The sequence below is a fragment of the Engystomops pustulosus genome, chromosome 1, assembly GCF_040894005.1.
Source record: "Engystomops pustulosus chromosome 1, aEngPut4.maternal, whole genome shotgun sequence".
Taxonomy (NCBI): Eukaryota; Metazoa; Chordata; class Amphibia; order Anura; family Leptodactylidae; genus Engystomops; species Engystomops pustulosus.
Window position 1 is genome coordinate 5,110,332 of NC_092411.1, and position 72,089 is coordinate 5,182,420.

Here is a 72,089-nt window from a genome sequence, read left to right on the forward strand (position 1 = left end):
TGTGTACTGCGGCTGTAGCTCCATGTATGGCTGTGTACTGCGGCTGTAGCTCCATGTATGGCTGTGTACTGCGGCTGTAGCTCCATGTATGGCTGTGTACTGCGGCTGTAGCTCCATGTATGGCTGTGTACTGCGGCTGTAGCTCCATGTATGGCTGTGTACTGCGGCTGTAGCTCCATGTATGGCTGTGTACTGCGGCTGTAGCTCCATGTATGGCTGTGTACTGCGGCTGTAGCTCCATGTATGGCTGTAGCTCCATGTATGGCTGTAGCTCCATGTATGGCTGTAGCTCCATGTATGGCTGTAGCTCCATGTATGGCTGTATACTGCTCCTGTAGCTCCATGTATGGCTGTGTACTGCGGCTGTAGCTCCATGTATGGCTGTAGCTCCATGTATGGCTGTAGCTCCATGTACGGCTGTGAACTGTGGCTCTAGCTCCATGTATGGCTGTGTACAGAGGCTGTAGCTCCATGTATGGCTGTGTACTGCGGCTGTAGCTCCATGTATGGCTGTGTACTGCGGCTGTAGCTCCATGTATGGCTGTGTACTGCGGCTGTAGCTCCATGTATGGCTGTGTACTGCGGCTGTAGCTCCATGTATGGCTGTGTACTGCGGCTGTAGCTCCATGTATGGCTGTGTACTGTGGCTGTAGCTCCATGTATGGCTGTGTACTGTGGCTGTAGCTCCATGTATGGCTGTGTACTGCGGCTGTAGCTCCATGTATGGCTGTAGCTCCATGTATGGCTGTAGCTCCATGTATGGCTGTAGCTCCATGTATGGCTGTATACTGCTCCTGTAGCTCCATGTATGGCTGTGTACTGCGGCTGTAGCTCCATGTATGGCTGTAGCTCCATGTATGGCTGTAGCTCCATGTATGGCTGTATACTGCTCCTGTAGCTCCATGTATGGCTTTACTCTTTACTTTCTTATCACAATATACTGTTGTCTAGAAATCTCTTTATTCCCCCCCCCCCCCCCCCCCCAGTGTACAATAGAGCAACAGCGCCCCCATACATTGATTTCAGCAAAATGGCAAAAAATTTGAACCTCCCATGAGCCATTGCCCTGCCAGGACCTTAATATTATGTTCATAAATACTATCAATGAGGTCCTGGCAGGGCGATTGCTCATAGATCACATGACCCTCCATCTGATGGCATTTTATGGACTGGAATGTTTGGCTGATGAGGTAATAGACAGGAGGCCTCACTGTACATATCAGGAAAGCGGAGCAGAACTAGTAAGAAGTATATTGGTAAATTACCTAATATCCTGCCCCCCCACACACACACACTATACATAAAGTGGCCAACCCCTTTTAGGATCTGTTCTTACATAATTCTGGAAATTTTGGTCCAAACTAAGTAACTACACAAAGGAGTGAACTCCAAAATCCTAACGAGACGCGATTATTGGAAGCTCCGCCCAGGACTCGCTGTCCCACCGCGATCAGGACAAATATTTACCTGCGTCTTGTGAAACTCCAGGAATCATCCCCCACGGGGTCAATAATTAATAGTGGAGAGAGGAAAGATGCAGCGCGTGTCATACGCGTTACACCTTCCCAACACAACATGTCATACAGATAAGTCTAGTACTAACACAGAGATTTAGAAATACACAATGACCTAATATATACACAACCATCACCTGTATACAGGGATAATACACACAGCGATGTCACAGTACAAGGATAATACACACAGTGATGTCACAGTACAGGGATAATACACACAGTGATGTCACAGTACAGGGATAATACACACAGTGATGTCACAGTACAGGGATAATACACACAGTGATGTCACAGTACAGAGATAATACACACAGTGATGTCACAGTACAGGGATAATACACACAGTGATGTCACAGTACAGGGATAATACACACAGCGATGTCACAGTACAGGATAATACACACAGTGATGTCACAGTACAGAGATAATACACACAGTGATGTCACAGTACAGAGATAATACACACAGTGATGTCACAGTACAGGGATAATACACATAGTGATGTCACAGTACAGGGATAATACACATAGTGATGTCACAGTACAGGGATAATACACACAGTGATGTCACAGTACAGAGGTAATACACACAGTGATGTCACAGTACAGAGATAATACACACAGTGATGTCGCAGTACAGGGATAATACACAGTGATGTCACAGTACAGGGATTATACACACAGTGATGTCACAGTACAGGGATTATACACACAGTGATGTCACAGTACAGGGATAATACACACAGCGATGTCACAGTACAGGGATAATGCACACAGCGATGTCACAGTACAGGGAAAATACACACAGCGATTTCACAGTACAGGGATAATACAGACAGTGATGTCACAGTACAGAGATAATACACACAGTGATATCACAGTACAGGGATAATACACACAGTGATGTCACAGTACAGGGATAATACACACAGTGATGTCACAGTACAGGGATAATACACACAGTGATGTCACAGAACAGGGATAATACACACAGTGATGTCACAGTACAGGGATAATACACACAGTGATGTCACAGTACAGGGATAATACACACAGTGATGTCACAGTACAGAGATAATACACACAGTGATGTCACAGTACAGGGATAATACACACAGTGATGTCACAGTACAGGGATAATACACACAGTGATGTCACAGTACAGGGATAATACACACAGTGATGTCACAGTACAGAGATAATACACACAGTGATGTCACAGTACAGGGATAATACACGCAGTGATGTCACAGTACAGGATAATACACACAGTGATGTCACAGTACAGGGAAAATACACACAGCGATTTCACAGTACAGGGATAATACAGACAGTGATGTCACAGTACAGAGATAATACACACAGTGATATCACAGTACAGGGATAATACACACAGTGATGTCACAGTACAGGGATAATACACACAGTGATGTCACAGTACAGGGATAATACACACAGTGATGTCACAGAACAGGGATAATACACACAGTGATGTCACAGTACAGGGATAATACACACAGTGATGTCACAGTACAGGGATAATACACACAGTGATGTCACAGTACAGAGATAATACACACAGTGATGTCACAGTACAGGGATAATACACACAGTGATGTCACAGTACAGGGATAATACACACAGTGATGTCACAGTACAGGGATAATACACACAGTGATGTCACAGTACAGAGATAATACACACAGTGATGTCACAGTACAGGGATAATACACGCAGTGATGTCACAGTACAGGATAATACACACAGTGATGTCACAGTACATGGATAATACACACAGTGATGTCACAGTACATGGATAATACACACAGTGATGTCACAGTACATGGATAATACACACAGTGATGTCACAGTACAGGGATAATACACACAGTGATGTCACAGTACAGGGATAATACACACAGTGATGTCACAGTACAGAGATAATACACACAGTGATGTCACAGTACATGGATAATACACACAGTGATGTCACAGTACAGGGATAATACACACAGTGATGTCACAGTGCAGGGATTATACACATAGTGATGTCACAGTACAGGGATAATACACAGTGATGTCACAGTACAGGGATAATACACACAGTGATGTCACAGTACAGGGATAATACACACAGCGATGTCACAGTACAGGGATAATACACACAGCGATGTCACAGTACAGGGATAATACACACAGTGATGTCACAGTACAGAGATAATACACACAGTGATGTCACAGTATAGGGATAATACACACAGCGATGTCTCAGTACAGGGATAATACACACAGTGATGTCACAGTACAGGGATAATACACACAGTGATGTCACAGTACAGGGATAATGCACACAGTGATGTCACAGTACAGAGATAATACACACAGTGATGTCACAGTACAGAGATAATACACACAGTGATGTCACAGTACAGGGATAATACACACAGTGATGTCACAGTACAGAGATAATACACACAGTGATGTCACAGTACAGGAATAATACACACAGTGATGTCACAGTACAGGGATAATACACACAGCGATGTCACAGTACAGGGATAATACACACAGTGATGTCACAGTACAGAGATAATACACACAGTGATGTCACAGTATAGGAATAATACACACAGCGATGTCTCAGTACAGGGATAATACACACAGTGATGTCACAGTACAGAGATAATACACACAGTGATGTCACAGTACAGGAATAATACACACAGTGATGTCACAGTACAGGGATAATACACACAGCGATGTCACAGTACAGGGATAATACACACAGTGATGTCACAGTACAGAGATAATACACACAGTGATGTCACAGTATAGGGATAATACACACAGCGATGTCTCAGTACAGGGATAATACACACAGTGATGTCACAGTACAGGGATAATACACACAGTGATGTCACAGTACAGGGATAATGCACACAGTGATGTCACAGTACAGAGATAATACACACAGTGATGTCACAGTATAGGGATAATACACACAGTGATGTCACAGTACAGGAATAATACACACAGTGATGTCACAGTATAGAGATAATACACACAGTGATGTCACAGTACAGGGATATTATACACAGTGATGTCACAGTACATGGATAATACACACAGTGATGTCACAGTATAGAGATAATACACACAGTGATGTCACAGTACAGGGATAATACACACAGTGATGTCACAGTACAGAGATAATACACACAGTGATGTCACAGTACAGGGATAATACACACAGTGATGTCACAGTACAGAGATAATACACACAGTGATGTCACAGTACAGGGATAATACACACAGTGATGTCACAGTACAGAGATAATACACACAGTGATGTCACAGTACAGGGATAATACACACAGAGATGTCACAGTACAGGGATAATACACACAGTGATGCCACAGCACAGGGATAATACACACAGGGGTGTCACAGTACAGGGATAATACACAGTGATGTCACAGTACAGGGATAATACACACCGTGATGTCACAGTACAGAGATAATACACACAGAGATGTCACAGTACAGGGATAATAAACACAGTGATGTCACAGTACAGGGATAATACACGCAGTGATGTCACAGTACAGGAATAATACACGCAGTGATGTCACAGTACAATATAATACACGCAGTGATGTCACAGTACAGGAATAATACACACAGTGATGTCACAGTACAGAGATAATACACACAGTGATGTCACAGTACAGGGATAATGTACACAGTGATGTCACAGTACAGGGATAATACACACAGTGATGTCACAGTACAGGGATAATACACACAGTGATGTCACAGTACAGAGATAATACACACTGTGATGTCACAGTACAGGGATAATACACACAGTGATGTCACAGTACAGAGATAATACACACTGTGATGTCACAGTACAGGGATAATACACACAGTGATGTCACAGTACAGAGATAATACACACAGTGATGTCACAGTACAGGGATAAAACACACGGTGATGTCACAGTACAGGGATAATACACACAGTGATGTCACAGTACAGGGATAAAACACACAGTAATGTCACAATACAGGGATAATACACACAGTGATGTCACAGTACAGGGATAATACACACAGTGATGTCACAGTACAAGGATAATACACACAGTACAGGGATAATACACACAGCGATGTCACAGTACAGGGATAATACACACAGTGATGTCACAGTACAGGGATAATACACACAGTGATGTCACAGTACAAGGATAATACACACAGTGATGTCACAGTACAGGGATAATACACACAATGATGTCACAGTACAGAGATAATACACACAGTGATGTCACAGTACAGGGATAATACACACAGTGATGTCACAGTACAGGGATAATACACACAGTGATGTCACAGTACAAGGATAATACACACAGTGATGTCACAGTACAAGGATAATACACACAGTGATGGCACAGTACAAGGATAATACACACAGTGATGTCACAGTACAGGGATAATACACACAGTGATGTCACAGTACAGAGATAATACACACAGTGATGTCAAAGTACAAGGATAATACACACAGTGATGTCACAGTACAGGGATAATACACACAATGATGTCACAGTACAGAGATAATACACACAGTGATGTCACAGTACAGAGATAATACACGCAGTGATGTCACAGTACAATATAATACACGCAGTGATGTCACAGTACAGGAATAATACACACAGTGATGTCACAGTACAGAGATAATACACACAGTGATGTCACAGTACAGAGATAATACACACAGTGATGTCACAGTACAGGGATAATGTACACAGTGATGTCACAGTACAGGGATAATACACACATTGATGTCACAGTACAGGGATAATACACACAGTGGTGTCACAGTACAAGGATAATGCACACAGTGATGTCACAGTACAGGGATAATACACACAGTGATGTCACAGTACAGAGATAATACACACAGTAATGTCACAGTACAAGGATAATACACACAGTGATGTCACAGTACAGGGATAATACACACAGTGATGTCACAGTACAGGGATAATACACACAGTGATATCACAGTACAGGGATAATACACACAGTGATGTCACAGTACAGGGATAATACACACAGTGATGTCACAGTACAGAGATAATACACACAGTGATATCACAGTACAGGGATAATACACACAGTGATGTCACAGTACAGAGATAATACACACAGTGATATCACAGTACAGGGATAATACACACAGTGTTGTCACAGTACAGGGGTAATACACACAGTGATGTCACAGTACAGGGATAATACACACAGTGATGTTACAGTACATGGATAATACACACAGTGATGTCACAGTACAGGGATAATATACACAGTGATGTCACAGTACAGGGATAATACACACAGTGATGTCACAGTACAGGGGTAATACACACAGTGATGTCACAGTACAGGGATTATACACACAGTGATGTCACAGTACAGGGATAATACACACAGTGATGTCACAGTACAGGCATAATACACACAGTGATGTCACAGTACAGGGATAATACACACAGTGATGTCACAGTACAGGGATTATACACACAGTGATGTCACAGTACAGAGATAATACACACAGTGATGTCACAGTACAGGCATAATACACACAGTGATGTCACAGTACAGGGATAATACACACAGTGATGTCACAGTACAGGGATAATACACACAGTGATGTCACAGTACAGGGATATTACACACAGTGATGTCACAGTACAGAGATAATACACACAGTGATGTCACAGTACAGGGATAATACACACAGTGATGTCACAGTACAGGGGTAATACACACAGCGATGTCACAGTACATGGATTATACACATAGTGATGTCACAGTACAGAGATAATACACACAGTGATGTCACAGTACACGGATAATACACACAGTGATGTCACAGTACAGAGATAATACACACAGCGATGTCACAGTACAGGGATAATACACACAGCGATGTCACAGTACAGGGATAATACACACAGCGATGTCACAGTACAGGGATAATACACACAGTGATGTCACAGTACAGGGATAATACACACAGTGATGTCACAGTACAAGGATAATACACACAGTGATGTCACAGTACAGGGATAATACACACAATGATGTCACAGTACAGAGATAATACACACAGTGATGTCACAGTACAGGGATAATACACACAGTGATGTCACAGTACAGAGATAATACACACAGTGATGTCACAGTACAGGGATAATACACACAGTGATGTCACAGTACAAGGACAATACACACAGTGATGTCACAGTACAAGGATAATACACACAGTGATGTCACAGTACAAGGATAATACACACAGTGATGTCACAGTACAGGGATAATACACACAGTGATGTCACAGTACAGGGATAATACACACAGTGATGTCAAAGTACAAGGATAATACACACAGTGATGTCACAGTACAGGGATAATACACACAATGATGTCACAGTACAGAGATAATACACACAGCGATGTCACAGTACAGGGGTAATACACACAGTGATGTCACAGTACAAGGATAATACACACAGTGATGTCACAGTACAGGTATAATACACACAGTGATGTCACAGTACAGAGATAATACACGCAGTGATGTCACAGTACAATATAATACACGCAGTGATGTCACAGTACAGGAATAATACACACAGTGATGTCACAGTACAGAGATAACACACACAGTGATGTCACAGTACAGAGATAATACACACAGTGATGTAACAGTACAGGGATAATACACACAGTGATGTCACAGTACAGGGATAATGTACACAGTGATGTCACAGTACAGGGATAATACACACAGTGATGTCACAGTACAGGGATAATACACACAGTGATGTCACAGTACAGAGATAATACACACTGTGATGTCACAGTACAGGGATAATACACACAGTGATGTCACAGTACAGAGATAATACACACTGTGATGTCACACTACAGGGATAATACACACAGTTATGTCACAGTACAGAGATAATACACACAGTGATGTCACAGTACAGGGATAATACACACGGTGATGTCACAGTACAGGGATAATACACACAGTGATGTCACAGTACAGGGATAATACACACAGTAATGTCACAGTACAGGGATAATACACACAGTGATGTCACAGTACAGGGATAATACACACAGTGGTGTCACAGTACAAGGATAATGCACACAGTGATGTCACAGTACAGGGATAATACACACAGTGATGTCACAGTACAGGGATAATACACACAGTGATGTCACAGTACAGGGATAATACACACAGTAATGTCACAGTACAAGGATAATACACACAGTGATGTCACGGTACAGAGATAATACACGCAGTGATGTCACAGTACAATATAATACACGCAGTGATGTCACAGTACAGGAATAATACACACAGTGATGTCACAGTACAGAGATAATACACACAGTGATGTCACAGTACAGAGATAATACACACAGTGATGTCACAGTACAGGGATAATACACACAGTGATGTCACAGTACAGGGATAATGTACACAGTGATGTCACAGTACAGGGATAATACACACAGTGATGTCACAGTACAGGGATAATACACACAGTGATGTCACAGTACAGAGATAATACACACTGTGATGTCACAGTACAGGGATAATACACACAGTGATGTCACAGTACAGAGATAATACACACTGTGATGTCACAGTACAGGGATAATACACACAGTTATGTCACAGTACAGAGATAATACACACAGTGATGTCACAGTACATGGATAATACACACGGTGATGTCACAGTACAGGGATAATACACACAGTGATGTCACAGTACAGGGATAATACACACAGTAATGTCACAGTACAGGGATAATACACACAGTGATGTCACAGTACAGGGATAATACACACAGTGGTGTCACAGTACAAGGATAATGCACACAGTGATGTCACAGTACAGGGATAATACACACAGTGATGTCACAGTACAGGGATAATACACACAGTGATGTCACAGTACAGGGATAATACACACAGTAATGTCACAGTACAAGGATAATACACACAGTGATGTCACAGTACAGGGATAATACACAGTGATATCACAGTACAGGGATAATACACACAGTGATGTCACAGTACAGAGATAATACACACAGTGTTGTCACAGTACAGGGATAATACACACAGTGTTGTCACAGTACAGGGATAATACACACAGTGATGTCACAGTACAGGGATTATACACACAGTGATGTCACAGTACAGGATATTACACACAGTGATGTCACAGTACAGGGATAATACACACAGTGATGTTACAGTACAGGGATAATACACACAGTGATGTCACAGTACAGGGATAATATACACAGTGATGTCACAGTACAGGGATAATACACACAGTGATGTCACAGTACAGGGGTAATACACACAGTGATGTCACAGTACAGGGATAATACACACAGTGATGTCACAGTACAGGGATTATACACACAGTGAGGTCACAGTACAGGGATAATGCACACAGTGATGTCAAAGTACAGGGATAATACACACAGTGATGTCACAGTACAGGGATAATACACACAGTGATGTCACAGTACAGGGATATTACACACAGTGATGTCACAGTACAGAGATAATACACACAGTGATGTCACAGTACAGGGATAATACACACAGTGATGTCACAGTACAGGGGTAATACACACAGCGATGTCACAGTACATGGATTATACACATAGTGATGTCACAGTACAGAGATAATACACACAGTGATGTCACAGTACAGGGGATAATACACACAGTGATGTCACAGTACAGAGATAATACACACAGCGATGTCACAGTACAGGGATAATACACACAGTGATGTCACAGTACAGGGATAATACACACAGTGATGTCACAGTACAGGGGTAATACACACAGCGATGTCACAGTACATGGATTATACACATAGTGATGTCACAGTACAGAGATAATACACACAGTGATGTCAAAGTACAGGGATAATACACACAGTGATGTCACAGTACAGGGATAATACACACAGTGATGTCACAGTACAGGGATATTACACACAGTGATGTCACAGTACAGGGATAATACACACAGTAATGTCACAGTACAGGATAATACACACAGTGATGTCACAGTACAGGGATAATACACACAGTGATGTCACAGTACAGAGATAATACACACAGTGATGTCACAGTACAGGGATAATACACACAGTGATGTCACAGTACAGAGATAATACACACAGCGATGTCACAGTACAGGCATAATACACACAGTGATGTCACAGTACAGGGATAATACACACAGTGATGTCACAGTACAGGGATAATACACACAGTGATGTCACAGTACAGGGATAATACACACAGTGATGTCACAGTACAGGGATATTACACACAGTGATGTCACAGTACAGAGATAATACACACAGTGATGTCACAGTACAGGGATAATACACACAGTGATGTCACAGTACAGGGGTAATACACACAGCGATGTCACAGTACAGGGATAATACACACAGTGATGTCACAGTACAGAGATAATACACACAGTGATGTCACAGTACAATATAATACACACAGCGATGTCACAGCACAGAGATAATACACACAGTGATGTCACAGTACAGAGATAATACACACAGTGATGTCACAGCACAGGTGTAATACACACAGTGATGTCAGAGTACAGAGATAATACACACAGTGATGTCACAGCACAGAGTATTATACACACAGCGATGTCACAGCACAGAGATAATACACACAGTGATGTCACAGTACAGGGATAATATATACAGTGATGTCACAGTACAGGGATAATACACACAGTAATGTCACAGTACAGGATAATACACACAGTGATGTCACAGTACAGGGATAATACACACAGTGATGTCACAGTACAGGGATAATACACACAGTGATGTCACAGTACAGAGATAATACACACAGTGATGTCACAGTACAGGGATAATACACACAGTGATGTCACAGTACAGAGATAATACACACAGCGATGTCACAGTACAGGGATAATACACACAGTGATGTCACAGTACAGAGATAATACACACAGTGATGTCACAGTACAGGGATAATAATAGTTATGTATTTAATCATATCACGTGTGATACTGGTTTCTGCGCTGTGTATCTAATGTTATCTTGTGTGATATTGAATGAGCTGGGTATCTGGTCGTTTCATATGTGATACTGTCTGCTGAGCCGTGTATCTAATCCCATTAGAATATGACTCTCATTGCCACCTACTGTCCATTTTGGATTATTGCAGTTGAACATGTTTTTGTAGGAAGTACTAGGAAAACTTTGTGTATGAGCTACTGTCTGCTGAGCCATGTATCTAAGCTTATAATACTGTCTGCTGAGCCATGTATCTAAGCTTATAATACTGTCTGCTGAGCCATGCATCTAAGCTTATAATACTGTCTGCTGAGCCATGTATCTAAGCTTATAATACTGTCTGCTGAGCCATGTATCTAAGCTTATAATACTGTCTGCTGAGCCATGTATCTAAGCTTATAATACTGTCTGCTGAGCCATGTATCTAAGCTTATAATACTGTCTGCTGAGCCATGTATCTAAGCTTATAATACTGTCTGCTGAGCCATGTATCTAAGCTTATAATACTGTCTGCTGAGCCATGTATCTAAGCTTATAATACAGTATGATGAGCCATGTATCTAAGCTTATAATACTGTCTGCTGAGCCATGTATCTAAGCTTATAATACTGTATGATGAGCCATGTATCTAAGCTTATAATACTGTATGATGAGCCATGTATCTAAGCTTATAATACTGTCTGCTGAGCCATGTATCTAAGCTTATAATACTGTATGATGAGCCATGTATCTAAGCTTATAATACAGTATGATGATCTGTGTATCTAAGCTTGTAATACTGTATGGTGAGCCGTGTATCTAAGCCTATAATACAGTATGATGATCCGTGTATCTAAGCTTATAATACTGTCTGATGAGCAATGTATCTAAGCTTATAATACTGTATGATGAGCCATGTATCTAAGCTTATAATACAGTATGATGAGCCGTGTATCTAAGCCTATAATACAGTATGATGATCCGTGTATCTAAGCTTATAATACTGTCTGATGAGCAATGTATCTAAGCTTATAATACTGTATGATGAGCCATGTATCTAAGCTTATAATACTGTATGATGAGCCATGTATCTAAGCCTATAATACAGTATGATGATCCGTGTATCTAAGCTTATAATACTGTATGATGAGCAATGTATCTAAGCTTAAAATACTTTATGATGAGCCATGTATCTAAGCTTATAATACTGTCTGCTGAGCCATGTATCTAAGCTTATAATACTGTATGATGAGCCATGTATCTAAGCTTATAATACTGTATGATGAGCCATGTATCTAAGCTTATAATACTGTCTGCTGAGCCATGTATCTAAGCTTATAATACAGTATGATGAGCCATGTATCTAAGCTTATAATACTGTCTGCTGAGCCATGTATCTAAGCTTATAATACTGTATGATGAGCCATGTATCTAAGCTTATAATACTGTATGGTGAGCCGTGTATCTAAGCCTATAATACAGTATGATGATCCGTGTATCTAAGCTTATAATACAGTATGATAAGCCATGTATCTAAGCCTATAATACTGTATGATGAGCCGTGTATCTAAGCCTATAATACTGTATGATGAGTCGTGTATCTAAGCCTATAATACAGTATGATGATCCGTGTATCTAAGCTTATAATACTGTATGATGAGCCGTGTATCTAAGCCTATAATACTGTATGGTGAGCCGTGTATCTAAGCCTATAATACTGTATGATGAGTCGTGTATCTAAGCCTATAATACAGTATGATGATCCGTGTATCTAAGCTTATAATACTGTATGATGAGTCGTGTATCTAAGCCTATAATACAGTATGATGATCCGTGTATCTAAGCTTATAATACTGTATGATGAGCCGTGTATCTAAGCCTATAATACTTTATGATACTGCCCTAGTGGTATCTAAATATTAACATATTAGTCATTCTGTTGAGGTGGTGTATCCAAGCCTCTTGTGTGTGATACTGTCTGCATCTAACCTCAGATGAGTTGGTGTATCTAATCCCTGTGAGACTGGAAATAGCAGCTGCCCCAGGAAATACTGGCATCTGCATTAGATATAAGGCAGACATTGCTCTGAATATAAATCATTTTGACTGATTTGGGATTTTGTTTTCAGATGAATTGAGGTTTCCGAAAAGTATTTCAACAAATCTGACGGGGCAGGAAGTGTTGTCATAGGGGCCCGCGGGCACAGCTTCCCCTGAATCTCCTAGGGGTGTCTTGTGGTTTCTCTGTGCGGATCAATTCCACTTTCTTTTTTCAGAAAATATCGTCCTTGCCCTCCACAGGGACATTACTGTACAGGAGAGTATGGGCAGGATTGCCAGTGACTGTCATGGCGGACGCCCCATCGTTACTCTACGTCACTTCCTGAGCGCCGACGATTCTTGCGTGACGAATTCCTTGCCCAATGAGACGCTCCGATGGGCGTGGCTTGAGGGTCTAGGAATCGGTAACCCACGTGTTCTGGCGGAGAGAAAATGAAGGAGAAACGGAGCGCAAAGAAGGTAACAAGACAGATTACTGGGCGTGTCCTGTGACCGGGGACTCATGAATATTCATTATGTGCCCTCTAATCATCAGATTTCATAGAAACCTATCCGTGTGCTCCAATGTGTGGAGTTCTGGGCACTTCATGTGCTGCGTTATATGGCGCTGCTGCATTATATGGCGCTTCTGCATTATATGGCGATGCTGCGCCTATCCGCGTGCTCCTATGTGTGAAGTTTTGGGCATGTTCATGTCCTGTGCTGTATGATACGGCGCTGCCGTATTGTGGTATGGCGCCGCCGTATTGTGTAGCGCAGGGCGCCGCCGTATTGTGTAGCGCAGGGCGCCGCCGTATTGTGTAGCGCAGGGCGCCGCCGTATTGTGTAGCGCAGGGCGCCGCCGTATTGTGTAGCGCAGGGCGCCGCCGTATTGTGTAGCGCAGGGCGCCGCCGTATTGTGTAGCGCAGGGCGCCGCCGTATTGTGTAGCGCAGGGCGCCGCCGTATTGTGTAGCGCAGGGCGCCGCCGTATTGTGTAGCACGGCGCCCCCTGCGGCGAGGCCACGCTACGTAGGATGGCGCCCCCTGCGGTGAGGCCACAGTACGTAGGATGGCGCCCCCTGCGGTGAGGCCACAGTACGTAGGATTGCGCCCCCTGTGCTGAGGCCAGGTTTGATCTCTTGCTTTTCGTCTTACAGAAAGTGGCCGGTGACAGGTTGAAGGTTTCTCGACCTGCAGGAGCAAAGTCTAAAAAAGCTACAAAGAGGCCGCATACACGTCATGTGCACAGACCTGCGAAGAGGTATAAACCCCATGAGCTGGAACCGATGCCCATGGAGAAGGTGGTCCTGCCTAAGGAGCTGCAACCGGTGACCATGGAGGAGATAATCGAGCTGAAGGAGACGGAGCAGCAGTACCACTCCAACCTACTGTGCATGCAGGTACCTACCCGGCAGAGCTCAGTGCTGCAAAACCATAGGGAAAGATATGACAATATACTGGTAATATATCCGGTTCTGTAGCTCCCAGAACCACAAGCCTGAGGAGAGGCTCATCTTTAATATGACACCAGAAGTGAGTTTCTAGTGCTATAGAACTAAAGATGGGGCACTGGAAGTGACCCTCCTCCTGCAGCCTCTAAAGAAATCTACCAGTAAAATCCATCCTGATAAACCAGGGACATTACTCGTAGATCCAGGCTAACAACAGCTGGTAAAGTCAAAGCGTAGAGGGGCAGGGTGGCCCTTCAGACTCATAAGCATAATAAGTTGATTTTAGAATTTAAGGAAGCCATGGATAAGAAATATAAGAAGATCCCACAGTCCCGGTGCCTGGATCTATGAGTAATGTCCCTGGTTTATCAGGATGGATTGTGATGGTGGATTTCCTTTAACTCATCTCAGGCAAATCTGACTCTTCTCTGCTGGTTAGCACATGACTTGGGAGAAGGTTCATTATAGGTAAATGAGTGAGATTTCACATAAAAGGGGGAACTCTACAAGGAATATTCCAGGGCGAGCACCGGGGCTGATTGCCACCGCCGGCATTTAGAAGATGGCGACGCGTGAGCGCCGCCATCTTTGTTTTCATCGTTGCTTCCCTTTTCTTCATCAGGCGATGGGTTGCCATTGTCTTTGGCACCTGCAGATTTGTTACAATGTGCCAGTGGCTCTTTGTAATGAATACTGTGTAAAAGCGCCACATACAGCAGTACAGTAGTATTCCAGTCTATGGCAGGAGCAATCAGACCCCCGAGGGTTATAGTACCCTAGAGGGTCTAAAAAAAATAAGTTGAGTTGTAAAAAATATCTGATTTGCAATAAGTGTCTGATGTTTCTAGTTGTTGTGGAGGATCATAGGGCAATGATCAGACGGTGTAGTTGAGTCCTGGGGTCCCCGTGCCCCCTCTGTATGTCTGGGAGAGGATTTATCTTTAGCTTCTTCTTCCCTCCGTAGATTAATGAGCTGCTGCAGGAGATAAAACTGAAGGACAAGAAGAGGAAAACCATCGATGACTTCCTGCAGAGGATCAGCTCCTGCATTGAGAAGATCCCCCCATCGTCTACAGTAGATGTAAGAGCCGGGGGTCCCAGGGTCTCCATTATCCAATATCCCCCGTATTATCAGGTTCTGGCACATTTATTCTCCCCCCTCCCTCTCCTGTAGGTAACGGACAAGTCCATGTTTCATGGATCAGTGAAGGTTCCGATCCTGTTATTTCCTGACAAAGGAGGGAAAAAATTTTGCTACCTCCCCCCGTCCTCCATCAAAGTGGTGGGAAGTTACCTGCTGGGGACGTGCATCAAGCCGGAGATCAACGTGGACGTGGCGGTCACCATGCCGGAGGTACAGAGCGTGGATTATTACAGGGGTGTCCCGGGGAATTAGTGCGGTGGAGACTGGTCAAAGCTACTTTATGCAGGGGAGTGTTGGGAATTGCTGAGCACATTGCTGGGTTATCGCCTAGACAGTAAATATGAATGCTGGAGATACCCCAGCGCTGTGCTCTGCAATTTCCCACACTCCGATAGGATTAAATGGAGCACCTGGACTCCGCTCACTCCAGCCAGTAGTGAAAACTGGACCCCTATTCTCTGGATTGCTGGGGGTCCTGGTTCTTGTGGTCAGTGCTGGACTCTCCCCAATCAGCTTGTTATCCCCTGTCCTGCGTATAGGACTTTAACACTCTACATCCCCTTTAAGGCTGTTCTAGGGGACATTGTATTTGGCCATGGTACGTACATTGTATTTGTCAAATTGTTAGATTTGACTAACGTTTACCTGTTACACAGGAAATGATGAATGCCAAGGATTACCTGAACCAGCGCTACCTGAGGAAGAGGGCGCTGTACCTGGCATACATCACTGCCAGGCTGGCAAAGAAGAAATTCATCGGCAGCCTGAGGTTTACATATATGAACGGCGACCACCTGAAGCCGGTGCTGCTGCTGAGGCCACGAGGTGAGTGGTGGAGCTGGACGGACCCCCTAACGCTGCCCACCGCACAATCAGCGGCTGTAAGGGGCTCCGGCACTGGATGTAGGGAGCTCCGGGCATCGGATCCCTTCCTGTCGTCAGTTATTATCAGGATAGGACCTGGATCTTCCCGTCCCAGTAATCCTCTCCCCTTCCTATAGGTAACGATGAGAAGATGGTGACCGTCCGCATCCACGTGTGTCCTCCCTCCGGAGCGTTCAGGTACAGCCGCTTCTCCCCGAGCCAGAACAACGTGCAGAGAGCCTGGTACCAGGAAGAAGGGGCGCCTAAGGGTGAGCATCAGTGCGGGGATGGGGATGTCTTCACTGGCTGGTGGAAAGGGGATACAAGCGCATTTGGGGGGGCCACTCCTCAGCGCTAAGCATGGCCGCCTCTATAGCCCTGGTTATGGCCTTCCCTTACACCTGACCGCTCTACATTAGGCCCAACCGCTGTATGTACTATGTGCTGTATATAGGGTACTGCTCCTCCCTGTGCTGTATATAGGGTACTGCTCCTCACTGTGCTGTATATAGGGTACAGCTCCTCACTGTGCTGTATATAGGGTACAGCTCCTCGCTGTGCTGTATATAGGGTACAGCTCCTCACTGTGCTGTATATAGGGTACTGCTCCTCACTGTGCTGTATATAGGGTACAGCTCCTCACTGTGCTGTATATAGGGTACTGCTCCTCACTGTGCTGTATATAGGGTACTGCTCCTCACTGTGCTGTATATAGGGTACAGCTCCTCGCTGTGCTGTATATAGGGTACAGCTCCTCGCTGTGCTGTATATAGGGTACAGCTCCTCACTGTGCTGTATATAGGGTACGGCTCCTCACTGTGCTCTATATAGGGTACAGCTCCTCACTGTGCTGTATATAGGGTACAGCTCCTCACTGCGCTGTATATAGGTTACAGCTCCTCACTGTGCTGTATATAGGGTACGGCTCCTCCTTGTGCTGTATATAGAGTACGGCTCTTCGCTGTGCTGTATATATAGGGTACAGCCCCTAACTGTGCTGTATATAGGGTACAGCCCCTAACTGTGCTGTATATAGGGTACAGCTCCTCCCTGTGCTGTATATAGGGTACAGCTCCTCCCTGTGCTGTATATAGGGTACAGCTCCTCCCTGTGCTGTATATAGGGTACAGCTCCTCCCTGTGCTGTATATAGGGTACAGCTCCTCCCTGTGCTGTATATAGGGTACAGCTCCTCCCTGTGCTGTATATAGGGTACAGCTCCTCCCTGTGCTGTATATAGGGTACAGCTCCTCCCTGTGCTGTATATAGGGTACAGCTCCTCCCTGTGCTGTATATAGGGTACAGCTCCTCCCTGTGCTGTATATAGGGTACAGCTCCTCCCTGTGCTGTATATAGGGTACAGCTCCTCCCTGTGCTGTATATAGGGTACGGCTCCTCCCTGTGCTGTATATAGGGTACGGCTCCTCCCTGTGCTGTATATAGGGTACGGCTCCTCCCTGTGCTGTATATAGGGTACGGCTCCTCCCTGTGCTGTATATAGGGTACGGCTCCTCCCTGTGCTGTATATAGGGTACGGCTCCTCCCTGTGCTGTATATAGGGTACGGCTCCTCCCTGTGCTGTATATAGGGTACGGCTCCTCCCTGTGCTGTATATAGGGTACGGCTCCTCGCTGTGCTGTATATAGGGTACGGCTCCTCGCTGTGCTGTATATAGGGTACGGCTCCTCGCTGTGCTGTATATAGGGTACGGCTCCTCGCTGTGCTGTATATAGGGTACGGCTCCTCGCTGTGCTGTATATAGAGTACGGCTCTTCGCTGTGCTGTATATATAGGGTACAGCCCCTCGCTGTGCTGTATATAGGGTACAGCCCCTCGCTGTGCTGTATATAGGGTACAGCTCCTCCCTGTGCTGTATATAGGGTACAGCTCCTCCCTGTGCTGTATATAGGGTACAGCTCCTCCCTGTGCTGTATATAGGGTACAGCTCCTCCCTGTGCTGTATATAGGGTACAGCTCCTCCCTGTGCTGTATATAGGGTACAGCTCCTCCCTGTGCTGTATATAGGGTACAGCTCCTCCCTGTGCTGTATATAGGGTACAGCTCCTCCCTGTGCTGTATATAGGGTACAGCTCCTCCCTGTGCTGTATATAGGGTACAGCTCCTCCCTGTGCTGTATATAGGGTACAGCTCCTCCCTGTGCTGTATATAGGGTACAGCTCCTCCCTGTGCTGTATATAGGGTACAGCTCCTCCCTGTGCTGTATATAGGGTACAGCTCCTCCCTGTGCTGTATATAGGGTACAGCTCCTCCCTGTGCTGTATATAGGGTACAGCTCCTCCCTGTGCTGTATATAGGGTACAGCTCCTCCCTGTGCTGTATATAGGGTACAGCTCCTCCCTGTGCTGTATATAGGGTACAGCTCCTCCCTGTGCTGTATATAGGGTACAGCTCCTCCCTGTGCTGTATATAGGGTACAGCTCCTCCCTGTGCTGTATATAGGGTACAGCTCCTCCCTGTGCTGTATATAGGGTACAGCTCCTCCCTGTGCTGTATATAGGGTACAGCTCCTCCCTGTGCTGTATATAGGGTACAGCTCCTCCCTGTGCTGTATATAGGGTACAGCTCCTCCCTGTGCTGTATATAGGGTACAGCTCCTCCCTGTGCTGTATATAGGGTACAGCTCCTCCCTGTGCTGTATATAGGGTACAGCTCCTCCCTGTGCTGTATATAGGGTACACATACTCACTGTGCTGTGTATAGGGTACACATACTCACTGTGCTGTGTATAGGGTACACATACTCACTGTGCTGTGTATAGGGTACACATACTCACTGTGCTGTGTATAGGGTACAGAGAACAGCAGGAACAAGCAGAGCACTAAGGAGCAGAGCACGGCAGGGGCGGCAGAGTATTTTGTGCTATGTGTAGTCCACCTCTACTTGGTAACAGCTTCTCCTCCTCTTGTGTGTCTCCTTTCTGCAGCGGCTGAGGGTAATGAGCCCCCCACCCCCCACTACAACAACTCCGTCCTGTGTGACCTGGTGCTGGAGCCTCATTTCCACCACCTGTCGAGCTCCATGTGCGACTTCCCCGGCATGAGAGACGCCATCTCCATCCTAAAAGTCTGGTTACGCCAGCGGCAGCTGGACAAGGTACGGGGAGAAGGAAGCGGCTGCTGTAGATTGTCAGCCTCGGGGGTCATTTCATACAATTCTCCCTCTTGTTTCCTCAGGGCTCCGGCAGCTTCAGCGGATTTGTGGGGTCCATGCTCATATCCCATCTGCTCTCCAAGAACAAAATCAACAAAGTCATGACTGCGGAGAATGTCTTCAGGAACACCCTGCTCTTCTTAGGTATCACCCTCTCTGCAGATTATTGCATTAGAACACCTATAGGGCTCTTAAAGGGGGTTCTCAAATTTCGATAAATGAGCTGATCATAGTGTCCCCCTCTTGGGACCCCCATCTATAATCTGCTTATGTTTTCAGCAGTTCCGCAGGGGAAATAGAATGTTACACTGTAACCATTAGTATCAGTGCTTGTTACTGGCACATGACTGCCACCTGTCTGCAGCTGTGGGCACTGCAGGGGATGTGCCTGATGCCATTTACACTGCAAAAAGTCATTTATCAGTCAAATATTCTTGGTCCCTAAATGTTCTGAATTATTTTGTGTATTTCTGCAGCCAACACAGATTGGACGGTCAAAGGAATCACAATGTCAAGATCTCCAGACCCTTCCCTGGTGAGTGTCACTGCTATAAGGTGCAAATTATCCATAGATATCCAGTCACTGTGTACATACATGACATTACTTACCCTGTACTGATCCTGAGTTACATCCTGTATTATACCCCAGAGCTGCACTCACTATTCTGCTGCTGGTGCAGTCACTGTGTACATACATGACATTACTTATCCTGTACTGATCCTGAGTTACATCCTGTATTATACCGCAGAGCTGCACTCACTATTCTGCTGCTGGTGCAGTCACTGTGTACATACATGACATTACTTATCCTGTACTGATCCTGAGTTACATCATGTATTATACCCCAGAGCTGCACTCACTATCTGCTGCTGGTGCAGTCACTGTGTACATACATGACATTACTTATCCTGTACTGATCCTGAGTTACATCCTGTATTATACCCCAGAGCTGCACTCACTATTCTGCTGCTGGTGCAGTCACTGTGTACATACATGACATTACTTATCCTGTACTGATCCTGAGTTACATCCTGTATTATACTCCAGAGCTGCGCTCACTATTCTGCTGCTGGTGCAGTCACTGTGTACATACATGACATTACTTATCCTGTACTGATCCTGAGTTACATCCTGTATTATACCCCAGAGCTGCACTCACTATTCTGCTGCTGGTGCAGTCACTGTGTACATACATGACATTACTTATCCTGTACTGATCCTGAGTTACATCCTGTATTATACCCCAGAGCTGCACTCACTATTCTGCTGCTGGTGCAGTCACTGTGTATATACATGACATTACTTATCCTGTACTGATCCTGAGTTACATCCTGTATTATACCCCAGAGCTGCACTCACTATTCTGCTGCTGGTGCAGTCACTGTGTATATACATGACATTACTTATCCTGTACTGATCCTGAGTTACATCCTGTATTATACCCCAGAGCTGCACTCACTATTCTGCTGCCGGTGCAGTCACTGTGTACATACATGACATTACTTATCCTGTACTGATCCTGAGTTACATCCTGTATTATACTCCAGAGCTGCACTCACTATTCTGCTGCTGGTGCAGTCACTGTGTACATACATGACATTACTTATCCTGTACTGATCCTGAGTTACATCCTGTATTATACCCCAGAGCTGCACTCACTATTCTGCTGCTGGTGCAGTCACTGTGTACATACATGACATTACTTATCCTGTACTGATCCTGAGTTACATCCTGTATTATACCCCAGAGCTGCACTCACTATTCTGCTGCTGGTGCAGTCACTGTGTACATACATGACATTACTTATCCTGTACTGATCCTGAGTTACATCCTGTATTATACCCCAGAGCTGCACTCACTATTCTGCTGCTGGTGCAGTCACTGTGTACATACATGACATTACTTATCCTGTACTGATCCTGAGTTACATCCTGTATTATACCCCAGAGCTGCACTCACTATTCTGCTGCTGGTGCAGTCACTGTGTACATACATGACATTACTTATCCTGTACTGATCCTGAGTTACATCCTGTATTATACTCCAGAGCTGCACTCACTATACTGCTGCTGGTGCAGTCACTGTGTACATACATGACATTACTTATCCTGTACTGATCCTGAGTTACATCCTGTATTATACCCCAGAGCTGCACTCACTATTCTGCTGCTGTTGCAGTCACTGTGTACATACATGACATTACTTATCCTGTACTGATCCTGAGTTACATCCTGTATTATACTCCAGAGCTGCACTCACTATACTGCTGCTGGTGCAGTCACTGTGTACATACATGACATTACTTATCCTGTACTGATCCTGAGTTACATCCTGTATTATACCCCCAGAGCTGCACTCACTATTCTGCTGCTGGTGCAGTCACTGTACATACATGACATTACTTATCCTGTACTGATCCTGAGTTACATCTTGTATTATACCCCCAGAGCTGCACTCACTATTCTGCTGCCGGTGCAGTCACTGTGTACATACATGACATTACTTATCCTGTACTGATCCTGAGTTACATCCTGTATTATACCCCCAGAGCTGCACTCACTATTCTGCTGCTGGTGCAGTCACTGTGTACATACATGACATTACTTATCCTGTACTGATCCTGAGTTACATCTTGTATTATACTCCAGAGCTGCACTCACTATTCTGCTGCTGGTGCAGTCACTGTGTACATACATGACATTACTTATCCTGTACTGATCCTGAGTTACCTCCTGTATTATACCCCAGAGCTGCACTCACTATTCTGCTGCTGGTGCAGTCAATGTGTACATACATGACATTACTTATCCTGTACTGATCCTGAGTTACATCCTGTATTATACTCCAGAGCTGCACTCACTATTCTGCTGCTGGTGCAGTCACTGTGTACATACATGACATTACTTACCCTGTACTGATCCTGAGTTACATCTTGTATTATACTCCAGAGCTGCACTCACTATTCTGCTGCTGGTGCAGTCACTGTGTACATACATGACATTACTTATCCTGTACTGATCCTGAGTTACATCCCGTATTATACTCCAGAGCTGCACTCACTATTCTGCTGCTGGTGCAGTCACTGTGTACATACATGACATTACTTATCCTGTACTGATCCTGAGTTACATCCTGTATTATACCCCAGAGCTGCACTCACTATTCTGCTGCTGGTGCAGTCACTGTGTACATACATGACATTACTTATCCTTTACTGATTCTGAGTTACATCCTGTATTATACCCCAGAGCTGCACTCACTATTCTGCTGCTGGTGCAGTCACTGTGTACATACATGACATTACTTATCCTGTACTGATCCTGAGTTACATCCTGTGTTATACCCCAGAGCTGCACTCACTATTCTGCTGCTGGTGCTGTCACTGTGTACATACATGACATTACTTATCCTGTACTGATCCTGAGTTACATCCTGTATTATACCCCAGAGCTGCACTCACTATTCTGCTGCTGGTGCAGTCACTGTGTACATACATGACATTACTTATCCTGTACTGATCCTGAGTTACATCCTGTATTATACTCCAGAGCTGCACTCACTATTCTGCTGCTGGTGCAGTCACTGTGTACATACATGACATTACTTATCCTGTACTGATCCTGAGTTACATCCTGTATTATACCCCAGAGCTGCACTCACTATTCTGCTGGTGGTGCAGTCACTGTGTACATACATGACATTACTTATCCTGTACTGATCCTGAGTTACATCCTGTATTATACCCCAGAGCTGCACTCACTATTCTGCTGCTGGTGCAGTCACTGTGTACATACATGACATTACTTATCCTGTACTGATCCTGAGTTACATCCTGTATTATACCCCAGAGCTGCACTCACTATTCTGCTGCTGGTGCAGTCACTGTGTACATACATGACATTACTTATCCTGTACTGATCCTGAGTTACATCCTCTTAGATTCTTCCTTGTCTTTATACCTGAGCATTTCTGAAATGACCACAATAATCTCTGTGCAGACACTGAACCAGCAGGGGATGATGACGATTTCTTCTAGTCTCTCATTGTGCAGCTTTCATGTAATGTCTGTGTCTTGTCGTGTTTGCAGCCCTCCCTGGCGGATTTCCATCAGGCGTTTGAAGTTGTGTTTGTTGACCCCCTGGGAGTCTTGAACCTTTGTGCTGATATGACTGCGGCCACTTACAGACGGGTGAGGGAGTCCACAAAGTCTTGATGTCCCCCCTGCAGCCTGGTCTGCCCTCTAGGGGGCGGCACTAGACTCCCCTCATTACAGCCAATAACTTCTGACTTTTCTATTAATGTAGATTCAGTTTGAGGCCAAAGAATCGCTCAAAATCCTGAGTAACACCAACACCAGCAGCTTCCTCCAGCTGCTCATGGTGCCCAAACCTTTCCAAAAAACCTTCGATCATGTGTGCCAGTAAGTACAGGCCTTGCCTATTTAACTCTTATTCTCAGGACGCAATCTATGGAAGGGCCTGTAGCGCCCTCTGTGGACGGGGGAGAACCTGCATATCCTGAATGTAGAATGTTTCTATTCACTGACAGCAAGCATATATTACAGAGAACCTGTCACCAGATATTATCCCACTAAACTACTCTCCCCCTCGGATCAGGGATGAAATGTCCTTACCAAAATTGAGATGAGTCAAGTTTAGTGGTTGCAAATAGAGCGTCATTTGAGATGCTTCTACTGTAGCACCTAGATACATGCTGCTCGTGTCGTTTTAAAGATAAGTATTTAATCTTTCACATGAGATCTGTGGTTTTGTGAGCTACAGTACCTGAGATACAGACGGCTAAAAACATGGTCTGAAATGGAAGCTATAAATAAAAGTTTCAATTCCTGCCTATTATTTAGCTGCCAGTTCTATAGCTCCCCGCACCATATCTTTATTATGACACCAGGTGTTTCTAGGTGCTATAGAACAAAAGATGGGACCTTCTGAATTATACTACCCCTGCAACCTCTTAACTTGTCACTTCAGACGCCTCTATCTTCTGTTCTTTAGCACCTAGAAACCTTCCACTGGTGTCATATTAAAGATGAAGATCTTATCTTTCAGAGCCCGGGTTTATGGGAGCTACAGGACTGGACAGGCAGTAAAAAAAAAAAATAGGCAGGAACTGGATGCTTAGCTTACAAAACCTCAGACCTCATCTGAAAGATGACATATCTTTAAAACGATACAAGCAGCATGTATCTAGGTGCTACAAAACAGAAGATGGAGGCATTTGAAATGACTCTTCCCCCTGCAACCACTAAACTTGACTCATCTGTCTGGTTTTGGAGCTGGCAGATCTACAGGCCTCATCTGAAAGATGAGATTCTTATCTTTAATATGACACACAAATCATGTTTCTAGGTGCTATAGAACAGGCACTACCCCTGCAACCATTTAATTTGACTCTCGTGTGAAAATGAGGTGAGACGAGTCATATTTACATGACTTTAGAGGTGATTTCTTTTATAGGTAGATGGGTGAGATTTCACACTAAAGAGGGGATTCTAGAAAGGAGATTTCATACCCGACCTGAGGGGCTGGGGGTTTAGTGGGGTGACATCTGGTGACAGGTTCTCTTTAAGCAATGGGTGCAGAATATTTCTTATAAATGCTGTGTAACCTCTTTGTCCTCAGTATCACAGAACTGCCGGCACTGCTGAAGACCTGCAAGAAGCTGAAGTTGTGCGATGAACTGATGGACCGAGGAGGAGATTATGTGTTGACTTCTCTGCGCTACATCATGTCCGTGCTACAGAAGGGCCTGGAGCCGCGTGTGGTCCTGCTGTCACATGCGCTGCCACAGAAGCCTGAGGTGAGTACCAAAGGACATCTACCACCAGGATGAAGGGTTGTAAACCAAGCACACTGACATACTGCTGTGTGCCCCCTCTGGCAGGATGAAGGGTTGTAAACCAAGCACACTGACATACTGCTGTGTGCCCCCTCTGGCAGGATCTGCTCTTCTTTCAGCTTCTGATGCCCTTGTTTTTACTAAACAATGGTTTTAAAAATTATGTAAATGAGCCTGAGGGGCTCTGGGTCCCATTAACATCTATGGAGCCCCTCAGGCTCATTTGCATAATTTTTGTAATTTTTTTTTTTTTTTTACAAAACTGGCAATAAGATTTGTTCTTCTTTTATCTTATGTCGTTGTTGTGTTTTTTTGTTTTTTTTTTTACTAAAAATGGTTTTAAAAATTATGCAAATGATTCTTAGGGGTTTCAGGATCATGGACCCGCACAGGCTCATTTGCATAAATGTTGCATCTTTTTTTTTTTTTTTTGGACAAAAAGGGGAATAAGAAGCTAAAAGAAGAACAAATCCTAAAAGAGGGTCCTAACATACCTGCATGTAAATGTACTCTGTTTACAATCCTTCATCCTGGTAGTAATGTCCTTTAGGGAAGAGAATGTTTGCTTATTTTATATGCGTTTATTTGAGCCATTCCCCCCAAATTTTCCCTACTCCTCTACTGGCTTTGGCTTCCAAATATTGCTGCAAAATGAACACTAAGAAAAATCAGCATCCAGTCATTATAGGGAATAATAATACAAAAAATAATGTAAATTTGGGGCTTATCAGGACCTCTGATGACATCATGGACCTCTGGCTGATGTGGTGACCCATACACAGGTCTTTCTGCAGCATCCAGATGAGTACAAGGTGCACGTACCCTATAAAAAATTATTGTTCTGTAATATTTTTTTTAATTCTGCAAAACATGAAAAAATTTAAATCCTGAAGTGGATGAATAACTTAAAATTAACTTAATCTTAAACAATGTATTTTTGCTAACAATTTACATTAGGTGTAATGAAATGTAACAAGAATCCACCATCAGACTCCATCCTGATAAACCAGGGACATTACTCGTAGGTCCAGGCACTGTGGTATCTGCTTATATCTGTTATCCATGGCTTCCTTCCTAATAAAATCAACTTGTAAAATTATGCGACACCCTGGGCTGTATGAATTTTATTGCCCCTACAAATTTTGAATTTCTTCCTACATCTGATACTAGAATCAGCATCTTTGGAAATGGAGGATGTGTCCCTTCTGCTGCTTGCAATCTGCGGGTTCGGGACCTTTAAAGGTCCTGAAATGGCTCTTGTGTACATCCTCTATTGAGAGCACGAACAGATGTACGGTGGTCATGGGCCCCTTATAAGGCTTGGACCCGGATCTTGAACATCCTATATTATAATCCACTACTGCTCCTGCACAGTGTAACAGCCTGTAAAACCACTGCACAGAGGGGCTCTGGTAACACCCAAGAGCCCTTCAGGCTCATTAGCATAAATATAACATTTGATTTTAAAAGAAGGAAGGCATTGGATAAGAAATGTAAGTTTTTCTTTATTGGGTTTAATTTGAAGCTGAGGAGAACTGTCCCGGATTCTGTTATTGATCACCTATCTCTTAGGATACATTATCAAAATCTGATCAGCAGGGGAGGGGGGGGGATCCAGATCTGATTATTTGGCAGCAGGGTAAAAACCGCATCTTAGGACGATTTATCCAGATGCAAAACTCAGTTTTTGGCCGTACAAGACGTGCAAAGAATCCCAACTTTTGGAAGTTGCCTTTAATACTGTTACTTTGTAACACTTTGTCCTCCGCTGACCTCCCTGTTTTCTTTCTTCTCCTTTCAGTGGGACATCAATCAGGATCCAGCGAACCACTCGGACGCAGACTCTTTGTTGTTGGGCCTGATGCTCACTGTAGATTTCTTTACCAGCCCCTTGGAGAAGGGCCCGGCGGCCGATAGCCCAGAGGTGAGGGGTCGCGGGGGCTTCTATCATGTGGTTACTTGTAGACATTCGCTGTTATGGACCTGATATAGATGTGAACTCTGTAAACTCCGTCTTTTTGCTGGAGGGTACGGATCCAATGTCGCCTGTTTCTGAGGCCAGAACAGAGTCGTTTTGAAGATCCTTTCGAGACATCCCCTTTAACTAGTGTTCACAATGTGGATCACCTGCTATAAAATCTTTAAAAAACAGTTTTTGCTGCAACCCTATAGCAACAAACCCAGTCCCCTCTGGATGGTGGTTTGGATGTCTCGTTCTCGGACTGACTGAGCTGCCCTCCGCCTCCTCTCCCCTTGTAGGTGACATCTGTGTCCTCGATGAATAAATTCCCAACTGCTGTGCAGCCACTGAGAGAGTGGAGCCGATGTTATCAATCCCATGATGCCTCAGAACAGATTTCCATGGGCACTTGTGCCCGGCCCTTCCTGACTCCCAAATCTCTGCATCAATGTCCCATCCCTATTATCAGAATCCTAAAAGATCCTATTTTCCAGTACAGCACAACATGAAGGTGACGCCATGTTTCGTGCAGAGGTTGAGGATGATCTCTTGTCGCGGTTTCCCCCTTCTCTCTACTCTCTACATGCATAGATTTTTAGGCCATTTCTTTATCATAATATTTTATAATATAATAATTATAATTATAATATTATTTGATCCACTACCCGGTTCCTTGCATCACTCTGCTTCCATTGTTTCCAGGCTGTAGGTTTCCGAAGTTTCTGGGGGGAGAAGTCGGAGCTGCGTCGTTTCAAGGACGCGTCTATATGCGAGGCTGTGGTCTGGCCTGTCAACAACATAGAAGAGAAACGCCGCATCCCCGAGCTCATCATTAGACACCTCCTACAGCTGTGAGTGCTGCAGGTTCATATAGAGCAAGTGCAACCATGTATCGGGGTATCCAGGGGTCATGCTACATCTTAGAGACTTCATGATATTTGGGGTTCTAGTAGAGCGAAACATCGGGCCCCAGTCATTTGCATTGTAAAAAAATAATATAAATTCCCCCCTTTGTCTTAGACACGCTGATATCCCGGATTCTGCGATCACCTGCACCGGGAACCTCCTAGACTGTGTACTGAACAGAGGAAAGAAGGTGAGCGCACACGTCTATACCACATCATACTGTATATAGTTATCAGCCATTGTAGGTTAATAACCCTTCCTATAGGGTTTGTGCAGTACGAGTCTGAGCTGCAATACCTCACACAACCTCCTCCAGACAGTGGTGGCGCTGTTTGTGTAAAAAAGCAGCAATTAGAAAAAAAAAAAAAATTCTGTACATTCCCTTTAAGTCTCTGGCTTCTGATTCTTTATTCTCTATTACAGAGTGGTATAGGAGAGGAGAGCATTGCCAGCGTCATCCAGTCTTATGATGATCTAAGTAGGAAGCTGTGGACACTGGCTGATATGCCGCTAGCCATCACCTCGGTGCAGGGAACGCACCCGGCTCTGCGCTGCACAGACGTAAGTCGTAACGAAGCGTCGCCATAGTCATGTGACCAACACTGTGCGGATTCTATACATTCTAGTTCTATACATTCTAGTTCTATACATTCTAGTTCTATACATTCTAGTTCTATACATTCTAGTTCTATACATTCTCTAGTTCTATACAATCTAGTTCTATACATTCTCTAGTTCTATACAATCTAGTTCTATACAATCTAGTTCTCAAAATCCAGATTTCTGACCACAAATTCTTCCACTGCTTTCTATGGCCGTGTGTGTTACAAAGTCTCTGATCTACATTACAGAGAGCTCCCAATATCTGACTGGTGGGTGTCCAGCACCCCCACAGATCAGAGGTTCTTACTAGCTGGGAATAAAGCGCCATTCTATTTATAGTGGCAGAACCAAGTTACTGCAGCTCAGGTTCCCTTCAGCTGAACAGGAGCTGAGCTGCAGTAACCAGGTCTGACCACTGCACAGTGAGCGGTGCTGTCTGCTTCCCGCTGACACTATCTGGTATGTGGGGCTGCTGGGTTCTGGAGCCTATTACTCTAATATTAACGATCGATTATTTCGATTTATCGATATTTATAGCTCGGAATGTTCTCTAAACTTTGTCATCATATGTCAGATAAAGATACAGGTCCATCAGAACCTAAGATTCTGGGGAAGACCCCCATGGGTCCAATCAACATTGTCCCGAAGTGGAGGAACAAATTCCTTCCTGAGCAGCCAGAACCGTTCCCTGGATCCGTGATACCAGTTGATACAATGTTGCAGATCTGTATCTTTGTGCGGATCCTTTCATTGATGATCCTTTATCTTCTAGGTGTTTCCTCCCGTCCCAGTGACGCCTTCGTTTTATTTCTTTAAAAATTGTAAAACGTCTGACGAGTTCCTGGTGCCCTTAGCACATAAGCCGACTCCTGCGTATGTGTCTCCAGTAAAAGGTAGGTAGAAAGCGCAACGTTTACCCAAGATGCAGTGCACCGGGTACGTCTCCTCCGAATCCACTGCAACAACTTTCATCCAGACCCTCCACCTCCCGGATCTCCTCTCCAGATCCCAGATACAACCTCAGGAGAACCTTGCATCATTATCTGCAGCCGCTTGTGCTGCTCTGGATGTGACTAGAGTATAGATCCTGATTAAAGTGTTAATAGATTCTGAAAAGTTGCTGTAACCTTTTATACTCGTGTTGATCCGTATTTTCTCCCGCAGTGATTTGTCACCTGGAAGGAAGCGGGAAATGGCCCTCGGATAAACGCGCTATTAGGAAGTTGAAGGCCGCCTTTCACATCCGGCTGGCGGAGCTCTTAAAGGAGCAGCATGGGTTAATGTGCAGAGTGACCCCCGGCCATGTGGATGTCTACAAGGTCAGTGCCTTCCATACGTCCTGGCTGGACCCTCGGGGCTCATCCTATAGGCGACTCCTGCTTTATTCCCGGCTCTTTTTCTCTTCTCTAGGACGGCTACGTCTTCCGCGTACAAGTGGCGTATCACAGAGAGGCGGCTTTCATCAGAGAGGTTATCGCTGAAGACGGGATGCGGATGTCCACGGATTCAGAGAAAGCCTTTCAGCTGGAGCTGGAAACCATCCACCTGCCGTATCTGACCAGCACCTTACACGGGTGAGGAGAGGTCCATGCCCGGCACCCACATAACCTGGGAGATGATAAACATGACTGCTTGTAATACCACCCACCGCCCAGGGACAGGGGGGGCGCTGTACATATAGTCCTGGACAATCCCTTATCTCTGATCTGAATGCAGAGACCGTTATATTGATATGCAGTTACAGGGGTTGTCTTCACGTGATGGGATTGCAGACTGATTAGTGAGGATCTGGCTGCTGGGATCCCCACGAGAACGGGAGCCCCTTGCTTTCTAGAAACCTAATGTGTGGATTGGCAGGACAAGCCTGCATCCTGATGCCCCATTCATAGAATGGAAGTATTGGAAATTGCTGAACACAGCGTTCGGTTATCTCCTGTACTTTGATATAGGCAGGCTTGAGAGAGATTCTAGCAATTTCTGACTCGGCCTTACTAATGGATGGAGCTCAGGACACGTGCTCATCCTGCCCATCCACACATCGGTGAGAATGAATCCTCCCAATTTTGATCGGTGGAGGGTCCGCGCAGTTGGATCCAGTTTCTTTTCCAAAGGGGTTAACTTTGATGGACTTGGTGAACCCCTTTAAGCATTTAGTGTACGGTGAGTTGTGGTGCAGTCTCCAAACTCCTCTTACTCTGCTTTTATTCATTGTGTTCTGTGTCATGGTGTTCCGGACCTGAGGGCCACACCCACCGTGCACTAGAACGAAGATTTGCATATTCAGAAATATGCAGATTTTCTCAATAACGCATGCTTTGCCCATCAGGCTGACAGTCCCCTTTCACAGTCCTGACATGATCCATGGTTGGAGAACGGCTTCTAGTCCCATTTTTTTTGTCTCCTCAGCCTCCACCAGCGGTTTCCAGCTTTAGGGGTGACGTCGCGAATTGCCAAGCGCTGGATCAGTGCTCACCTCCTGGCCGACAGCATTTCGGATGAGTGCGTGGACCTGCTCGTGGCCCATCTCTTCCTGCAGCCTGAACCATTCACTGCTCCCAGGTACCGGCAGCCGTAACGGATCACGTATATACGCGCGTCCAATACCAGGTCGCTACAATGTAGCAGTCTGGGGAATTCTCAGATAATTCTGCCATAATACAGATCAGATTATATTCCAAACCTTTATCTGTAGCCTCCTGCAGATTAGCTGGGGGTCCGCAGCTGAGGGTGGGGACGGGGGTTAATGATAATGTCTCCTGAACTGGGTTTTTGCGCACGGTAATCACATCATCTGTATCGATCAATCCCTTTAAGGGACATTCTTAAAATTGTCCTATCTAGAATTCCCTTTGTTAAGTGAAATCTCCACGGTTTACCTATTAAAAAAAAAAAAAAAAAACTCCTGCAAAGTCATGTAACAGAGAAGAGTCAGATTTTGAGTAAAGTTCGTCTTTCAATGGAAAGGGGAGGGATGAGGAGCGCTCCCCCTTCCTCTCTCCTGCACCCGGCTGTACACTTGTGTTTGTGTGAATGACACCTTTGTCGGATACATACTTGGAAGTGTGATCTACAGATAAGATCCAGTTCCAGCCTTTTTTTTTTAAACTTCCAGTATCTCTGCTTCTGTAGCTCAAAGAAACCAGAACAATCTGAAAGAGAGGAAATTCTTATCTTTAAAATGACACAAGCAACATGTTTTTTTTAGGCGCTAATGAACCAAACTTAGAGGTGTCTGAAATTATTCTACCCATGCAGCCTCTAAAGTTGACTCATCTCGGGTAAAATCTGACTCTTCTCTACTCATTATTACATGAATATGGAAAAGATTATTATTTTTTTTTTTTATAGGTAAATGGATGAGATTTCACATTAAAGTGGGAATTCTAGAAATTACATTTTATCCCCGACCCGAGGGGGCTGCGCGTTTAATCCGCTCTCTATAGTATGACCTCACTCCTGAGCTGGCTTGGTGATGTCATACATCTGTCATGTGTATTTCCCCCCTTAGTTCTCCCCAGTTGGGCTTCCTTCGATTTCTTAGCCTCCTCGTTTCTCATGACTGGAAGAACAGCCCCATCATTGTAAACTTCAATGAGGATCTGAAAGGTAAGTGATTATTACACCCGAAACATAAATCTAAAAATATGTATATTTCTTTTTTTTTTTTTTTTTTTCTTAAAGGGAACCTGTCACCGGGGATCTAATTTTCACTACAGACGGGTTACAGGAGCACATTACAATTTTTATTATAATATAATTGTGTATTATAACTTACATGGTATCCTGACAGAATCATCTGTGCAGTCCCAGGGGTTGGGCTTTGGTTTGGATGCATTTTAAAAAACAACATCTGACTTGTCTGTGCTGCAGACTCCTCAGCGCTCAGCCCCCCCCCCACCTTTGTGCTCCTGTACAGCTCTTCCCTCCGCCACTGATGTCATCTCACCAAGTTGTGAGCTCTGTAAAGGAGCAGGAGGGAGGAGCTGTACAGGAGCATAAAGGTGAGGGCTGAGAGCTGAGGAGTCTGCAGCACAGACACGTCACTATTTTTTTTAAATTCATCCAAACCAAAGCCCAACCCCTGGGTCTACACAGAGGATTCTGTCAGGGTGCAAGTTAAATTAGAACACACAATTCTATTTTAATGTAAATGCTTACAGAAAGCAGAGAGGCAGGTGTTCTGCACTTCTGTAACCTGTCCTGAGTGAAAATGAGGTCCCTAGTGACAGGTTCCCTTTAAATAATCGATAACCCAATTGGATTTCACACCACGATTTTTATTTAGTTTTTCTCTATGCTTTCGTTGTCTTTTTGATCCTTTTATTCTACTTCAGAGCTGCATTTACTATTCTGCTCCCCCCTCCCTATGACCTGTTGTGGTAAGTTGTCCTGGATGGTATATTCCCGGGATAGCTGGGGATCAGCGCGGAGCTGGAGTTTTATATATTCGGTGAATGTCTCTTCCAGCTTTTATACCTGCAGAATGGTGATTTCAGCTCTGAAGTGTCGAAGATGAATCTAACACAGAGTTTTTTGTTATTTTCTGTTTTCCACAGATGCCGACATCGCAGAGATCCAGAATCGCTTTACCTCTACGCGAAATCAGCTTCCGGTTATATTTATTGCCACTCCAAAGGACAGAGACTTGTCCGTGTGGACCATGGGGAAGCCGAGTGCTCAGGTAAGGGACTCTCTGTCCTCTCCAGCAGAAGTGTGAGAGCAGCTCCGCACAGTGATGTCTGGAGCCGAAGGCTGAGGTCACATGACCTGTCTATCCTCTCTGTCTATTTCTCCTATCCCTTCCTTCTGTCTATCCCTCCTAGATTCTTCAGTATTTTTAAAATCTCTGCTTGCAGTCAGTAACTGGAAACCACCTAGAGCAGCAGTTGCCTACCTGTGGGTCACAACCCCTGTTGGGGTCAAATGACAGGGTCGCCTAAGACCAATGGAAATGACCACTGGTTGGTCTGTGGGGCATCTTTGTGACTGCAAGAAATCCTCAGTTGACAGCAAGCAGAGATGACAAAAAAATTGTCATTAACAGCAAGCAGAGATCTTGAAAATGTTGGCTGTGACTCTTAATGTGAGATACATTGATGGTGGTGCATGACGGACCTCGTGGATGCCGGTTACACTTCACATTCGTGCACAGGTAGCAGTGTTACTATCCGGTACGGTGCATAACCTTGTCCAACTCTCTCCAGATTCTGCATCGCCTCATCGTCCTCGCCTCCGAGTCTCTGGTGACCCTGGAGAAGCAGCTGATGTCCCCGTCTGAGATCAGTGACATAAAGGTGAGGGAGACCGCTCTGGACACATCGTTCTTACATAAGTTGTGTCTCCGTTTCTTTACATTTCTTGTCTTGAGCCGAAACTGCTGAAAGTTGCATCCATTCTAGAGAGTCGCCTGTGACGCCTGCGCTGATACATTGTAGCGAACAGATGTTTGGATGATTAATGAATATTTGTATCCTCCCTGCATTTCTTGTTGTCTCCATCAGGTGGCGCTGCAGCTTCAGTATCCGGAGTACTGATCACATCCCGGGAATCTTTACTCCTGGGCTCCAGTTACTCTTGTGCAGGGTTTGGCGCTGATATTTTCGGATTAGTTATAAGCGCAGTGCACACAGCAGATGGAGCCAGGAGATTATTGCTACACAGAAACAAGTCTAACACCTTGATGACCTCTCCGAGTCCCTACAAAACTTGTCTGTGGGGCTGGGGGGGGGGGGGACTATGGATTGGGATAGAGGGTGTTTGGTGGGCAGCTATGATACAACACAGATAAGATCTACTATGCACAATATATAATCCCCACTAGGAGATGTGAGGTAAGAGAGAGAACAATCAAGACAGCAGGTGCAGCACTGGAGAAGATTTGCAGGACATTGTGAAACTTTTTAGAGAGTTGGGGAAGAACGAAAGAGAGAACACTCTAGAGAGTAGGTGCAGCACTGGAGAAGAATTGCAGGACATTGTTGTGAGATGTTTATGCCTTGGGCAGGGGAATTAATGGGGTAAATAGGGAGAATTCGGGCGCATCGCCAGGTCTGGCAGAGAGATACATCGGCTGCTGCTCTTCTACCATTAGTGATGGGAATGTGAGACTAAGGGATTCACCGAGAGCCGGATCCATCGAGAATACAGGAGACTTAAAGTGATTGATGCAAGGACCCAGTGATTTGGCTCTGAGTGTGATGGTGGCCTAATCCTCGTACAGGTAGCAGGACCACACCTTAGAGGGCTTCTCCATACAGAAAGTGGTCTGTACATACTGGGAACATGGAGACTAAGCACTGCAGATGTCATGGTCATAGCACCCTGTTCTGTTTGGGCAGCGGGTGCCATGACACCCAGTATTCTGTACATCCTGTCACTTCATCCAGGGTGTTGGTCTGGAACAGAACGTCCTGTCCGTACTCCCTCCTCCTCCCTTCCGTGCTCCTCTCCGCACCCCTTCTTATCCCAGCACCCCCTCCTCCTCCCCGGCCACCCTTATCTCTGCACCCCCTCGTCCTCCCCGCACCCACACCTTACTGCACCCCCTCGTCCTCCCCGCACCCCCTCGTCCTCCCCGCACCCCCTCGTCCTCCCCGCACCCACACCTTACTGCACCCCCTCGTCCTCCCCGCACCCACACCTTACTGCACCCCCTCGTCCTCCCCGCACCCCCTCGTCCTCCCCGCACCCACACCTTACTGCACCCCCTCGTCCTCCCCGCACCCACACCTTACTGCACCCCTTCGTCCTCCCCGCACCCCCTCGTCCTCCCCGCACCCACACCTTACTGCACCCCCCGTCCTCCCCGCACCCACACCTTACTGCACCCCCTCGTCCTCCCCGCACCCCCTCGTCCTCCCCGCACCCACACCTTACTGCACCCCCTCGTCCTCCCCGCACCCACACCTTACTGCACCCCCTCGTCCTCCCCGCACCCCCTCGTCCTCCCCGCACCCCCTCGTCCTCCCCGCACCCACACCTTACTGCACCCCCTCGTCCTCCCAGCCCCTGTTACGTTCCACTAGATTACATTACAAGCTCGGGATTGATTTATTCCCTCCAGACTTGGACCAGTCTGTGACGCCATCAGGCTCCTGATACGTGAAACTAAAGGGCTTGTCTGCAGTCAGTATACAAGGGTCTTTTATCCAATGCAGAAACAGCGCCCCCTTTGTCTTCTGGCTGGGTCTGGTATTGCAGCTTAGTCAGGCACAGCTTATGATGCTACAATTGGATCGGCCAATGTTCATGTGATCTCTGTGGGGAGCATTGATGACTTTGCGTCTTCTCGCTCCTGCTCCATTTCATCCCGGTTCCCATAATTGCTTATTCTAGGACAGATTTTGGATCCCTAATTGGGGAGAGGGGTAAAAGCATTTAAGGAGACACCTTTTGTTTTTGCATTGGATACAATGTATCAGCGCTTGTGCCGGGGACATTCCATTCCTGATCTGCAGACTGATACTTAGTTTCATGAGGAGGTGTCTCTGTTTGCTTTCGGATCTCTGGATTGTGTCACCTATTTTAACCCTTTCCTTCTATCATCTGCAATCACTTACCAGTCCCAAGCTGTCATGGCGGATCCTATATACATATATAAACAGATCACGATTATTAGCACCGATTCAGGCGCTTCTGTTCAAACCATATAAGAAAAATCCAGGAGGCCACTAGGCAGGAGCAGAGGAGGACCAGTGAGGTTCTTACATTTCTTAGGAAGTATCCGGGACAAAAAGGAAACTTGTCTGAGAATACAATAAGTTTTTCAACTGCATCTGTCAAATCACTGAAGAAGCTTAAGAGGGTTGTACCAACCTGAGTCATCCCCCTATCCTACATCAATCACTAGAGCGGGACCCCCAGCAATCTGGAGAAGTCTTGGATATAGCGACAGGATGGCTCAGATATCTCCCATAGACAGTGAATAAGAGTGCAGGAGATACCTGAGCGCTGCGTTTGGCAATTTGTGACACTCCCACGTTACTCCACCCATTAGTGAGAACGGGATCCGTGTGATTGCAGGGGGTCCCAGCAGTCAGGACCTCACTGATCAGCTTGTGATAGTCCGTACAACCCCTTTAAGGCTGGGTGAATATACAATGTGTAAACCCGAGCGCCGAACACAGGACCACGCTCACATCTCGGCTTGTACAATATTTGTGGGAATGTGAGTGGGTGTCCCGATCCAAGGAGGAGGGGGGGGGGGGAGACTGACAATGTCTATAGCTATAGGACTCCTTGTGTATCTGCTGATAAAGTTGTCCCATATCTACAGAATATTTGATAACCAGGTGGGCAGAGCGGTGACTTACCCGATGTCCTGCTGCCTAGTGGTCAGACTACATGTATAATGTGATAAGTTCCCTTTAAATTGCTATGACACTTATACTATTCCATCTATGCAGAACATTACGTGGTAGTCACAGCTCCGCCCCCTTTGTCTAGCTTCATGTTATATTATAAAGTAGCCCTAGATCGATTAGTGGATATAGAATCTGAACTCTATTTTATTCAGTGATTTCTTAAAATGATCCCTATAGAATAATGGACATGCCCTTTAAATGCAAAAGCTTCATAGAATGTTTCATGTTCTCATCACTTTCTTTGTATCGTTTGCACAGATAATCTTCCGCCCTCCCATGGACGTCTATGATATTCTCATCCACCTGAATCCCAGGCACATCCCCCGGCACAGGGAAGCCGTGGATCAGCCGACCATCTCCTTTATCCGTGGGATTGTGGATGACAACTCTCCCAAAAAAGACCCCCGCTTCCCGGTGGTGGACTATGATCCTGTGCAGCTGTACCTGTGTGAGCTCCGGGTGAGGAGACGCTGACCGTCTGTAGATCTTTCATTGTCTATTCTATCCCAGTTTCCAAAAATGTATCTAGTTTTGGCTGGAATGTCCCTTTGTTTCTTTCCGTTTGCTCCATCGTTACGTCTCGTGTGTCATGACACTTGTTGCTTCTCCTGCTTGTTTCCATATCACCTCGGGATGACTCTTTAGACTCCCGAGTCTATGGAGATGTATTTGTTGTCAGATCTTCATGTCTACACGGAGGATACAATCTCCTATCACAGTTACTAAGAATAATTAGATGAGGAGCTTACAGCTCGGCCTCCCTGACTGTATACTTGTGTATTGAGAGGAGAATCCGTGCACTCCCAGCAAGCACAGATCTTTCTCTACATTATCATGGGACACTATGCGGAGGCATCATGGGATTGATAGCAATCAGATTTTCCTTTTCTTTCTGTTCCTCTCTGCTCTTAGTCTTTTCAAAGCAGGAAATAAGTGCATGAGGTCCACTCTCTGTATATATGAAACCTTCTGTAATGTGTCATCCCCTTTGTGCTGTTTTAGGCATGTTTCGGGGAGTTTGCGTTGTTTTTCTACGACACTCACGGAGGAGAAGTGATCGGAGTTCTCTGGAATCCCTCCAGCTTTACACCGCAGCCTTTCAAAGTGAGTATTACTGTAATAAGCACATTCCCATTGGGGTAGGTGCAGGGGCTCACAGTGTGTTAGTAATTCTAGTGTGGGTCCAATATATCCATCCGTTAAAGGGGCATTCTCTTCTGGGCACTGACATTTTGTTGAATTCATCAGTCATATACATACGTTTTCTTCAATTGGTTGTTGTTATTACAAAAAAGGTAGCAGAGTGAAGATAATTTCTCATAAATGTAATCTTATCAAATGAGATTGCTGTCCTTGGATGTGACCATAGCAGCCAGATTAATGGTGCAAAGAAGGAGAAAGTTTTTGCATATGAAATGGCCAGGAGGTACTGCATGTCCCATCGCTGTCCTCTGGTAATGAATGCTAAATTCAGGGGGTCAGACATATCAATAGCACGTGTCTGGCCACTGCTGGAAGAGTGCATGAGTGGTCGTATCCAAGGACAGCCATCTTGTTTCTGAAGGACAACATGGCTACATTTCTGGGAAATTATCTTCCAACTGTGACACTTATAATATATATTAGATGAATGAAATTAAATGAGAATACCCAGATGAGGGCCCCTTTAACTCAATATAGAGGGATTCCACATATAAGCCTATACCAGAAGAGTCATTTCTACCAGTGTATGTCTATACAGTTATATACATTGGAGGTGTCTGCCCTGACATCCTCCGCTATTAGGCGAGTGCTCCCCCCGCAGTTAGCGTTACATAACTGCAGGCAGGGTGGAGCAGGCTCCATGTACGGCTCATTACCTGCTCTATGCCTGCGCCCGGGGCTGTGCACGGTTATTAATTATACCCTTCCTGATGCGATCCTACGTGTCATATGGAATTAGTGACAGAATAATACACGTATGTAGAGACGGACATGGGGGCATCTGACGGTGCAGTATTGTATTATAGGCTCCTAGATGTATAATCCTGTAATATCTTGGTCCATTGTGCAGATAACTGGCCTCAGCAGTCTCCTGCCTATTGAGCATAAGTGACCATTGAGGCCGGTGATTGGTTCAGCCTCCGCATGCACAATGAATACAAAGTTACCGATTCTGGCTGAAAGCAGGAGCCCCCCCCCCTGTATCTCTCCGCCCTAAATTGGCCGATAATGGGAGTTTTTTTTTTTTTGTTTTTTTTTTTTGCAGAAGGATGCAGTGAATGGACGGGTGGTGGACACGAAGAGCGAGACAATGCTCCTGGTCCCCAGCGTGGAGGCCATGTTGGCCGACTTTGAGATCTTGGGGAAAGGGCTGGTCAGCAGAGTCCAGTGTCAGTCAGAGAAGTGGAAAATCTAAATGAAGGTCCGGAAGATATCGGTCATCGATACTGAGAAAACGGCCAGCCGGGAGGTGCAGGACTCCGGGGACTGACTCAGTGTAATATCCGGACCCCAGGGGGTCATGGACCTGGTTACTCCTGATACATCTCAGGATTGTGCATCAATGGGAGACACCATTTTGCACCTTTTTTCTCGCTGGTGTCATTGGAGGACACGGAGGACCCTGAGCAATCGGCTCCAGTCACCGAGCAGGAAAATGTAAGAACCTCCGGCAAAAACCAAGCACAGAGTTTTCTTTTTCTGTATTAACTATTTTTAAGATTTTTTTTATTTTTCATTCCAAAGGCTAATTGTGCTCCGTCTGTCGTTTCATCCAATCTCCCCACGAAAGTGATTTGTCGCGAGGAAAACCAAAAAATATCTTCATTTTTGTATAATAAATGTAAAAAAAAACAAGTTCCACTGAAACTTGGCGTATTTTTATTTTTTTTGTTTTAGTGCTTTATTACTGTTTTCTATACCAATACCTTTTATATTGATATAAAAATCAATATATATCGGTCTTGTATCTTCTTTTCCGGTCATTCATCTGATGCCATTGTGGGCAGATTATATACTGTATATAGAATACAATATAGCTCTATATCTATAGAGAGATGAAAACATTGGGGGTCATTTATTAAGGGCCCGAATCGCGGTTTTCCGGCGTGTTTCTTGAATATTACCGGGCTTTCCTGAATTTGCCCGGGTTTTTGGCGCACGCGATCGGATTGTGGCGCATCGGCATGCACACGATGGAAATCGGGAGAGCGTGGCTGACGGATTTGGAAAAACTGTCGTATTTAAATAAAAATAAAAAATGTGTCGCTTGACTCGCACTTACCTGCACCCAGGACAGGATGGTGAACTCCATCGAACCTCAGCGCAGCAGCGACACCTGGTGGACATCGGACGCACTACCTTAGTGAATCGCCGGAAGACCAGAATCAGCGTCGGAGAACCCGCGGCTGGATCGCGAATGGACCGGGTAAGTAAATCTGCCCCATTATCTATCACATAAAACCTAACCCAAGAAGTGTAGAGCTCCTGCTAAATCCTAGTTTCATTGACTTTAAAAAGTAGATTACAAGTATAACCCAGGAGAGTCCTTCAGGTCATGTGGGCGTCCGTGTGAATCATTGTGCCATCAAGTCCCTCCGAGCGCACCTCCCTCCCATCTTTCTCTCCTGCCCCCTCCCTTCTGCCTACGTCAACGACAAGCAAATCTTGTTACAAATTTATAGTGAGAAAATGCCTTTAAGTTGTAATTTTCTGTTCTTTCTCTGGATGAAGACGTGTTGGGTCCCTAAATTGTAGACACCGGGGTTGATGACTCTTCGGTCCTGGCGCAGCCTGTGCCTCATTTATGACGAGGCAGAGGACTGCAGGAGGTGTTAGTGATTGTCTGCCATGAATGGCTGATGGAGGCTAAAGGGAACCTGTCACCACATTTTCATCAATGCAGCTGGTGACAGGTTCCCATAGAGCCCAACTAACTAACTGACCCCTTCTTATTGCTAAAAATAGTTTCACATCCCTATAAAACAACTATAACTTATGTTACCTGGCATCAGAGGGGGCGTGTCCTGCTCAACCAGCCCCTCCCATCTAAACCTCCCCATGTCCCATGCTTCCTTTCAGTATGTCATGTGACCAGGGTGACAATATCACAGGTCCTTTAGACTCCTAACTGTACACCATGTATATATCTGATCACATGACAGTATTATGACATGATTACAAAAGCCTCTGTGGACTTCTACCCCTCCCCATCCTCTATGGACGCTTCTGTAATCTCATGTGATCAGATATGTACATGGGGTAGACTGTGTAAATGTATCAGGACCTTAAGATGATGTCACCTTGGTTACATGACATGCAGTGGCCAATGATGTTACAGAGTTCTAACTCAAAGTCCCACATAGCAGCAGTTCTGTACCAGTGAGACTTGTCAATCAGGAACTAGGAGTAGTGATGGGAAATCCGTCTCTTCTAGTCAGCTGGATCATTAGGCTCAGCTCACTAAGAAGAGCCGGATCTTCTGGCTCCTGAATGGCTCCCTATTACATGTATAACAAGGATCCCCACTCCACACTAACCCAATAAAATCATGTTTAAAGTAAAGGGGGCGTGGTGATCCAATTGGGGGCATGGTTAAGCGAATCATCAGCTCAATGCAGAGAGCCGGCTCCCATCATTCACACTGAAGAGCCGGCTCTTAGATCCGGTTCATTCCTGAACGACACATCACTAACTAGGAGGCAGAGCAATGCAAGTAACTCATGAATGTGCTTGGACTCCTGACCAAGGGAGCAACTCGGCTCCATTCATCTCTATAGAGCTGAGCTGCAATAGTCTATAGAGTGTATAAGCGGCTAAGTCCGTGTCCATAGGTATCATGTATATCATATTCTTTGTATCCAGTAACATTAAATGACATCTATCACCAGGATGAAGGATTGTAAACCCAGCACACGGACATACTGGTGTGTGCCCCCCTCTGTCAGGATCTGCTCTTATTTTAGCTTCTTATGCCCGGTTTAAAAAAAAAAGCTTTTAAAATTATGCAAATGAGCCTTGAAGGGCTCCAGGCTCCATAGGAGTTAATAGAGCCCGGAGCCTCTCAGGCTCATTTGCACAATTTTAAAAGCACTTTTTTTTTTCTTAAAAGCAAGGGCAGAAGAAGCTCCACATCTGCAGAGAGTTTGTATGTTCTCTCTGTGTTTGTGTGGGTTTCCTCTGGGTCCTCCGGTTTCCTCCCACACTCCAAAACATTCTGGTAGGTGGATTAGATTGTGAGCCCCATTGGGGACAGGGACTGATGTGACAAGTTCTGTGCAGCGTTGCGGTATCTTTGTGCGCTATAAGATAAAAGAACAGCACATCCCACTAGAGGGGGCGCGCACCAGCATGTCTGTATGTTTGGTTTACAATCCTTGATCCGGTAACGTCCTTTAAGTCACATGATGGGTCGGTCACCCAGTCCAGATGACGCCTATTGGGTGCTACCGTGGTTATCCTGTGGGTGCAGCGTGTCGTGTGCCAGCACTTGGCTGCGGCTTTCACCTGATTTGCCTTGTGAGATAAATACAAAAGAGTCTGGAAAACCGGATTAGAGCGACGCTGGCGAAATCGGCACAAATTGCGCAACCACCCAACCTCGGGATAAGGTCTCTGTGGAGACTGTGCCCCCCTTCCTCTGCAGCCTGGGGGCATCTTCACCAGTTGTGTAGAATCAGCTGCTGACTCCCATCATCCAATAACCCGGACGCCCATCAGCCTCAACTTTCCAGCAAATTTCACAGGAAACGCCTTGAGACGTGGGATCGGCGCCAGAGATTGGCATCTTGGGTGCAGCCGCCAGGGGATGTGTCTGTGCCAGCTCCCGGAATAATGACTTCTCCGCTTCATACTGATACAATGTCTCGGCTTTATTACTTCTTTCTTTTTATTGCTTGGAATTTGCAACTTTCATTGTTTTTCATGGCAACAGACGTGTATGTGCAGCGATCCCAGAACCAGCGCCATGGGTCCCTATAACCCGACATCCAATAATCCAGAAACTCCTATTCCCTGCACAGATCGGCAGTGTTAAAGGGATTTTCCATGCCATATAGGTGGGGGTCTGACACCTGGAACTCCCTAATGATCAGCCCAATGCACAGAGAATGGGACAGGAAGCAGATGGCTCCATACTTAGTGTAGTGGCCAAACTGGCCCTCTATGCGGATTGTAGTAACCTGGTCTGACCACTACACAGAGAATGGCGCTGTCTGCTTCCTGCTCTAATTCCAGTATATCAGCTGCTTGGATTGCTTGACCAGTGAGATTTTGGGTGTTGTACCTCCACTGAGCTGATATTTGTATCCTGGAAAAATCCTTTTAGAATAGAGACTTCACACACATTGGGGGTCATTTACTAAGGGCCTGATTCGCGTTTTCCCTACTTGTTACCCGAATATTTCCGATTTGCGCCGATTTCCCCTGAATTGCCCTGGAATTTTGGCGCACGCGATCGGATTGTGGCGCATCGGCGCTGGCATGCACGCGACGGAAATCGGGGGCGTGGCCGAACGGAAATCTGACGGATTCGGAAAAACCGGCGCATTTACAAAAAAAAATGTGTCGCGGAGCTTGCACTTACCTTCACTCAGCCCGGCTCGGTGAACTCCAGCGCGTTCCGATGCTTTGCAGCGCAGCAGCGCAGCAGCGCCATCTGGTGGACGTCGGAGGAACTGCCTTAATAAATCCCGGCCCGGACCCGAATCCAGCGGAGAGAACGCGCTGCTGGATCGCGAATGGACCGGGTAAGTAAATCTGCCCCATTGTATAATCCATCACTGTACATCACCCAATTACACGATTTCTTTGTTTCGTATAGATCCCTGTACTGTCCCTTACTAAATTGTCCCATGATTTTACAGGCCACGCGCAGCCCCGTAAGGTCAGCACTTCCTGAAATCCTCTGTGCTGCTGGCGACCTATGTAGCCTCTATCAGCACACGGCTTCTCCCACAGTAACACAACTCATGTGGATCGTTTTTGGTGACTCCACAACCAAACAATTGAGCTGTATCCACAATACAGAGAGGGAAAAGCGTTATATTCGGATTTCTGTATGGTGTGGCAGAGACTCCGCTATGAAGGTTTCAGTAAAGGTTAATATAACCAAGACATTTATTATTGTCCTCATTGGCATAAAAGGTTTTAAGATACGGACAAGGCTCCTCCTCCCGTATTTTCCGTGTCATCAGATACTCATCCACCAGGGCAGCCACATTCAGCTTCCAGCCACTTACAGCTTTGGCGACTTCCTCCTCCTCCTTGCGCTGCTACACAGAGCAGACACTTCATACATCACTCCGGCAGGTCCGAATAATTGGCCAGGAAGCTCCGCACCACCAGGTGCTCCAGGTGCTCAAAGCTTGGGACGTTACCCTGCCAGTGGCACAGAATTAGTCTATGTTTTTGCAAATAGTTTCCGTTTTGGTGGGAAAAAAAGTTTAGGTTTTTCCATAAAGATTTTACATTTTTTTTTCCCAAAAAAGTTTCTGTTGATCCTGGGGGCTACTCTAGTGGTTGGAAGGTAATTTTCCCTACTTTGGGTGTTGTGTGGTCCTTTGCCCAGACTGATGAGTGTCAGCGCGGCTGCGTTTCCTCATGGCTGTACTAGTGCCGCTCTACGTGGACTGGATGAAGAGGCAGGAGAAGAGGATATGTAGTAGGAGGCAAATGGAGGAAAGGAGTCGTGCTTTGAAATCCTCGGCTGTGGAAGTACATGGGCCACAGTGATTCCTGCCTCATGTCCCGCCACCACTACAGTTACCCAGACATGTAGCGTCCCTGGCCGTGCTCACCGGTCCACATATCAGTTGTGATGTGCACCGTGCGACTTGTGGCATTTTCTCCACAACATGTTGGTGCTGGGTGGGGATGGATTGTGGGACATCCGCCATCATAACATTTTTAAAGCTATCCGGAATAGTAGCTTTATCAAAGGCCAGTCAGGTCCAGGGCTTGTGGGTGAAATGGGTTAAACTTCCGCTTTCTCTCCAGAAAGCAGAACCCTTCCTTGGGATGGTGTGGACAGGCTTGGTGCTGGTGGTTGTGTCACATACTCACTTGGCTGGAGACAGGAGGCCTTGTCACTCGGGGAGAGGCTTAGACAACCAAAGCCGCAGCGGGAGCCTCTAGTGTTTCCATGTTTTTATCTTGGACCATCATCCACTGCAGCTCAGGTTTTGTTTGCAGTGACCTGGTCCTACGTGTGGTGCTCAGATTGTCCTTGAGGGACTGGTGGCGCTGGTGCAAATAACACAATCTTATGAAAATTGCTTGAACCATGGCACACCAGTGAGATCCTATGGCTCGGCCCTTGTGTGCTCACTGCTGAGCATGGTGCACAGTAGAAGGCCACGTCCTGGCCATGGGCTACCTTTCCACCCTTCCGCATCTTCTTCTGGCTACCTATGTGACCACCACTTCCTCCAAACTATCATTGCCTCAGATCTTCTCCCACGAGCCCTCACCGCTGCCCTCCTTGTCAGTCTCCACATTGCAGAGGAGCATTATTTGGACATCATCATTGTACATCTCCTATTATGGTCTACTGTCCACGTCCTCATCCTCCAACACAAGTGGTTGAATAGGAGAACTCTATGAATGGGGCAGGGGCAGGTAGGTGACCCACGGATCCCAGCTATGAGAGCTATCACAGAGCATTAGTGACTGCTGGGGCTGAGACGTCTTTGCTGTTTTGAGGTGGAACGTGTTGAAGACAATTCGATGGAACTTGAGGCCTTCTGCGATATCTCTTCATTCTTAGAATACACTTACAGCACTTCACATTAAGTACTTAAAATCTGGGTCCCCATTGACTGCAATGGGTGTTCGTGATGGGGCTGAATTCCGGGTCCAAATTTTTTCTCGAGATTCAGTCGAACCCATCAAACCTGAATTTTCGCCCAAACGGCTCATCTCTGTTTATAATGGGTAGGTATTAAGTAATTTTTTTCATTAGTTTCTAAAAATGAGGCTGACTGGTCTCTAAAGGGTTAGAAAAACATGGCTGCTTCCTCCTTCCAAAGACAGCGCCACTCCTGGCCATAGGTTGTGTCTGGTAGTGCAGTTTGGGTACAATGCAGTTATTGAGGTGAAGTTCCTGCATATAACCTGTGGACAGGTGAGTCACTGCCAAGGAGAGAACACAGACTTGTTTTTCTAATCCTGATCGGTTTGGATTTGGAGCATCACTCACTCCTTAGGCGCGTCCTCACCAGGGAGGGTCACGGTACACCCGGCCGACAGGATGAGACTTGCCAAGTGTAAGACAACACAAGATACAGCTGTACTGACGTCACCAGCAACTACAGGGAGAGATAAATGGGTTAATGTATTCTGGAAAAATCTTTGTTTATCAATGAACTGATTAGAAAGATGTCTTCTAAACCGAGCGGCCTCATGATGTCACAGCTTATCCCCTCCCCCTCCCTGTACAATGACCTCTATATAGATAACACTGACCCATCATTACATCACTGCTGACAATATATGATGTCACAGCTTATTTCCTCCCCCTCCTGTACAATGACCTCTATATAGATCACACTGACCCATCATTACATCACTACTGACAATAGATGATGTCACAGCTTATCTCCTCCCCCTCCCTGTACAATGACCTCTATATAGATAACACTGACCCATCATTACATCACTACTGACAATAGATGATGTCACAGCTTATCTCCTCCCCCTCCCTGTACAATGACCTCTATATAGATAACACTGACCCATCATTACATCACTACTGACAATAGATGATGTCACAGCTTATCTCCTCCCCCTCCCTGTACAATGACCTCTATATACATAACACTGACCCATCATTACATCACTACTGACAATAGATGATGTCACAGCTTATCTCCTCCTCCCTGTACCATGACCTCTATATAGATAACACTGACCCATCATTACATCACTACTGACAATAGATGATGTCACAGATTATCTCCTCCCCCTCCCTGTACAATGTCCTCTATATAGATAACACTGACCCATCATTACATCACTACTGACAATAGATGATGTCACAGCTTATCTCCTCCTCCCCCCTGTACAAATGTCCTCTATATAGATAACACTGACCCATCATTACATCACTACTGACAATAGATGATGTCACAGCTTATCTCCTCCCCCTCCCTGTACAATGACCTCTATATACATAACACTGACCCATCATTACATCACTACTGACAATAGATGATGTCACAGCTTATCTCCTCCTCCCTGTACCATGACCTCTATATAGATAACACTGACCCATCATTACATCACTACTGACAATAGATGATGTCACAGATTATCTCCTCCCCCTCCCTGTACAATGACCTCTATATAGATAACACTGACCCATCATTACATCACTACTGACAATAGATGATGTCACAGATTATCTCCTTCCCCTCCCTGTACAATGACCTCTATATAGATAACACTGACCCATCATTACATCACTACTGACAATAGATGATGTCACAGATTATCTCCTCCCCCTCCCTGTACAATGACCTCTATATAGATAACACTGACCCATCATTACATCACTACTGACAATAGATGATGTCACAGCTTATCTCCTCCTCCTCCCTGTACAATGTCCTCTGTATAGATAACACTGACCCATCATTACATCACTACTGACAATAGATGATGTCACAGCTTATCTCCTCCCCCTCCCTGTACAATGTCCTCTATATAGATAACACTGACCCATCATTACATCACTACTGACAATAGATGATGTCACAGCTTATGTCCCCCCCCTGTACAATGACCTCTATATAGATAACACTGACCCATCATTACATCACTGCTGACAATAGATGATGTCACAGCTTATCTCCTTCCCCTCCCTGTACAATGACCTCTATATAGATAACACTGACCGATCATTACATCACTACTGACAATAGATGATGTCACAGCTTATCTCCTTCCCCTCCCTGTACAATGACCTCTATATAGATAACACTGACCCATCATTACATCACTGCTGACAATATATGATGTCACAGCTTATTTCCTCCCCCTCCTGTACAATGACCTCTATATAGATAACACTGACCCATCATTACATCACTGCTGACAATATATGATGTCACAGCTTATCTCCTCCCCCTCCCTGTACAATGACCTCTATATACATAACACTGACCCATCATTACATCACTACTGACAATAGATGATGTCACAGCTTATCTCCTCCTCCCTGTACCATGACCTCTATATAGATAACACTGACCCATCATTACATCACTACTGACAATAGATGATGTCACAGCTTATCTCCTCCCCCTTCCTGTACAATGACCTCTATATAGATAACACTGACCCATCATTACATCACTACTGACAATAGATGATGTCACAGCTTATCTCCTCCCCCTCCCTGTACAATGACCTCTATATAGATAACACTGACCCATCATTACATCACTACTGACAATAGATGATGTCACAGCTTATCTCCTCCCCCTCCCTGTACAATGACCTCTATATAGATAACACTGACCCATCATTACATCACTACTGACAATAGATGATGTCACAGCTTATCTCCTCCCCCTCCCTGTACAATGTCCTCTATATAGATAACACTGACCCATCATTACATCACTACTGACAATAGATGATGTCACAGCTTATCTCCTCCTCCTCCCTGTACAATGTCCTCTGTATAGATAACACTGACCCATCATTACATCACTACTGACAATAGATGATGTCACAGCTTATCTCCTCCCCCTCCCTGTACAATGACCTCTATATAGATAACACTGACCCATCATTACATCACTACTGACAATAGATGATGTCACAGATTATCTCCTCCCCCTCCCTGTACAATGACCTCTATATAGATAACACTGACCCATCATTACATCACTACTGACAATAGATGATGTCACAGCTTATCTCCTCCCCCTCCCTGTACAATGTCCTCTATATAGATAACACTGACCCATCATTACATCACTACTGACAATAGATGATGTCACAGCTTATCTCCTCCTCCTCCCTGTACAATGTCCTCTGTATAGATAACACTGACCCCTCATTACATCACTACTGACAATAGATGATGTCACAGCTTATCTCCTCCCCCTCCCTGTACAATGTCCTCTATATAGATAACACTGACCCATCATTACATCACTACTGACAATAGATGATGTCACAGCTTATCTCCTCCCCCTCCCTGTACAATGACCTCTATATAGATAACACTGACCCATCATTACATCACTACTGACAATAGATGATGTCACAGCTTATCTCCTCCCCCTCCCTGTACAATGACCTCTATATAGATAACACTGACCCATCATTACATCACTACTGACCATAGATGATGTCACAGCTTATCTCCTCCCCCTCCCTGTACAATGACCTCTATATAGATAACACTGACCCATCATTACATCACTACTGACAATAGATGATGTCACAGCTTATCTCCTCCCCCTCCCTGTACAATGACCTCTATATAGATAACACTGACCCATCATTACATCACTACTGACCATAGATGATGTCACAGCTTATCTCCTCCCCCTCCCTGTACAATGACCTCTATATAGATCACACTGACCCATCATTACATCACTACTGACAATAGATGATGTCACAGCTTATCTCCTCCCCCTCCCTGTACAGTGACCTCTATATAGATAACACTGACCCATCATTACATCACTACTGACAATAGATGATGTCACAGCTTATCTCCTCCCCCTCCCTGTACAATGACCTCTATATAGATAACACTGACCCATCATTACATCACTACTGACAATAGATGATGTCACAGCTTATCTCCTCCCCCTCCCTGTACAATGACCTCTATATAGATAACACTGACCCATCATTACATCACTACTGACAATAGATGATGTAACAGCTTATCTCCTCCCCCTCCCTGTACAATGACCTCTATATAGATAACACTGACCCCTCATTACATCACTACTGACAATAGATGATGTCACAGCTTATCTCCTCCTCCCCCCTGTACAATGACCTCTATATAGATAACACTGACCCCTCATTACATCACTACTGACAATAGATGATGTCACAGCTTATCTCCTCCCCCTCCCTGTACAATGACCTCTATATAGATAACACTGACCCCTCATTACATCACTACTGACAATAGATGATGTCACAGCTTATCTCCTCCCCCTCTCTGTACAATGACCTCTATATAGATAACACTGACCCCTCATTACATCACTACTGACAATAGATGATGTCACAGCTTATCTCCTCCTCCTCCCTGTACAATGACCTCTATATAGATAACACTGACCCCTCATTACATCACTACTGACAATAGATGATGTCACAGCTTATCCCCTCCCTCTCCCTGTACAATGACCTCTATATAGATAACACTGACCCATCATTACATCACTACTGACAATAGATGATGTCACAGCTTATCTCCTCCCCCTCCCTGTACAATGACCTCTATATAGATAACACTGACCCATCATTACATCACTACTGACAATAGATGATGTCACAGCTTATCTCCTCCTCCCTGTACAATGACCTCTATATAGATAACACTGACCCATCATTACATCACTACTGACAATAGATGATGTCACAGCTTATCTCCTCCCCCTCCCTGTACAATGACCTCTATATAGAGAACACTGACCCATCATTACATCACTACTGACAATAGATGATGTCACAGCTTATCTCCTCCCCCTCCCTGTACAATGATCTCTATATAGATAACACTGACCCATCATTACATCACTACTGACAATAGATGATGTCACAGCTTATCTCCTCCCCCTCCCTGTACAATGACCTCTATATAGATAACACTGACCCCTCATTACATCACTACTGACAATAGATGATGTCACAGCTTATCTCCTCCCCCTCCCTGTACAATGACCTCTATATAGATAACACTGACCCATCATTACATCACTACTGACAATAGATGATGTCACAGCTTATCTCCTCCTCCCCCCTGTACAATGACCTCTATATAGATAACACTGACCCCTCATTACATCACTACTGACAATAGATGATGTCACAGCTTATCTCCTCCCCCTCCCTGTACAATGACCTCTATATAGATAACACTGACCCCTCATTACATCACTACTGACAATAGATGATGTCACAGCTTATCTCCTCCCCCTCTCTGTACAATGACCTCTATATAGATAACACTGACCCCTCATTACATCACTACTGACAATAGATGATGTCACAGCTTATCTCCTCCTCCTCCCTGTACAATGACCTCTATATAGATAACACTGACCCCTCATTACATCACTACTGACAATAGATGATGTCACAGCTTATCTCCTCCCCCTCCCTGTACAATGACCTCTATATAGAGAACACTGACCCATCATTACATCACTACTGACAATAGATGATGTCACAGCTTATCTCCTCCTGCCTGTACAATGACCTCTATATAGATAACACTGACCCATCATTACATCACTACTGACAATAGATGATGTCACAGCTTATCTCCTCCCCCTCCCTGTACAATGATCTCTATATAGATAACACTGACCCATCATTACATCACTACTGACAATAGATGATGTCACAGCTTATCTCCTCCCCCCTCCCTGTACAATGACCTCTATATAGATAACACTGACCCATCATTACATCACTACTGACAATAGATGATGTCACAGCTTATCCCCTCCCTCTCACTGTACAATCACCTTTATACAGATTAATCTGCAGATCCCTTTAAGGGGAACTTAAGATTAGACACTCAATGTCATGTATTTAGTAAAAACACAATTATTTATGTATATATTAGTCCTAATCTCATAAGCCCCTAGTGATGCACCATGTATACAGTATATATGTGTCTAATGGAAATATGACTCATCTTTACACAAATGTGAAATAATTTCCATGTAATAATCCATTATCTAGAGGAAATGTAACGTGCGGGTACGAGGCCTCGTGATCTCCTCATACACAGGAGACATAATAACAGCCCCTCCAGAGTCCATTAGGAGTCGCCCGTCTGTTACTGTCACCACAACATGGAAAGATCTGTCATTTCTCCCATCTGTGGAGCAGACGTGACAGACTAATGGGGGAACATGTTATTTCTACTCAATATCTGTGTCTCATACTCATCATATGAATGTCTCCCAAATGTCCCAGATTCATTGGGTCAGTCCTGGATTTTGGGCTCTGTCTTGTTGTCCCCCCTGTAGTGATTATTGTATTTTAGTGATAATGTGGAGAGAAAGTAGGAAGCAGGACGGCGGAGAACCGATGGAAAGATGGTAAACTAGAAGGATCGAATAATAAGAGGGGGAGCAAAAGGGGGCACAATACTAAGAGGAGCTGAGATGGAGGCACAATAAGAAGAGGAGCAGAGAGGGGGCACAATAACAAGGAGAGCATAGAAGGGGGCACAATAAGAAGGGGAGCAGAGAGGGGGCACCATAAAAAGAGGAGAAGAGAGGGGGCACAATAAGGAGGAGAGCAGAGAGGGGGCACAATAAGAAGAGGAGAAGAGAGGGGGCACAATAAGAAGGAGAGCAGAGAGGGGGCACAATAAGAAGAGGAGAAGAGAGGGGGGCACAGTAAGAGGGAGAGCAGAGAAGTAGCAAAATAAAAAGGGGAGCAGAGAGGGGGGCACAATAATAAGTGGAACAGAGAGGGTCACAATTGGAAGGGGAGCAGAGAGGGGGCACAATAAGAAAGGGAGCACAGAGGGGGCACAATAAGAAAGGGAGCACAGAGGGGGCACAATAAGAAGGGGAGCAGAGAGGGGGCACAATAAGAAGGGGAGAAGAGAGGGGGGCACAATAAGAAGGGGAGAAGAGAGGGGGGCACAATAAGAAGGGGAGCAGAGAGGGGGCACAATAAGAAGGGGAGCAGAGAGGGGGGCATAATAAGGAGGAGAGCAGAGAGGGTCACAATAAGAAGGGGAGAAGAGAGGGGGCACAATAAGAAGGGGAGAAGAGAGGGGGCACAATAAGAAGGGGAGCAGAGAGGGGGCACAATAAGAAGGGGAGAAGAGAGGGGGCACAATAAGAAGGGGGGCAGAGAGGGGGCACAATAAGAAGGGGAGCAGAGAGGGTCACAATAAGAAGGGGAGCAAAGAGGGGGCACAATAAGAAGGGGAGCAGAGAGGGTCACAATAAGAAGGGGAGCAGAGAGGGGCACAATAAGAAGAGGAGAAGAGAGGGGGCACAATAAGGAGGAGAGCAGAGAGGGTCACAATAACAAGGAGAGCATAGAAGGGGGCACAATAAGAAGGGGAGCAGAGAGGGTCACAATAAGAAGGGGAGTAGAGAGGGGCACAATAAGAAGGGGAGCAGAGAGGGGGCACAATAAGAAGGGGAGCAGAGAGGGGGGAACAATAAAAGTGGAGCAGAGAGGGGTCACAATAAGAAGAGGAGAAGAGAGGGGGCACAATAAGAAGGGGAGCAGAGAGGGGGCACAATAAGAAGAGGAGAAGAGAGGGGGCACAATAAGAAGGAGAGCAGAGAGGGGGCACAATAAGAAGAGGAGAAGAGAGGGGGGCACAGTAAGAGGGAGAGCAGAGAAGTAGCAAAATAATAAGGGGAGCAGAGAAGTAGCACAATAAGAAGGGGAACAGAGAGGGGGGAACAATAAAAAGGGGAGCAGAGAGGGGGCACAATAAGAAGGGGAGCAGAGAGAGGGGGCACAATAATAAGTGGAACAGAGAGGGTCACAATTGGAAGGGGAGCAGAGAGGGGGCACAATAAGAAAGGGAACAGAGAAGGGGGCATAATATAAAAGGGGAGCAGAGAAGGGGCACAATAAGAAGGGGAGCAAAGAGGGGGCACAATAAGAAGGGGAGCAAAGAGGGGGCACAATAAGAAGGGGAGCAGAGAGGGTCACAATAAGAAGGGAAGCAGAGAGGGGCACAATAAGAAGGGAAGCAGAGAGGGGCACAATAAGAAGAGGAGAAGAGAGGGGCACAATAAGGAGGAGAGCAGAGAGGGGGCACAATAAGAAGGGGAGAAGAGAGGGGCACAATAAGGAGGAGAGCAGAGAGGGTCACAATAACAAGGAGAGCATAGAAGGGGGCACAATAAGAAGGGGAGCAGAGAGGGTCACAATAAGAAGGGGAGCAGAGAGGGGGCACAATAAGAAGAGGAGAAGAGAGGGGGCACAATAAGGAGGAGAGCAGAGAGGGTCACAATAACAAGGAGAGCATAGAAGGGGGCACAATAAGGAGGGGAGCAGAGAGGGTCACAATAAGAAGGGGAGCAAAGAGGGGGCACAATAAGAAGGGGAGCAAAGAGGGGGCACAATAAGAAGGGGAGCAGAGAGGGGGCACAATAAGAAGGGGGGCAAAGAGGGGGCACAATAAGAAGGGGAGCAAAGAGGGGGCACAATAAGAAGGGGAGCAGAGAGGGTCACAATAAGAAGGGGAGCAGAGAGGGGGCACAATAAGAAGAGGAGAAGAGAGGGGCACAATAAGGAGGAGAGCAGAGAGGGTCACAATAACAAGGAGAGCATAGAAGGGGGCACAATAAGAAGGGGAGCAGAGAGGGGGCACAATAAGAAGGGGAGCAGAGAGGGGGCACAATAAGAAGGGGGGCAGAGAGGGGGCACAATAAGAAGGGGAGAAGAGAGGGTCACAATAAGAAGAGGAGCAGAGAGAGGGCACAATAAGAAGGGGAGCAGAGAGGGGGCACAATAAGAAGGGGGGCAGAGAGGGGGCACAATAAGAAGGGGAGCAGAGAGGGTCACAATAAGAAGAGGAGCAGAGAGAGGGCACAATAAGAAGGGGAGCAGAGAGGGGCACAATAAGAAGGGGAGCAGAGAGGGGGCACAATAAGAAGGGGAGAAGAGAGGGGAGAACAATAAGAAGGGGAGCAGAGAGAGGGCACAATAAGAAGGGGAGTAGAGAGAGGGCACAATAAGGAGGAGAGCAGAGAGGGGGCACAATAAGAAGGGGAGCAGAGAGGGGGGAACAATAAAAGTGGAGCAGAGAATGAGACCACAATAGGAGAGGGGGATAGAGCATTATACATTGTTAGAGGCATTATTTTAGGTTTTATACTAGGGGGGTGGGACAATAGGCGGAGCAAGGGCGTGGTTTATTATGCAAAAAAACATTTTTCTGCACCACTCTTTCTTCACCCCAGAGGTATGTGAATTGGTCACATGACCATTTATTTAAGAATATATATACATCTGCCCTACTTTATATTGGTTGCTTCTAATATGTATCTCTTCTATCTATATCTATCATTTACATATTGTCTATCTCTCTCAAACTATCTTTCTATCAATCAATCAGTAATATCTCTCTCTCTCTTCTCTTTGGTTTTCTTTACAGAGAGGTTATAAGGTTATAATGTCTCTACCTGTAAGTGCTCCGGCTGAAAGTAACCTAGAGCCGAGATACCGAAAGCCTAGAAGCCAGAGATCAAACATAGGAGGGGACACTTTTGGGACACTTTCAGGAGTTTCCCGCTTACTGCAGGTCCTAGTTTGCTCCTTATTTTTCTCAGTTCTTCCTCTGCTTCCAGATGTTGCACCCAAAAACTTGTACAAAAATGCAGAAAATAATCGGCGCACTGACCGTCCGCCCCCATCCAGTCACCAAGCCGAGGTCTGGGCCGGCGGAGTCCGAAGCCAGAGGTCACAGTATTGACCCAGATTGTATCTCACAGAATCCAGGGAATTATGTGTCACCTAGTAGTTTTATTTTCTTGAATAATTATAAGATGACAAACCCCTGTAAATTATATATCATGAGGCAGATCTTGGCGCATGTCCTCCCTCAGTAATTACTCCTGCACGCCCAGGTCTCCCATCCCACCCGTGCCCAGAGCCGCCGCTCCTGCCAGGCATCTCATTAACACAACCAAGATTTCTAGAAAACTCCTCGGACCAAGTGATAATTATAGAAATGACAGGGTGCGACTCTATAAGTACGCGGCCCGTAGTGGAAGAAGAGGCTTCCGGGGCCCCCGTGCAAGGACCCCACACCCTACACTGACATCATTATACATCCAGTGTTCATGCACAGGATTGGGGGCTATAAAAAGTAGTTTTTGTAAAAATATTTAGTAACACAGCAGTAATAAGCCGTAGAAACAACAAAGCTCATTTTTTAGACCACAAAACTTTTTTTTATTGCACTTTAGGTTTGTGGTGCAGAGGGAGGGGGTGCACAGAGAACAGCTGGGTTAGGTTCTGGGAAGTAGTGGGCACTACAGCCGTTATATAAAGAGGAAGCAGCTACTATACATGACACGGAAAGTCACTTTATCAAAGCCAACTTTCAGTTTAATTTGCTATAAACTGTTTTTTTTATCTAAAGAAATAGGGTATTCCTTTGACATTCCGGGCTTTCCATAGAAAGGTGCAGAGATAAGTCAGTCCACAGGTAACTCGCACTATACCATTATGGTACTTTCATCACTTTTAAAACAACAACTATTACAGTACAGGACAAAATATCCCCCCAGAAATGATAAATATCTTAGTACAGCACTAAATATAACCCCAATCACACAATAAATAATAATACAGACCCCAGACCAGGCAATAAATAATAATACAGACCCCAGACCAGGCAATAAATAATAATAAAGACCCCAGACCAGCCAATAAATAATAATGGCCCCTGACCAGCCAATAAATAATAATACAGACCCCAGACCAGCCAGTACTTTATAATAGATGCCAGGACAATACATAATGATACAGGCACCAGACCAGCCAGTACATTATAACACAAACCCCAGACCAGACAATAAATAATTATACAGACCCCAGACCAGCCAATAAATAATAGTAAGGACCCCAGACCAGCCAATAAATAATAATACAGACCCCAGACCAGCAATGAATAATTATACAGACCCCAGACCAGCCAATGAATAATAATAAGGACCACAGACCAGCCAATAAATAATAATACAGATCCCAGACCAGACAATACTTTATAATAGATCCCAGGACAATACATAATGATACAGGCACCAGACCAGCCAGTACATTATAACACAGACCCCAGACCAGACAATAAATAATAATTCAGACCCCAGACTAGCAATAAATAATAATACAGACCCCAGACCAGCAATGAATAATAATACAGACCCCAGGCCGACTAATAAATAATAATAAGGACCCCCAGACCAGACAATAAATAATAATACAGACCCCAGAATAACTAATAAATATTAATATAGACCCCAGACCAACCAATAAATAATAATAAGGACCCCAGACCAGCCAATAAATAATACAGACCCCAGACCAGCAATAAATAAAAATACAGATCCCAGTCCAGCCAATATATAATAATACAGACCCCAGACCAGCCAATATATAATAATACAGACCCCAGGCCAGCCAATAAATAATAATACAGACCCCAGACCAGCCAATAAATAATAATATAGACCCCATACCAGCCAATACTATAAAACAGATGCCAGGACAATACATAATACAGGCACCAGACCAGCCACTACATTATAACACAGACCCCAGACCAGACAATAAATAATAATACAGACCCCAGACCAGCCAATACTATAAAACAGATGCCAGGACAATACATAATACAGGCACCAGACCAGCCACTACATTATAACACAGACCCCAGACCAGACAATAAATAATAATAAAAATCCCAGACCAGCCAATAAATAATTATAGATGTCCAGACAAAATATATAATGATACCGGCCCGGAGCAGCCAATAAATTACATACCTCAGGCCAACAAATAATACAGATCACAAACCAAAGAATTAACAAAAATGAGACCCGCACATATGACAAATAATGATGTAGACCCCAAACCAGCCAAAACATTATTATGAAGACCCCAGACCGGGCAATTAAGAATAATAAGAATAATAATTGACCCCAGCTCAGACAATATTAAACCTCAGAGTAGAAAAGAATAACAATGGAGACCCCAGAGCAATAATAAAATATATCTGGCACTGGAATCAGGGGATCCCCATGGGGGTGACTGTGGGTTAAAAAAATGCACACAAATTGCTACTTAAATGTTGTGATACCACTCTAAGGGGTTAAAAATAGCCAAACACAAGTCACTAACAAAATCCCATTGGACCTTGTAGTGTCCACCCCTCCTATGAGCTTGTGGGGACGCAGAGCCGGTGCGGTGCATGGAGGACACGGAGCGGCTCCAGGACAATAGCCGCTGATTTCTTCTCTATGTTTGTATTTTCTCCATTAGATTATATTCAGACATTTACTATGGAAGCCGAAGGTAAACACCAGAAAAACCACAAATCCTTCTCTGAACTCCCCGGGATCAGTAACACCGTACACAAGCTGCTCGCAGCCGCCATAGCAACTCCCTCGTGCCCCAACCCTGGAGATAGATGCAAAGATCTCAAATGACCCGTATTTTTCGGATGATAAGGCGAACCGGACTATAAGGCGCATTATGAATAAAGGCCAGCTACGACGTCTAGGTGCATATATAAGGCGCACCGGATTATAAGGCGCATTATGAATAAAGGCCAGCTACGACGTCTAGGTGCATATATAAGGCGCACCGGACTATAAGGCGCATTATGAATAAAGGCCAGCTACGACGTCTAGGTGCATATATAAGGCGCACCGGATTATAAGGCGCATTATGAATAAAGGCCAGCTACGACGTCTAAGTGCATATATAAGGCGCACCGGATTATAAGGCGCAGGTTCCTGCTGGATGCTTGGGTTAGAAGGGGGTCCGGGGGCGTGGTTTGGAGAGGTCGCAAAGAGAGCCTGCTCCGCCACCAGCATCTCTCCACAGCAGTGACCCGGCAACTGTCAGCATCCCGTATTCGGCACCATCGGCAAGGACACGGGGAGCAGAGGTAAACGGTCACACAGGGAGATGACACCGGGTGCGAAGGGAGTCCATGCACGTGGCAGATGAAGAAGTTTGTTCGCGCTATGGCGCCTGTTGTTCACGCCCCGCGTGGTCTGCAGTTCCTGCTGGAGATTTGCTGTGAAGGGGCCGTCTCCGGTAGTGGGGACCTATGTAAGTAGGGTCCGCTGCCCTCCTCCACCTTGCCTGCTCCAGTCCCCCTCTGGCACTGCCGGCCATGCAAGGTCACAGCCGCGGCTCTGGTCTCTTCCTGCTACTACCCTGCTCCGATGCACGGAGCGGCACAATGCTGTTATCGCGGTGCCAGGGCACCGATGTGGGGTATTGTGCCCATCTACTGTGTGTGCAGGGTGTTTGCAGGATACTGCTGCCATGGCCCGGAGCTTGTGTCATATATAAGGCGCACCGGACTATAAGGCGCACTTTGGATTTCTAAGAAAATCTTAGGTTTTTATGTGCCCCTTATAGTCCGAAAAATACGGTATTCAAAGGTTCTCAAAGGTTTCCCTAGAAGATTTTTGTCTTATTCGTTAGAGAATCGTAGTTTTTGAGTATAGATTAGAAATCCTGCACCTATAAGTCACTGTAATTGTATAAAGTAGTGGATAGGAGAGTGGGATGTGATGGGACCTGCAGGGAAGGAACCTTTGGGATGAGGGTCTCAATTTTCTGGACTCCCTGAAGGTTCTAATCTTTGTTATAGGAGGATGTGTTACATTACGAAGCCCTTGGCTTGGCCTTTGTACCTATTTTTCCTTCTAACCCTTTCATCTTGTAGGACTCTGACCTTGGATCTGACCACCTATGGCCTACAGCCACGTCTTGTGCTCCTGCCTTCAGCCATCTCTATAGAAAACAGCCCGTAGACGCTAGACCTATGACCCGAAGGCTTTCTTCAGCGTTATGCTCCTTTGCAATGAGTCAGTGGTTAATTTTAAGGAGTTTATGAGCTTGTAGGATCTAGTGTCATAGTAAGGCACCTACATGCTATACAATGATGCATTAGGCACGAGTTGAAGGAGGCCTATTTCTACAGAGCCTTCCACCCATCTAAGAATATGGTGGCTCTCTAGCTCTCCCCTGCCAGTATATACCATAGAAGAAAACGCAATCTCTGACTGAGACGTTCTCCCATCTCCTGATTCGGGACACATGCACCCCTATACCTGGCTGAGCATGCATGTGCATAGGGAGTTGGGTCAGATTGACCATTCAAGGACAGTCGTCTAATTCAGCTATTGGCTCAATGGTTGGATACACAGTTTCATAGCTTAATACAACTACTAATACAATCATAGCCCATTGTAACGGGGTGTTCTATCACCCTTTACTCCCTTTAGGGCACACGGAGCCCGTCAGTCCATTGACTTGAGTGTAGACATAAGGTCCTTGTATGGCAGGAGATCTGGTGTGAGGCTCTATGGAAAAACCGAAAAAGGGTTTAGCACTTTATGACTTGAGCAAATCTGTGGCATGGAAACCCAGCCCCAACAGAGGGCAAAGTCGAGGTGAAGAGATTCCTTGTCTTCATTGTGATCTGATGAAGAGAATATAAGGTGGAATAAGGAAAACTTTAGACTGTGAGCGACTATTCATCTCATATTCATCAGGACTGAAAATTTATCTCCCTCTCTGCACCTTCATAAACAAGATAATAATGTCCTCTGCCAACACCAGCCCCGAGTACCTGTGCCCAGCAGTGCCGGGTAATTACAGTTCTCCACTTACATCCTACTGGACTCTGCCAAGGTCCAATGCTGGCAGATCAGCCGTCAGATGCCACCTGCAGGGTATCACATCCCTCCTCTATGTACTGACAATGTTATTATGTGATTATCGATTTATTCTACCAACAATATAGAACTATGCAGCAAGAATTAGGATTATCCTTAAATTACAAAGTCCTGATTTCCTTATGGCCATAGATGACAATGGACAGAAACAAACATTATATGGCTAATTATACCCTACTGTCATCCAATGCCATCTTCACCTACACAGCTGGCATCTCTAAACATTAATGGACAGCAATATAATACTATAATACTGCCCCCTATGTACAAGAAAAATAACTACTATAATACTGCCCCCAATGTACAAGAATATAACTGCTATAATACTGCCCCCTATGTACAGGAATATAACTACTATAATACTGCCCCCTATGTACAAGAATATAACTACTATAATACCGCCCCCTATGTACAGGAATATAACTACTATAATACTGCCCCCTATGTACAAGAATATAACAACTATAATACTGCCCCCTATGTACAGGAATATAACTACTATAATACTGCCCCTATGTACAAGAATATAACTACTATAATACTGCCCCCTATGTACAGGAATATAACTACTATAATACTGCCTACTATGTACAAGAATATAACTACTATAATACTGCCCCCTATGTACAAGAATATAACTACTATAATACTGCCCCCTGTGTACAAGAATATAACTACTATAATACTGCCCCCTATGTACAGGAATATAACTGCTATAATACTGCCCCCTATGTACAAGAATATAACTACTATAATACTGTCCCCTATGTACAGGAATATAACTCCTATAATACTGCCCCCTATGTACAAGAATATAACTACTATAATACTGCCCCCTATGTACAAGAATATAACTACTATAATACTGCCCCCTATGTACAAGAATATAACTACTATAATACTGCCCCCTATGTACAAGAATATAACTACTATAATACTGCTCCCTATGTACAAGAATATAACTACTATAATACTGCCCCCTATGTACAAGAATATAACTACTATAATACTGCCCCCTATGTACAAGAATATAATTACTATAATACTGCCCCCTATGTACAAGAATATAACTACTATAATACTGCCCCCTATGTACAAGAATATAACTACTATAATACTGCCCCCTATGTACAAGAATATAACTACTATAATACTGCCCCCTATGTACAAGAATATAACTACTATAATACTGCCCCCTATGTACAGGAATATAACTACTATAATACTGCCCCCTATGTACAAGAATATAACTACTATAATACTGCCCCCTATGTACAAGAATATAACTACTATAATACTGCCCCCTATGTACAAGAATATAACTACTATAATACTGCCCCCTATGTACAGGAATATAACTACTATAATACTGCCCCCTATGTACAAGAATATAACTACTATAATACTGCCCCCTATGTACAAGAATATAACTACTATAATACTGCCCCCTATGTACAAGAATATAACTACTATAATACTGCCCCCTATGTACAAGAATATAACTACTATAATACTGCCCCCTATGTTCAAGAATATAACTACTATAATACTGCCCCCTATGTACAAGAATATAACTACTATAATACTGCCCCCTATGTACAGGGATATAACTACTATAATACTGCCCCCTATGTACAGGGATATAACTACTATAATACTGCCCCCTATGTACAGGAATATAACTACTATAATACTGCCCCCTATGTACAGGGATATAACTACTATAATACTGCCCCCTATGTACAAGAATATAACTACTATAATACTGCCCCCTATGTACAAGAATATAACTACTATAATACTGCCCCCTATGTACAAGAATATAACTACTATAATACTGCCCCCTATGTACAAGAATATAACTACTATAATACTGCCCCCTATGTACAGGAATATAACTACTATAATACTGCCCCCTATGTACAAGAATATAACTACTATAATACTGCCCCCTATGTACAAGAATATAACTACTATAATACTGCCCCCTATGTACAAGAATATAACTACTATAATACTGCCCCCTATGTACAAGAATATAACTTCTATAATACTGCCCCCTATGTACAAGAATATAACTACTATAATACTGCCCCCTATGTACAAGAATATAACTACTATAATACTGCCCCCTATGTACAAGAATATAACTACTATAATACTGCCCCCTATGTACAAGAATATAACTACTATAATACTGCCCCCTATGTACAGGGATATAACTACTATAATACTGCCCCCTATGTACAGGGATATAACTACTATAATACTGCCCCCTATGTACAGGAATATAACTACTATAATACTGCCCCCTATGTACAGGGATATAACTACTATAATACTGCCCCCTATGTACAAGAATATAACTACTATAATACTGCCCCCTATGTACAAGAATATAACTACTATAATACTGCCCCCTATGTACAAGAATATAACTACTATAATACTGCCCCCTATGTACAAGAATATAACTACTATAATACTGCCCCTATGTACAGGAATATAACTACTATAATACTGCCCCCTATGTACAAGAATATAACTACTATAATACTGCCCCCTATGTACAAGAATATAACTACTATAATACTGCCCCCTATGTACAAGAATATAATTACTATAATACTGCCCCCTATGTACAGGAATATAACTACTATAATACTGCCCCTATGTACAGGAATATAACTACTATAATACTGCCCCCTATGTACAAGAATATAACTACTATAATACTGTCCCCTATGTACAGGGATATAACTACTATAATACTGCCCCCTATGTACAAGAATATAACTACTATAATACTGCCCCCTATGTACAGGAATATAACTACTAATATACTGCCCCCTATGTACAAGAATATAACTACTATAATACTGCCCCCTATGTACATGAATATAACTACTATAATTCTGCCCCCTATGTACAGGAATATAACTACTATAATACTGCCCCCTATGTACAGGAATATAACTACTATAATACTGCCCCCTATGTACAGGAATATAACTACTATAATACTGCCCCCTATGTACAAGAATATAACTACTATAATACTGCCCTCTATGTACAAGAATATAACTACTATAATACTGCCCCCTATGTACAGGAATATAACTACTATAATACTGCCCCCTATGTATAGGAATATGACTACTATAATACTGCCCCCTATGCTGAATGCTTAGAGCACAGAGCACAGCAGTGTGATGACAGCCCCACAGTACTCTAAGTCCAGCTACAATCCTGGTATATGCATTCATAGATAGACATGTCACCAATACATAACACTGTCTGCAGCTTTGTCGGGTAAATACTGCTGATACATTCCCTTTGATGATTGTTCTGTAGAGTGTAGTCAGAAGTTTCGGTCTCTTCTCGTGGACATATAACATGATCCTGGATCCGGGTCATTTCCCTCCCTTTTTAATTATGACATTTCTGCATATTAAGGAGGAATAAAAGAGCTTAATGAATGTAAAGAGGGTGAAGATCGAGCGCTGAGATTGTATCTAATTCATACAGAGTCTTGTCCTGCTCCATAAATAACTTCCGGGATGACAGGAGGACGTTCTATTTCTAGTGTTGGGTGTTTTGTATCTGCAGAATATTATCATTCATTACTATCAAGAATCTGCTGAAGTCCTGGATCCTGTGTACGGAACCTCTTAGATGCCACCGGCTCATAGGTGCAATAATAACATTTTGGTGAACCAGAAAGTTACAAAGTAACACACAATATACATATATATGATCTTGTCTTTAAAGGTTTGGGATCTAGAAAACCGTATCCCCTTCATACTAGACCAGCACATGTAGGGCGGGGTCATGAGAATAATGGGGGATCCGGTCACATCCATCATCTGCTATGATGTGGCCACTACTAATGTGATGCTCCGATAACCACTATACCCCCAGGGCCAATGAAGATAAAACAGACGATGTGCAACCATGTAATGTGCTGCGAAAACATCAAAGACACTGAGGCCGGATATAACCTAGAGGACCAAAGAGAGACCGACACAAAAGTTACCAGAGCAAATGCTAGACCTGGAAAATGGGTTCAGTAGGTGGCACCGGGACCCGCGTGTCAGGCCAGGATACACAGCTATGGTGCCTACATATCGGCTATCACCCAAGCCTTCCAAAATTATCCAAATTCTTTCACTTACAAGCCCTTTGTATGGTATTATCAGGGATTATAGGAAGGACTCCTGGGGTACAAGCCCCGGGGCCCCCTCCAGTAAACTTGAGGTGAACCTCCACCACCCTCACTCCAGATCTGGGTGTTGTGATTGATCTTATTGTAACTTTATTGTACTCACTGTGCTGTATATAGGGTACAGCTACTCCCTGTGCTGTCTATAGGGTACAGCTCCTCACTATGCTGTCTATAGGGTACAGCTCCTCGCTGTGCTGTCTATAGGGTACAGCTCCTCGCTGGGCTGTATATAGGGTGCAGCTCCTCGCTGGGCTGTATATAGGGTACAGCTCCTCACTGTGCTGTATATAGGGTACAGCTCCTCACTGTGCTGTATATAGGGTACAGCTCCTCGCTGTGCTGTATATAGGGTACAGCTCCTCCCTGGGCTGTATATAGGGTACAGCTCCTCCCTGGGCTGTATATAGGGTACAGCTCCTCGCTGGGCTGTATATAGGGTGCAGCTCCTCGCTGGGCTGTATATAGGGTACAGCTCCTCACTGTGCTGTATATAGGGTACAGCTCCTCACTGTGCTGTATATAGGGTACAGCTCCTCACTGTGCTGTATATAGGGTACAGCTCCTCGCTGTGCTGTATATAGGGTACAGCTCCTCCCTGGGCTGTATATAGGGTACAGCTCCTCACTGGGCTGTATATAGGGTACAGCTCCTCACTGTGCTGTATATAGGGTACAGCTCCTCACTGGGCTGTATATAGGGTACAGCTCCTCACTGGGCTGTATATAGGGTACAGCTCCTCGCTGTGCTGTATATAGGGTACGGCTCCTCGCTGTGCTGTATATAGGGTACAGCTCCTCACTGTGCTGTATATAGGGTACAGCTACTCACTGTGCTGTATATAGGGTACAGCTCCTCACTGTGCTGCATATAGGGTACAGCTCCTCACTGTGCTGTATATAGGGTACAGCTCCTCACTATGCTGTATATAGGGTACAGCTCCTCGCTGTGCTGTATATAGGGTACGGCTCCTCACTGTGCTGTATATAGGGTACAGCTCCTCACTGTGCTGTCTATAGGGTACAGCTCCTCGCTGTGCTGTATATAGGGTACAGCTCCTCACTGTGCTGTCTATAGGGTACAGCTCCTCGCTGTGCTGTCTATAGGGTACAGCTCCTCGCTGTGCTGTATATAGGGTACAGCCCCTCCTTGTGCTGTATATAGGGTGCAGCTCCTCCTTGTGCTGTATATAGGGTACAGCTTGTCACTGTGCTGTATATAGGGTACGGCTCCTCACTGTGCTGTATATAGGGTACTGCTCATCACTGTCCTGTATATAGGGTACAGCTCCTCCCTGCGCTGTATATAGGGTACAGCCCTCCTTGTGCTGTATATAGGGTACAGCCCCTCCTTGTGCTGTATATAGGGTACAGCTCCTCCTTGTGATGTATATAGGGTACAGCTCGTCACTGTGCTGTATATAGGGTACAGCTCCTCACTGTGCTGTATATAGGGTACAGCTCCTCACTGTGCTGTATATAGGGTACAGCTCCTCACTGTGCTGTATATAGGGTACAGCTCCTCACTGTGCTGTATATAGGGTACAGCTCCTCACTGTGCTGTATATAGGGCTACAGCTCCTCACTGTGCTGTATATAGGGTACAGCTCCTCACTGTGCTGTATATAGGGCTACAGCTCCTCACTGTGCTGTATATAGGGTACAGCTCCCCACTGTGCTGTATATAGGGTACGGCTCCTCACTGTGCTGTATATAGGGTACAGCTCCTCACTGTGCTGTATATAGGGTACAGCTCCTCACTGTGCTGTATATAGGGTACAGCTTCTCCCTGTGCTGTATATAGGGTACGGCTCCTCACTGTGCTGTATATAGGGTACAGCTTCTCCCTGTGCTGTATATAGGGTACAGCTTCTCCCTGTGCTGTATATAGGGTACAGCTTCTCACTGTGCTGTATATAGGGTACAGCTCCTCACTGTGCTGTATATAGGGTACAGCTCCTCACTGTGCTGTATATAGGGCTACAGCTCCTCACTGTGCTGTATATAGGGTACAGCTTCTCACTGTGCTGTATATAGGGTACAGCTCCTCACTGTGCTGTATATAGGGTACAGCTTCTCACTGTGCTGTATATAGGGTACAGCTCCTCACTGTGCTGTATGTAGGGTACAGCTCCTCACTGTGCTGTATATAGGGTACGGCTCCTCGCTGTGCTGTATATGGGGTACGGCTCCTCGCTGTGCTGTATATAGGGTACAGCTCCTCGCTGTGCTGTATATAGGGTACAGCTTCTCACTGTGCTGTATATAGGGTACGGCTCCTCACTGTGCTGTATATAGGGTACAGCTTCTCCCTGTGCTGTATATAGGGTACAGCTTCTCCCTGTGCTGTATATAGGGTACAGCTTCTCACTGTGCTGTATATAGGGTACAGCTCCTCACTGTGCTGTATATAGGGTACGGCTCCTCGCTGTGCTGTATATAGGGTACAGCTCCTCACTGTGCTGTATATAGGGTACAGCTACTCCCTGTGCTGTATATAGGGAACAGCTCCTCCCTGTGCTGTATATAGGGTACAGCTACTCACTATGCTGTATGTAGGGTACAGCTCCTCACTGTGCTGCATATAGGGTACGGCTCCTCACTGTGCTGCATATAGGGTACGGCTCCTCACTGTGCTGTATATAGGGTACAGCTCCTCACTGTGCTGTATATAGGGTACGGCTCCTCACTGTGCTGTATATAGGGTACAGCTCCTCACTGTGCTGTATATAGGGTACAGCTCCTCACTGTGCTGTATATAGGGTACAGCTCCTCACTGTGCTGTATATAGTGTACAGCTCCTCACTGTGCTGTATATAGGGTACGGCTCCTCGCTGTGCTGTATATAGGGTACAGCTCCTCACTGTGCTGTATATAGGGTACAGCTCCTCGCTGTGCTGTATATAGGGTACAGCTTCTCACTGTGCTGTATATAGGATACGGCTCCTCACTGTGCTGTATATAGGGTACAGCTTCTCCCTGTGCTGTATATAGGGTACAGCTTCTCACTGTGCTGTATATAGGGTACAGCTCCTCACTGTGCTGTATATAGGGTACAGCTCCTCACTGTGCTGTATATAGGGTACAGCTCCTCGCTGTGCTGTATATAGGGTACAGCTTCTCCCTGTGCTGTATATAGGGTACAGCTTCTCCCTGTGCTGTATATAGGGTACAGCTTCTCACTGTGCTGTATATAGGGTACAGCTCCTCACTGTGCTGTATATAGGGTACAGCTCCTCACTGTGCTGTATATAGGGTACAGCTCCTCACTGTGCTGTATATAGGGTACAGCTAGTCACTGTGCTGTATATAGGGTACAGCTCCTCACTGTGCTGTATATAGGGTACAGCTCCTCACTGTGCTGTATATAGGGTACAGCTCCTCACTGTGCTGTATATAGGGTACAGCTCCTCACTGTGCTGTATATAGGGTACAGCTCCTCACTGTGCTGTATATAGGGTACAGCTCCTCACTGTGCTGTATATAGGGTACAGCTTCTCCCTGTGCTGTATATAGGGTACGGCTCCTCACTGTGCTGTATATAGGGTACAGCTTCTCCCTGTGCTGTATATAGGGTACAGCTTCTCCCTGTGCTGTATATAGGGTACAGCTTCTCCCTGTGCTGTATATAGGGTACAGCTCCTCACTGTGCTGTATATAGGGTACAGCTCCTCACTGTGCTGTATATAGGGCTACAGCTCCTCACTGTGCTGTATATAGGGTACAGCTCCTCACTGTGCTGTATATAGGGTACAGCTTCTCCCTGTGCTGTATATAGGGTACAGCTTCTCACTGTGCTGTATATAGGGTACAGCTCCTCACTGTGCTGTATATAGGGTACAGCTCCTCACTGTGCTGTATATAGGGCTACAGCTCCTCACTGTGCTGTATATAGGGTACAGCTCCTCACTGTGCTGTATATAGGGTACAGCTCCTCACTGTGCTGTATATAGGGTACAGCTCCTCACTGTGCTGTATATAGGGTACAGCAGTTCTCCCTGTGCTGTATATAGGGTACGGCTCCTCACTGTGCTGTATATAGGGTACAGCTCCTCACTGTGCTGTATATAGGGTACAGCTCCTCACTGTGCTGTATATAGGGTACAGCTTCTCCCTGTGCTGTATATAGGGTACAGCTTCTCCCTGTGCTGTATATAGGGTACAGCTTCTCACTGTGCTGTATATAGGGTACAGCTCCTCACTGTGCTGTATATAGGGTACAGCTCCTCCCTGTGCTGTATATAGGGTACAGCTCCTCACTGTGCTGTATATAGGGTACAGCTAGTCACTGTGCTGTATATAGGGTACAGCTCCTCACTGTGCTGTATATAGGGTACAGCTCCTCACTGTGCTGTATATAGGGTACAGCTAGTCACTGTGCTGTATATAGGGTACAGCTCCTCACTGTGCTGTATATAGGGTACAGCTCCTCACTGTGCTGTATATAGGGTACAGCTCCTCAGTGTGCTGTATATAGGGTACAGCTCCTCACTGTGCTGTATATAGGGTACAGCTCCTCACTGTGCTGTATATAGGGTACAGCTCCTCACTGTGCTGTATATAGGGTACAGCTTCTCACTGTGCTGTATATAGGGTACAGCTCCTCACTGTGCTGTATGTAGGGTACAGCTCCTCACTGTGCTGTATATAGGGTACAGCTCCTCACTGTGCTGTATATAGGGTACAGCTTCTCACTGTGCTGTATATAGGGTACAGCTTCTCACTGTGCTGTATATAGGGTCCAGCTCCTCACTGTGCTGTATGTAGGGTACGGCTCCTCACTGTGCTGTATATAGGGTACAGCTCCTCACTGTGCTGTATATAGGGTACAGCTCCTCACTGTGCTGTATATAGGGTACAGCTCCTCACTGTGCTGTATATAGTGTACAGCTCCTCACTGTGCTGTATATAGGGTACGGCTCCTCGCTGTGCTGTATATAGGGTACAGCTCCTCGCTGTGCTGTATATAGGGTACAGCTCCTCGCTGTGCTGTATATAGGGTACAGCTTCTCGCTGTGCTGTATATAGGGAACGGCTCCTCACTGTGCTGTATATAGGGTACGGCTCCTCGCTGTGCTGTATATAGGGTACAGCTCCTCACTGTGCTGTATATAGGGTACAGCTCCTCGCTGTGCTGTATATAGGGTACAGCTTCTCACTGTGCTGTATATAGGGTACGGCTCCTCACTGTGCTGTATATAGGGTACAGCTTCTCCCTGTGCTGTATATAGGGTACAGCTTCTCCCTGTGCTGTATATAGGGTACAGCTTCTCACTGTGCTGTATATAGGGTACAGCTCCTCACTGTGCTGTATATAGGGTACAGCTCCTCACTGTGCTGTATATAGGGTACAGCTCCTCACTGTGCTGTATATAGGGTACGGCTCCTCACTGTGCTGTATATAGGGTACAGCTCCTCACTGTGCTGTATATAGGGTACAGCTCCTCACTGTGCTGTATATAGGGTACAGCTCCTCACTGTGCTGTATATAGTGTACAGCTCCTCACTGTGCTGTATATAGGGTACGGCTCCTCGCTGTGCTGTATATAGGGTACGGCTCCTCCCTGTGCTGTATATAGGGTACAGCTCCTCACTGTGCTGTATATAGGGTACAGCTAGTCACTGTGCTGTATATAGGGTACAGCTCCTCACTGTGCTGTATATAGGGTACAGCTCCTCACTGTGCTGTATATAGGGTACAGCTAGTCACTGTGCTGTATATAGGGTACAGCTCCTCACTGTGCTGTATATAGGGTACAGCTCCTCACTGTGCTGTATATAGGGTACAGCTCCTCACTGTGCTGTATATAGGGTACAGCTCCTCACTGTGCTGTATATAGGGTACAGCTCCTCACTGTGCTGTATATAGGGTACAGCTCCTCACTGTGCTGTATATAGGGTACAGCTTCTCCCTGTGCTGTATATAGGGTACAGCTTCTCCCTGTGCTGTATATAGGGTACGGCTCCTCACTGTGCTGTATATAGGGTACAGCTTCTCCCTGTGCTGTATATAGGGTACAGCTTCTCCCTGTGCTGTATATAGGGTACGGCTCCTCACTGTGCTGTATATAGGGTACAGCTCCTCACTGTGCTGTATATAGGGTACAGCTCCTCACTGTGCTGTATATAGGGTACAGC

The 72,089-nt window shown here is 45.1% G+C and overlaps 1 protein-coding gene across 1 annotated transcript; it reads left to right on the plus strand.

Annotated features, from left to right (window-relative positions):
* Positions 1–14,075: 14,075 nt before the first annotated feature.
* On the plus strand, positions 14,076–40,913 carry NOL6 (nucleolar protein 6). Its single transcript, XM_072132832.1, has 26 exons — positions 14,076–14,224; positions 14,904–15,146; positions 16,162–16,278; positions 16,372–16,551; positions 16,998–17,166; positions 17,343–17,474; positions 20,149–20,318; positions 20,399–20,519; positions 20,852–20,910; positions 24,464–24,565; positions 24,681–24,796; positions 26,016–26,193; positions 28,034–28,156; positions 28,895–29,043; positions 29,213–29,288; positions 29,522–29,659; positions 30,474–30,594; positions 30,866–31,020; positions 31,112–31,275; positions 32,108–32,260; positions 33,210–33,307; positions 34,258–34,382; positions 34,906–34,995; positions 38,323–38,523; positions 39,067–39,168; positions 40,313–40,913. Exons 1-26 carry the CDS (start codon positions 14,198–14,200, stop codon positions 40,460–40,462), a joined length of 3,459 nt encoding a protein of 1,152 aa, XP_071988933.1. The 5' UTR covers positions 14,076–14,197; the 3' UTR covers positions 40,463–40,913.
* The last annotated feature ends 31,176 nt before the right edge of the window (positions 40,914–72,089 follow it).

What these genes read in the sequence shown, in the direction of transcription:
- NOL6 (XM_072132832.1), top strand. Translation starts at nt 14,198, where the DNA reads ATGAAGGAGAAACGGAGCGCAAAGAAG. An exon ending in ATTAGACACCTCCTACAGCT is followed by an intron (nt 29,044 to 29,212) that starts GTGAGTGCTGCA and finishes CCTTTGTCTTAG; the next exon opens with ACACGCTGATATCCCGGATT. An exon ending in TGGGGAAGCCGAGTGCTCAG is followed by an intron (nt 34,383 to 34,905) that starts GTAAGGGACTCT and finishes AACTCTCTCCAG; the next exon opens with ATTCTGCATCGCCTCATCGT.